The 61571-nt window shown below is 38.8% G+C and overlaps 3 protein-coding genes and 1 pseudogene across 3 annotated transcripts; 3 read left to right on the top strand and 1 right to left on the bottom strand.

Moving 5' to 3' along the window:
- The first annotated feature begins 11006 nt into the window (after nucleotides 1-11006).
- On the top strand, nucleotides 11007-12111 carry LOC137935228 (uncharacterized). Its single transcript, XM_068779919.1, has 2 exons — nucleotides 11007-11417; nucleotides 11572-12111. Exons 1-2 carry the CDS (start codon nucleotides 11007-11009, stop codon nucleotides 12109-12111), a joined length of 951 nt encoding a protein of 316 aa, XP_068636020.1.
- Nucleotides 12112-17348: 5237 nt separating this feature from the next.
- Nucleotides 17349-31908, top strand: LOC137934246 (uncharacterized). The gene is made up of 6 exons (XM_068778523.1): nucleotides 17349-18076; nucleotides 18211-18269; nucleotides 19368-19437; nucleotides 19559-19684; nucleotides 19805-19933; nucleotides 31336-31908. Exons 1-6 carry the CDS (start codon nucleotides 17417-17419, stop codon nucleotides 31798-31800), a joined length of 1509 nt encoding a protein of 502 aa, XP_068634624.1. The 5' UTR covers nucleotides 17349-17416; the 3' UTR covers nucleotides 31801-31908.
- A 313-nt stretch (nucleotides 31909-32221) lies between these two features.
- On the bottom strand, nucleotides 32222-35217 carry LOC137934648 (uncharacterized membrane protein At4g09580-like). Its single transcript, XM_068779100.1, has 4 exons — nucleotides 34660-35217; nucleotides 33008-33278; nucleotides 32660-32830; nucleotides 32222-32555 (listed from the first exon to the last, which is right to left on the bottom strand). The coding sequence occupies exons 1-4, from the start codon at nucleotides 34851-34853 to the stop codon at nucleotides 32430-32432; spliced, it is 762 nt and encodes a 253-aa protein (XP_068635201.1). The 5' UTR covers nucleotides 34854-35217; the 3' UTR covers nucleotides 32222-32429.
- A 25722-nt stretch (nucleotides 35218-60939) lies between these two features.
- The window catches only part of LOC137935227 (heat shock 70 kDa protein 14-like), a 2246-nt pseudogene continuing 1614 nt past the window's right edge, over nucleotides 60940-61571 (top strand).

The following is a 61571-nucleotide window of genomic DNA, read 5'->3' as shown; positions in this document are numbered from 1 at the left end:
TGGATCATCTCATACTCGCTCTTGGCATCAATATTGACTTTGTGCATTGGAGCAATCCCTAGGTGGGCCGCATCCATCAATTGACACTTGATCGCACCAGAAGTTGCCTCTTCAACTTTTGAGAGATGTAGTTAGAGAGTGGAGTTGATCCAAGAGAGGATCTCTATCCAACCTATGAAATATGCAGAATCCATCATATCGATGTTGGTCGCCATCTCAATGACTGGTGGAAGAGAGAAACACGTGTAGACAACGAGGAAGAATTCTTGTCGATGCTTGGTATCTTATCACTTCGCGAGGACAACGAACCACTACCTTACTTTAATAATCATCATGCTGCCATGGCTATTATTTTTTCCATTATTGTTGTTCTTCATTGGCCTGAACATAGTTGCTTCCATTGTCATCCAACGGGAGTCTCTGCCTGCTAAATGTGATTTACTTTGTTGTTCTGGTTTTAGCTCTGTCTCTGCTAGCTATCTTCAATCTCATCGGCTGCTATTTAATCTCATGTTACTCCTGAAGTTTGCTCTTCCTGCTTGCATCTTTTGAAAATGGCAACGCCGAACAGAACATGTTTGTCGTAGAAATAATTCAATTTCAAAAATTCCTTTCTGGCTCTCGTCTCTGCTCTGGACGTTGCTAATTTATCTTTTGAAAGTTACGGATTTAACAAATTACAGATCTTGCTAGTTACGGTTTGCAATTGCCATCAATGTTGATCTTATTTTCGGAAGTCTCCTCCATTATGGAAAACTCATGTGGCTCGTCTTAATCACCAGCTTGGTTGCCGCTTTGGGAGGACGATGACTCTACTGATTTTGGAAATTTCTTCACCAACTATCTCTAGTTCTCGCTAGTTCATCACTAGTTACACTCTTTGGTTTACTGTTGTCCCGCGCTATTCAGAAGCCAGCACTGGGGGGAAGAAGATGGCATATTTCTCGATTAAAAGACTTCCTAAGTTAGGAAGTGCTGGATTAAACCCAAACTGAGTCTATTCTATTCTACCCGGGTTACCCCAGCGGGCAGGCGACCAGACTGACTCTGTTTCGCTTAGGCTAACCCAACGAGTCGAGTCAACTAGGTCCGGGTCAACTTGCTTGGGTCTTCTCATCCTAGTCTCCTGACTCTACGTGACTTATTTATTGACTCAGATTATTATTACTCGGTTAGTGTATTAAAGATTCATTATTTGGTACATGTTATTTGGGCCCATGCCCATTTAAGTTGATGTTATCGTGTCTCTCTGATTGAGACATTATTATTGAAGAAGGATTTCTTAGTTGCTGATTGTTGTCAACATTAGTTATTCCGATGATGAAGAAAACACATGATGGCCCCAAAATATTATCTTTTGAGTGATTACTAGTTACACCCCCTATTTGGCATTTTTGCTCTTACCATTTGAGAGTCAATGTCCTGTGGAGGGATACCATGATGGACGAGTTTATTACTACACTTCTGAGCAATGCCTATAGACCCACTACCTACAGAGGATAGGAATGTGCCCAACATCTAGCATGAGTCAAGTTTCTTATTCACCCAAGAGGTGTTTTTTGAGCTACCTTGAGAAAGTGGGTAGACTCTGTGCCTCATAGTAGGGCTACTTTTCCACCTATAAAATTGTGCAAAAAGTATGTTTTGACTATGACCATTTTATTAGAGTATGGAGCAATATCTTATGGCTAGAAGTGATTTACTCTCTCTTATATTATGCCAGTTGGGTCTCTAAGAGACCACCAACTTGAGGGGGAGTGTTGAAGATATGGTGGACTGCCATTTTATACAGGAATATGTTATACACCATTTGTAGCCAAGTTGGGCTCTCATGGTGTTTTCTCTCCCCCAACTTAAGGGGGAGTGTTAGAAGATGGGCTCAAGCCCATATGACAAAAGAAGGCTCACACATCCAAGTCTGTTAGAAGAAGGGCCCAAACCCATAAGACCAAGGAAAACCCACACATCCAAGAGATGTAGAAGATGGGCTCAAGGGCCACAAACCACACAATGATGGTAAATAAAGAGTCATCTCATGAAGATGATATTGTTGTAATTAGTTTAAGTTCTAGGGACATAATTATAATATTATAGGATTATTAATCTAAAAATTGAGCTTCAAGAAGGATTAGGACACAAATCCATAACCCCTTTTCTTCCTCTTGTTTTCTCCCAAGATGTTGTCTCTCCTTTTCTCCATGAGTTAAATCCATGGAGTCCTAAAAATAAAAAATTCTAGAAGCTAAAGGTCTAGAATCATTGAAAGGCCAACTCTATCCACGATCTCACCCACCCCTCCCAAATCCACATAAACCTGATTAACTCACGATTCATCTTGGTGAATTGCATAACCAATTAATTTTTGAAGAGAATAATTATAATAGACATAACCTTTTTGGGTATGAGAGTAACCCAAAAAAAATACACTTAAGAGACTTAGGGTCAAACTTACTCATCGGAGGGGATGTGATATGAACAAAACATGTGCAACCAAATACCTTCAAAGGAAGGGTGAAGGGGTCTTCATCTGAAAATAACAATGATTATGGGATTTGTGGCTAAGTAATGAAGATGATAGTTTATTAATAAAGAAACAGGTTGTAAGAATGGCATGAGGTTACTAAAACTAAGTCACCTTCATATAGTAGAGTAGGCCATGGGCTACCTCAAGGAGATGTCAGTTTTCTTTCAGCTACACCATTTTGTTGAGGGGTGTAGGCATAGGATGTTTGATGGATAATGTCATTATTCTGACAAAAGGATTGAAATTCACCGGATAGGTACTCTTTGGCATTATCTAATCGAAACACTTAAATTTTCTTTTTCCAAACTAAGGGGGAAACCATGGCATGAAAGGACTTAAATATGGAAAAAAAATCATACCATTCTTTGAATAGAAAAAGGCACGTGATTCGAGTGAAATCATCAACAAAAGTAACAAAATATTTAACTTAAGATATGTTTGATACATTTAATGGTCCCCATACATCTGAATGAATTAATGAAAGGGGAGCAATAACTTTAAAATCAACTCGTGGTGAATATGTTGTCCTCTAGTGTTTGCTCAACTGACAAACTTTACAATTTAAAACCGATAAAGTTTTCAATTTGGAAATACGTCCTGAAGTGATGCTATTGATGGATGTCCAAACCGGTTGTGCCACAATCTTGCTTCTGTCTGAGAAGTGGAAACAACAGTTACTGGAGGCAACTCTAAGTAATAAAGCCCCCCCTGTTCATGGCTTCCACCAATTGCTTGCTTCGTTGTTAGATCCTGGAAAACACTAGAAGAAGATGAGAAGGTGATGGAGCAATTAAACTATTTTGTTAACTGGCTAACAAACAACGGGTTTAAGGAAAATTTGGGGACAAATAAGACATTAGTAAGTGGAAGTGATGGTGTAACAAAAGGATGATTCCTTCCCAAGAAATTTGGTTTGGGATCCGTTGGCTATGGTAATAAAATGGTCTAGTAAAGATGGAAACATGGAATATAATAGACTCTAATTACTTGTCAGATGGTCGGAAGCCCATGAGTTGATGATCCAACATGAAGATGAGGTACTGGCAGAAATCATACTTGAAGCAGTGGTGGCAGCAATAGTAGTTAAAGATGTAGGAGAAGATGGGGAGGATACCATCAGAGTTTTCATTGTCTACAATAATTCGTAATCATTATCTTTGATAGTCTTCTTGTCTTTTTGTAACTCGGCTTTTATGACAGTCTTCTTCTTTTCTCTCATTGCTATTAACCAAGGCCTGGTTGGCAGTAACGCAGTTTGGTTTGCCATGAAGCTTCCAATAATTGTTCATGAAATGATTCAGTTCACCATAGTGAGTACAAACCCGATCATCATCCCTCAGAGGACTAGAGCCAATTCTACCACCTCTTGATCGACCTCCTGTATAATTTCTACCACGTCCTCTGGTGGTAGAATTTGTACCCCCTACTGCCTAAGTATATAGCAGATGATACTCAATTTTAGAAGTGGAAGAGACGTTTGGTATCCTAAGAAGTGTGTCACTTATGTCATCAAATGATGGAAGCGCGGAGGAGCTGAGAAGTTGAGTTTTGGCCACCTCAAGATATGACTTAATATTGACCAAACAAATAGGAGCTACTAAGGCCTCCTGTTGATTTTCTTGAACTGATATGTCAATGGAGTAAGGTTGAGCAATTTTCCATTCTTGAATCACTCCTCTAAAACAAGCCAAGTATTCATGCTATTAATTAACCAACTAATGACCAAGGTGTCCCAAATCTATCTTGATGTCTCAAGGTGAACAACATTGTTGGCTACGTGCTCCTCCATGCTATTAATTAACCAACTAATGACCAAGGCGTCATTCTTGAGCCATTTAACATAAGAATTATCTTATTCATCAACTGGTGGAGCTGGTTTGGTTAGATGTCCTAAGAGGTCTTGAGTGAGGAGAAACCTCCCAACCGAATGTGACCAGCTCAAATAGTTAGACAACCCTCTCAAAGGTGTGGTGGTACTTGTGGAAAGAACACTTTTACTTCCCATGTAGTTTTTGGCCATTAATCAACAAGTAATCAATCACTTATAAGCAATATGTCAACCAACTACTAATCCAAGCCAATAAGCAAAGTGAGGCTAAGAATATAAACCAACTTGAGCCAATATGTCACTTGAGAGGAAATCAACCCGAGCTCAATTGTCATTCAGCATTAATCAAACCACCATGTGTTGTCTCATGTAGGACAAATTTCATTCCTTTCTTACATATGAACTTAAATAAGCCAAGGGAGTCTTAAGTCGAGAGAGAATATAAAATAAATTACTATCTTGTTTTAATCATACACTTTAATAGGTATAGAAAAATAATCACGTCCTGGTCATACCAATTAGAGAAGATTTCCAATCTTTCTCAATTAGGAAACTATCTCAAATCAAATCCAATCTTTCTCAATTAGGAAACTATCTCAAATCAAATCAAATCTATAAAAGGTTTTGAGTCAAACCAGAATCCAACACGTGTATCTTCTAAAGAAGGAAACCTGCCTTCTTTGTTACTCATGCCACCTAGCAAATAAATATCACAATATTTGCTTCCTTCTTTCCATATATCGATTAGGAAAAGAATTCCAAAGGTTATTTTAATAGAGGAAGTCTTCAAATAAGTTAAATCTAGCACTTTATTTCTTAAAAGAAGTCCTCTTGGCAAGCTTTTGAAGAATGAAACTTCCTTCTATAAACATGTTCCAACTTTATAATTCAATGACAACGTAATCGTACCCTTTTTTCTCAAAAGTTTTAGGTCAGTTTCTCAAGAGAGTAACACAGCCAAGGGAAGGCCAAAAATTCATTGCAAGAACCAACAACTCTTTCAAAAAAAAATTCCTTATCTGTAATTTAGAAACCATTTTTTATCGAGCTCTTTTGAGAGAAAGCCATACAAACATCAATTTAAACACTCTTCTATGAATGCAATCATGTTTTGATCATGATAATCCTCATAAATAGTAAAAAAATGAATAAATGTTCATCCAACAAGTATTTTCAAAGGAGAGAAATTGAACTCTAATGCTTAAATCGAGTCCTCAAAAAACTGTCCATCAATCTTGCATGATCAAAGATAAATCGAGCACTAGAGTTTCATAAATCACATAAAACACAATTTCCTGACCAATTTGAATGAGAATCTCATGTATCAATCAATCTTCTTAGACTCAAGAATGATAAAATATCTCATCAATGAGAGAAGAAAAAAAACTTATCTTTGTGCAAGACCGAGTTCTTGCTTCACTTAACAAGAGATCTACTTGAATCTTGATAATCCACATGCACTAAACACCATATTTTCTTTGGATCCTAAATCCATTGCTTTGATACCATGTTGGTTTTAGGTGTTAAGTTGTGGAGCCTAATTAACATTTTACGTTGAGTCGATACACGGGTCGACCTTCTCGATAAGGTTGTCGTGGGGGTGTGAGGGCAGAGCCCCTGCCAGGTCCACAAAATATTAACAACTATTTTATTAAGGGTAATTTGGGATTTTTACTCTTGTATCGCGGTTGCCCTTGTTTTCTCTTTATATTTGGAGTGTCTTATTAAACATTTAGCAATTACTACCCAAAAGACCTACCTGGTAGGTAGCATACATTTAAAACTTTTCAAAAAATATATATAAAATAAATTGTATATAAAATTATGCATATATTTTAGATAAAATTCTGTATGACCTCTACATAAAATTGGGCATAACCTATATATATATATATATATATATATATATAATACATGTATAAGATTGGGTATAACTTCTATTTAAAATTGAGCATAATCTATGTATATAATACTTATATAAAATTCGGCATGACCTCTACTTAAAATGGGGCATAATCTATATACATAATACCTGCATAAACACTCCATAAATTTGTCTATACATTCCATAAACACTCCATGAAATTGTTTATACACTCCATACACTCCATAAAATAGTCTAAACACTTCATACAATGCATAACATTATGAATAAACTCCATACAATAATCAAACACAACAAAATTAAATGAAATATCACTATCAATTTACAATCACCCAAATAAAAACTATAAATCCTTTAAATACAATCCTATTACTATTAGAGACTTACTAGAAAATTACAAAAAATATTTTAAATTTTTCTTAGGAAAGTTAAATGGACCTCTTATTACCTTTTCTAAGGAAATAAATAATAATTAATAATTAATTTAATATATTATTATACTTATCGATAAATTTTTAATCAAATAAAAAGTCAAACGCAAAATTGCTATGAAAATTGCCTCATGCTAAAAGGATTATATCATCAACTGTCAAATACTTATTCAAAATTTTTCTATATGGTTTTTTAGCCCATCTTGGCAAGAAAATCTTACTTAGAAAATTATATAATTTTTTTAAAATAATTTATAATTAGAAAAATTTTTCAAAAACACATGAGGCACTAATTGTACCTATATTTCTACTAAAAATTTTTTTTCAATATTTTTTGAAAAAACCACTAATAGTCTCTAAAAACGTATTTCTACTAAAATATCTTTTCAATTTCTTCAAGAGCCATGAGGAAGGGACAAAGAGTTTTTTTTCCTTGTTTATGATCTCGTACGTAGGGGTGGCTTTGAATAAATTATATATAAAATTATGCATACATTTAAAAAAAAATAATGATAGGGGAGGTTCAAGATTGAATTTCAATAATGGATGAAAATGCACCAATATTAATCTTTTTTACTCCCATTGTTGTCTAACTTGTTTTGTAATTTTTGAATCTAGCCATAAATTTACTATGGCCTCATTAGTGCCCCTAAATGAAAATTTATATTCTAGGAAAAACTAAAAATATTTTCCTGTGATACATATTCCAAAAAAAACGTTTAAATAAAATCCTATTACTATTAGTGACTTATTAGAAAATTAAAAAAATATTTTAAAATTTTATTAGGAAAGTTAAATGGACCTTTTATTGCCTCTTCTAGGGAAATAAATAAAAATTAATAATCAATCTAATATATTATTATACTTATCGATAAATTTTTAATCAAATAAAATTTCAAACACAAAATTGCAATGAAAATTGCTTCATGCTAAAAGTATTACAACATCAACTGTTAAATACTTATTCAAAAATTGCCTATAAAGCTTTCTACCCCATCTTGGTAGGAAAATTTTACTTAGAAAATTATATGATTTTTAATAAGAATTTTCAATTAGAAAAATATTTTAAAAAAACATGAGACGCTAATAGATCATAGAAACTTATTTCTATAAAATGTATTTTTAATTTTTTTTAAAGAGCTATGAGGAAGGAGAGTTTAAGGATTTTTTTTTTTTTACTTTATGATCTCGCATGTGTGAAATCATCTCGCACGGGGGAGGGGGGAGATTATTTCTCCTCTGAACTTACTGGTTCAGGTTTTTCGCCAAGATGACGCCGAGGGAAGGGGGTTACAACGACGGGGAGGACTTGTCATCAGAGATGACGGCTGTGACAACGGCGGTGACGGAAGCGACGACGACGAAAACAGAGGCGACGGTGAGGAGAGGCAGAAATTGAATGGACGGCCATAGAGGCGGCTGGCGAGCAGCTGTCGACAGTGGTAGAGGCGGCGACAACAGCCGGTGGGAGGGGCTCGGCGGTGACAAGGGGAGGAAAATCCCCCCCCCCCCCCCCCCCCCCCCAGCTCTCGTTCACGCTCACGCTCCCGTTCCCAACCCGATACCGATCCCGACTCACCTCGAGCCGGCTTGCGAGCCGACGAACAAAACCTGGCTTCGGACGAGCTCGGTTCGTTAAGGTAAACGAGCCAATTTTAGAGCTCGAGCTCGATAGATAACGAATCAAACCGAGCCGAACGTGAGCCGGCTTGGTTCGAAGCCACCCCTAAGTAGTGGAAAGCCAAACACTTAACCTAGGATCATAACATTACACACCCCTTGGAGAAAGAGCTCGCCCTCAAGCTCTTATGAGACGACGTCCACGATGGCCTAATTTAACTACAACCCACTCTAGTGACACCGTTTGGTCACCCCCCCTAGGGATTCGAACTCGCAACATAAGTAGTGGCTTTGATACCAAATATTAAGCACATAGCCAATACTACCCAAAAGATCGGCCTGGTAGGTAGTGAAAAGCCAAACACTTAACCTCAGATCATAACATGCCGCTATTAGGGTTTGATCATCCGAGGAGTATCATTAGTTGGGGCTAAGAGACGTTAGAGAAAAACACTTGTAAGTGTGTGTGATTTCTCTTGTAAGCTATTTCATCTTCATAGTGGATTACAGATGAGAATGCAAAATGTCATATTTTTATCCTTTAATGTTTAGGCTTTTATAATTATTTGGAGCTTAAATATACTCATTATTCTTATATTTTGATTTAGAATGCAAATAGAGGCGTTAAGTGCAAAACGAAGTTAATTGGGCGATTCTGGACAGTTTCAACATTGCTTCGTAATTTGGGCATAACTCTCTCATCCGAGATCTAATGGAGATAATTCAAGATGCTATGGAATGACAACAAAACGTTCTAAAACTTTTATGTTTTGAATTTTGATAGATGGCTACATCTTTGTCCAAACATGGATTGAAGTCGCAACACGTACACTGTGACCCATACCAGATGCACGAAAAGAAAAACCCTAAACCGAAAAAATAAGGGGAATAAAAAGGAGGCACAAGGAGAGTTCGGGAGGACACCCTCTCTTGGTCTCTTCTCCAACTTTTCATCCTCTTTTTCTCTAGTTTTTCCCTTAGCTTTCTTCATGGCCCTGCGTGGCTAAACTTCAGACTTGGGCAAAGGAAATTGAAGCCATTAGAATCAATACAACTGTGAGATCTGATTTGTTTTCATCTTTCAATTTATGTTTTGAGTATCTGATGGTCTTCTGTAATTTTCTTTCATGATTGTCTCATTTAATCACTAGACCTACTAGTTTATTACTTGTTGCAATCTACAGTTAGGTTAGATATCAAATTCGTAATTGTTTGATTGATATCTAACCTATGAAGCAATCGAGATTTGATGATTTGTTGTGTCAGGAATTATTAGATCTTGAGAAGAACGTTGGACTAAATTAAATGCAGTCGCTTGTGCTTGTATTGTTTAGCTTCATCGATCTCTCTAATTCTTAAAGTTGCTGCAAGATTAAACATTTAGCACTTGTCTTGGGTTGTTTAGTAGTTAGGGTTAATTGGATCTCTTGTTTTCTAATTAACTACGAAAGGAGAGATAGAAAGATAATTCCAATGGTGAATACTCAAGTGCGAAATGATATATACTTGCATCAATGATCAGTTGTGAAATTTCGATGGTGGATGTTGACTTAGACCAAGGTTTGTTCTTTTGATTGATTTTGAATCTTTTAAATTGTTTCTAAGTTGTTTTTATTAAAAGTGTTTTTGTTATACATACCCCCCCCCCCCCCCCCCCCCCCCCCCCCCCCCCCCCCCAACCTTGTTCACGAAGCACAAAAATAGATTAATCACTCTTTGTAGGATCGATCCTTACTCGCACTACTACATATATTTTCAGGAGTATAGGTTTTATTTTTGGTTGCTTGGGACATCACACCAAATTTTGGCACCATTGCTGGGGAGTCATTCAAGTTGATCATTATTTCATTCTTGAAATTTAAAAAAAAAAAAAAAACCGTTAGTTTTTCCTTGTTACGTTTTTGGCAGAATTCTGACTCCGAATCCAAATTCCACCGTTTTCTAGGGTTTTTATAATTTTTATTTTTTTAATTATTCTAGATTTTTCCTGATTTGTTTTTCATATTTTATTAGAGTTCCCTTGATTGTTTATGACCGTAAATCGATCTTCTAGTGCAATCCAGAAATAGAGAGAACTTTGCGCTGGTTAAGGAGAAAAGCTTGGAGGACTTCTAAAGAGAATGATCTAGCTCTTGATTCCCCATTTTATGATGAACCTGAGTTAAAGGAGGAGGAAGTCATGGCTGGAAATTGAACTTTGAAGGAGCTTGCAACCCCTGATTTGAATCAACAATCTTTATGCATAACGTTCCCCACTTTAGATGGTACTACTACATTTGAATTAAAATCTGGACTAATACATCTCTTGGCCACTTTTCATGGTCTTGCAGGTGAAGATCCTCACAAGCATCTAAAGAAGTTTCATGTGGTATGCACGAGTATGAAACCCATGGGGGTGACTGAAGAGCAAATTAAATTATGAGCCTTTCCATTTTCTTTGAAGGATTCGGCTAAGGATTGACTCTATTATCTACCCTCTGGGAGTATTACCACATGGGATGAGATGAAGAGATTCATTTTTGGAGCAATATTTCCCAGCTACAAGGGCGGCCAACATTCGAAAATAAATTTGTGGTGTAAGGCAACATAACGGAGAGTCCCTACACGAATACTAGGAACGTTTCAAGAAATTATGTGCAAACTTCCCCCCATCATCAGATTAGTGAGCAGCTTCTTATCCAATATTTATATGAGGGGCTTCTACCCACTGATAGGAGCATGATTGATGTTGCAAGTGGAGGAGCTCTGGTGGATAAAACTCCCAAGGCCGTGAGAAACTTGATTGCAAATATGGTGGCCAAATCTCAACAATTTGGCATAAGGCTTGGCCTTCCATCTAAGAATGTTAATGAGGTAAATATTTCCTCCCATGAACAAAAAATTGCAAGTCTAACTTCTCTTGTTCGTCAAATGGATGTAGGTAATATGCTAATAGCAAAGGCTTGTGGGATTTTTTCAGTAGTAGGGCCTCCAACCGATATGTGCTCAACTCTTCAAGAGGAGCACATTGAGCAAGTGAATGCGGCGGGTGGTTATCCAGGACAACCGCAAGGGAAGTATGATCCCTATTCGAACACATATAACATGGGATGGAGGGATCATGCCAACTTTAGCTATGGGAATCCACAAGTTAATCAGCCCACAACTCAAAATCACCCAAGTTACCAATAATATAGGCAGCCATATCCCCTTAGACAACGATCGGGTCAAACTTTCCAATTCTGGTATGTCTTTAGAAGATATTGTTAAGTCTCTTGCCACTAATACTTTGCAATTTCAATAGGAGATGAAACAATTTCAACAAGAGGCAAGGGCCATTCAAAGTTTGGACAATCAGATGAGCCAGATAGAAAGGACAATTAGTCAGCTAGAGGCACAAAGTTCAGGGAAATTACCCTCTCAAACGGTGGATTATCCAAGAGAAAATGCAAGTGTAATTTTCTTGAGAAGTGGGAAAGAGGTTGAGATTCCGGTAAAGGCAGCCCTTGCATCGTTGGAGCAAGAAAAAGAGAAAAATGTCATTACAGACAGGAACGTTCCCAATGATGATGACGTACCTAAGTATAAGTTTCCTCCTCTTTCTTATTATAAACCAGTTCCTCCTTTTCCTCAAACTTTGGCAGATTCTAGAAAAGATGAGCAAAATAAAGATTTATATGAGACTTTTCACAGATGTGAGGTAAATATTCTACTTTTAGATACTATTAAACAAGTGCCTCGTTATGCTAAATTCCTAAAAGAAATGTGCACAATTAAGAGGAAACAAAAACTTAAAGGATGTGAGAAGGTGAGAGTGGGGGAGAATGTTTCTGCAATTATTTAAAGAACTCTCTGTGAAGTCAAAGATCCAGGTATGTTTACTATCCCTTGTACGTTAGGTACCACCAAATTTGAGAAGGTCATGATATATTTAGGGGCTTCGATTAATGTCATGTCATATCCTATATATGCTTCTTTAAAACTTTTACCTTTGAATAAAATTGGTGTTGTGATTCAATTGGTTGATAGATCTAATGCCTATCCTAAGGGCATAGTTGAGGATGTTCTTGTGCAAGTTAATGATTTGATTTTCCCTACTAATTTCTATGTGCTTGATAAGGAAAATGGTGACCAAACTACTCATATTCTGTTAAGAAGACCATTCTTAAAGGCATCCAAGACTGAGATGGATGTTCATCTTGGCACACTTACCATGAAATTTGATGGCGAAATTGTTAAGTTTAACATGTATGATGCCATGAAATATCTTGGTGATGATAATCCTATTTATTCTATTGATGTGATTGATCCTTTCGCACATGAAGTTTTTGAACTTGATGGAAAAGATGAATTAAAAGTTGCCATTAGTAAGCATCTTGAGAAAGAGAATGAGGAGTTAGCCTTGAGTTCTGATTTGTAGGAAACCGTTGCAATGTTGAATGACATTCCACATTATAGCAATCAGGTAACGTTCTTTATATTGCGTTACTAGTTTCTAACGGGAGGCTTTTACCCTCTGCTTTGTAGGCTTCCACTCTAGATTTGAAGCCTCTCCCTAGTTACCTCAAGTACGTGTTCTTTGGAGATGGAGGAACATTATCAGTGGTCATCTCCAGTAAACTTAGTGCACCACAAGAAGAAAAGCATGTCCAGGATGAACTTCATTTGCAGGAAACGTTCCTTGATGAGTAATTGCTCGCTGCGAGTGTGACATTACCTTGGTATGCAAATATTATAAATTATTTGGTTACTAATATGTTACCTCTTGGTTTGTCTAGGGCTCAAACAGATAAGGTCAAGAGTGATGCCAAATACTATGTGTGGGATGACCCATAATTATGGAAGCATTGAGTCGAGCTAATGACAATAAACAAAGGCGTTGTTTGGGAGGCAGCCCAAGGGGACTTCGTTCCTTTTTCTTTTTATTTTCGCATTTATATTTTGGTTATTTTTGCCTTCTCTTTACATTTTACCTTACAATGGGGACAATGTAAGTTCTAAGTGTGTGTGTGTGTGCGGGGGGGGGAGGATTTTTTTTTTAGGGTTTTGTGGTTTTTAATGATTTAGGTTGTGTATGTCATGAGCAAGATTAAATTAGGTTCTTGAAAGATTCATAACATGATTGAATAAGTAATCTTCCAACTGAGAATGAATTAGCCTAGTTATTTTCTTTGAGGATGGCAGTGACTAAATTTGGTAGACAAAAGCCGATGACATTTTGAGCCTTTAGACTGACACATCCATATCAGTGTCACAATTTTCTTTCATGAGAGATATCCTCCCATGGATTTATTTCTCTAGAACTTGCCTTGATTCTCTTTAAGGTCACATTGACACATGCATGCATGAACATGATTAAGGCCCTCTTTGTTACAAGCTACAAACGCCAAATAGCCTACCTTGTAATTAATTTTTTTCCTTTTGTTGAACCCCTTTGAGCTTTATTGGTTTGTTTTTTATGGAACCCACGTTACAAGCTTTAAATCTGAAAAAAAAACTTTACCCTAGTCGCACAGCTAGTGGAGATTTGTTCCTCATTATGATTTGTGTGGGTGTGCAAGAAATAAGTGTGGGGGTATTTGGATTTGTGGCATGGCTATGACTGGTGAAATGGAACATGTTTTTATCCTCAATTCATGAGTTCCATTGTTGAGGAAAAACAAAGAGAAAATAAAAAGAAAAAAAGAAAGAAAGTGATGGAGGGAATGACTTTTAAAGTTGCAAACTATCTGTGTTCATAACTCCAAAAATTCCAAGAAAGGGGTCTATTTATACGAGATGGATACAAATTGAAGAAGCTGCTATGTGAAGTGATTGATTTTACATGTCTTATATATTCGAGCTTGAGTTGATTCATTTTTACTTCACTAGTTTCGATGGCTTTTGAGCTACATTCCCAAATATTTCCCACCTTGATCCTAAACCCTGTTACAACCCTTGAAAAGTCCTTATGAATTGTGTAATGCATGTGATATGAGTGGTGGAGAATGAGAAGATGTGCAAGCCTATGGTAGATCATTTTTCATTGGAATTAATTTGAGAGAAACACATACCCTTCAAATAAATGAGAGTCAGAGTGTTTATTTCTATGAGGGTCTACTTATTTGGTTTACTTCATCTTTGAATAAAATTGTTTACTAAGTAATTTTAAGTTGTTTAAGAATGTTTGTTCATGATATGTTATGAGTTTTGAAGAGCTTGGTTGTTCTTTGTTGATAGCGTTACAACCTTGGTGTTTTTGGGAAAGTGAATTTGAAATGTGCCTGAGGACAAGCAAAAGCTAAGTGTGGGGGAATTTGATGAGAATACAAAATATCATATTTTTATAGGATTTTATAATTATTTGGTGCCTAAATATACTCATTACTCTTATATTTTGATTTAGGATGCTAATGGAGACGTTAAGTGCAAAACGAAGTTAATTGGACGATTTTGGACAGTTTCGATATTGTTTCGTAATATGGGAATAACTCTGTCATCCGAGCTCTGATGGAAATGATTCAAAATGCTATGGAACGCCAAGAAAGCTTTCTACAACTTTTGTGTTGTTTTATAGTTTTAGAGATACATAATGAATCCAGGTCGAAACCTGGCTTGAAGTCACAGCACGTGCACTATGACCCAGACCGGATGCACGAAAAGAAAACCCTAATCTGAGAGAAAGAAGAGGAATAAAAAGGAGGCACAAGGAGAGTTCGGGAAGACACCCCCTCTTGGTCTCTTCTCCAGATTTTCATCCTCTTTTTTCTAGTTTCCCGTCTGCTTTCTTCATGGCCCTATGTGGCTAAACTTTCAGACTTGGTCAAAGGAAATTGAAGCCATAAGAATCAATACAACTGTGAAATCTGATTTGTTTTCATATTTCAATTTATGTTTTGAGTATTTGATGTTCTTCTGTAATTTTCTTTCATGATTGTCTCATTTAATCACTAGGAGGCCTACTAGTTTATTACTCGTTGCAATCTACTGTTAGGTTAGATATCAAATTTGTAATTGTTTGATCCCTCTATCCTGTGAAGCAAACTAGATTTGATGATTTACTGCATCATGAATTATTAGATCTTGAGAAGAACGCTGGACTAAATTAAATGCAGCCACTTGTTGTTGTGTTGTTTAACTTCATCAATCTCTCTAATTCTTAAGGTTGCTGTTAGATTAAACCTTTAGCGCTTGTCTTGGGTTGTTTAGTAATTAGGATTAATTGGATCGCTTGTTTTATAATTAACTACGAAAGGAGAGATAGGAAGATAGTTCCAACGTTGAATACTCAAGTGAAAATTGATATATACTTGCATCAATGATCAGTTGTGAAATTCCAATGGTTGATGTTGACTTAGACCAAGGTTTGTTCTTTTGATTGATTTCGATTCCTTTAAATTATTTCTAAGTTATTTTTCTTATAAGTGTTTTCGTTATACTCAATCCCCCCCCCCCCCCCCCCCCCATCCTTGTTCACGGAGCATAAAAGTAGACTAATCACTCTTTGTGATCGATCCTTACTCGCACTACCACATATATTTTTAGGAGTATAGGTTTTATTTTTGGTTACCTGTGACAACACACCAATTGCTGCAGTGGTAGAAGATAGAACGTAGTCCCACCTTGAGGTGAACCGGTATAAATCTTTTTGTTTGTTCTCGTTGCTTGTTTTTCCTTCTTTCGTGATTATTATTATTGCTCTCGTTAGTTTAAAATTAGGGTGTCTAATTCGTAACATTAGGATCCCATGATAAAGAACCTCGATCAAGGTGGTGAAGGAAGAGAGGAGAAGGAAAGAGAGGAATAAAGAAGAGGAGAGGAGAAGGAGAAGGAGAGAGATGGCAAGAGAGAGATGAAGAGTGAGCTTGGAGAAAGAGAGAAAAGGTTAGGGAGGAATTTATGAGAAGAGGAGAAACTTAATGTTTTTCCCTATGCCTTGAGCCTCTATTTATAGTTGTGGAATGAGGTTTACAATGACTACGATGCCCTTAGGGCTATAAGCATTGTAAAAGAAAAGACATAAGTTGACATACACCATCTTCTTTATTTACACCTTTGTGTCATCCATATGAGAAGTCTTTTTAAATACCTTTGCCACCTCCTTGACACGGGGGAGGCATTTACTTTGATGCCACTTTTGGGATGTTTTCCAACATTCTCCATCCCTCATTCCTCCTATACCTTGTCCTCCTCATTCCCTTCCAGGTACTTCACCACCCTCTCCTCTCCCTAAACCCCTCTGCACCAACCCTCTCTTTCTTCATCACCTAAATATATGAAAAAAAGCAACACGTACAAATATAAAACAAAAAAAAAAAATCATGTGAAGTGCTATTGTTTGCAACATGACACCATTCTATAACACTTTAAAATAAAGTAGTTTAATAACTTAACTAAATTAATACAATTTAAATATTTTTAATACATTAACCAAATAATAAAAATAATATAGTATATTAAGAAGTTGGTTTGATCTAGAGGAGCTAGGATATGTGACTTCAGTAAATCCTAACGGGAGGAATTGTCTTCAATCTTCATAATTATTTCTAATTACCTTGATTTGAAATTGGTACATGAAAAATAACTGTTTTAATCATCTTTTGTGTTTATATTTTATTTATAAGAATTTCTTACTTTATTTCATGTAAAAAAAAATACTATAAGCAATTGTGTGAGGAGATAAACAAAGTTAAGAACGATCAATTAGATAAATTATAAAAAAATTGAATGTTTTGTTTTGCACAAACACCACTTCTTTTACTTTATCATTAGAAAAATAAGATAAAGTTTCATATTATAATATTATGGTAGCCATTCTATAAATCCACTTTGAAAATGAGAAGTTAATGTGGGAAGAAAATGTTTCAACCTATTTGCTCTATTTTTGGAAATTATACAATATAAAACATTGTATAAACTAAATAAGTCAATTAACATCTTTTGGATAAAGAACTATAAAAGGTACAATTAAAGTATAACTAGGTGATTGTGTGAGAGTAGTTCTTAATTTACATGGATGCGAGGGTAATATTGACTTTTTAAGGGGTGAAAGTAATTAAAGAGGAGTAGGGTTGTCTACCGTGGCTTCGGCGCTATTCATCCTCTAGGGTTGATAACGTCTTCCTTCTCTAGGAACGCTGCTCAGATCTTCAAGAAAACGAGCCCGAAAAATGGCGAAAACCGATGATCGCTCAACGGATATCTTCAAAACCATCTTCGGAGCATCTTCCCAATCAGAAAATGCCACTCTCCCACTTTTCGCTGACGAGTCCTTTCGTCGAAAGCCCAAACCCGAGTCATTACAAAACTCGTTAATGCCGAAACTTCAACCCACAGAGAAGCCTAAACTTGGGGGCTTGTTTAATTCGGAAGATTCTACTGAGAAATACAATCATGCGATTGAGCCGAATAGTCAGAAGAAAGACAGAGAAAAGAGGCGAAATTCTGTTGTCGAAAATAATTTGCAGAAAAGCAAGAAACGGAAGAAAGCCGATCAAAAAACAGAAACCCTCGAGAAGGATAAGAAAAAGAGGAAAAGGGATGAAATTGAAGAAGAATACGAAGTGAAAAAGTACGGAACGGTGGAAGAGACTGACAAGAAAGTCTCTCAATCTCATAGGACAATTGTTGGAGAGAAGAGGAAAACAAAAGATGATGCAGCGGAAACAATGGTTGTTTCTGCAGAAGCTTACGATGATGAGAGTAAGCTCCAAAGAACTGTCTTCGTAGGGAATCTGCCAGTGAAAGTGAAGAAGAAGGCGTTGACGAAAGAATTTAAGTGTTTCGGTGATATTGAATCAGTTAGAATTCGGTCTGTACCGCTTTTGGATGTGAGTAGCAACTTAATGACCTTTCCGATATATAAATTAAAGTCATTTCGTGTAGTGATATTCATAATTTCTTTTCAGCAATTGATGATGATGATGACCACGAAAAAAACTCATTTTTTTTTTTATTCTGTCAGAGTAAAACTCCGAGAAAGGGGGCTATTATTATGGGCAAGGTCAATGAATCTATTGATAGGTATGTTTTACCAAAGCCCATCTTTTCTACTGCAATGAGTTTTTTTTATTTTACCTCCGTTTCAGTTGTGGTTTATTTTACTGTTGCTATCAAACTACTTGCAGTTGCAGTGATCCCTAGAAATCTATTTCCAGGTAGATCCGAATTTCATACTTGCCTGGAAAATTCACTTGCGAGGCCTTAATGCCTATGATCTGATATGAATTTGCAGATTTCAATATAATATATGTATGTGCACATTTTGGCCTCACAAACTTGTTATCAACATATCTCTCATTTGACATTGTTAACCATGTCATGAGAACATGGCTAACTATGTAGATGAGAAGGATAACATTGTAAGTGGATGTCATTTGTTGCCTGTCAGTCTTGGGTTCTAGTTTCATGGGCCTCTGTGGTGTCTTATGTGTAACCTTTATTCAGAAAAAAGAGGAAATCCTCCAAAATATTTTTCCCTTTTTCTTTTATTGACTATGTCGCCTTCTATTGTCCCAACATTTTCAATGGCCTTGTCATGAAATGATGAAGTTTATGATAGGAATTAGATGCCCTAATTCTAAACTAGCGAGAGTAATAATAATAAAATCAGAAGAAGAAAAACAAGCACGAAGAAAGACCACAAAATTTATATAGGTTCGCCTGAAGGTGAGACTACGCCCTGTCTTCCGTTGTTGCAATAACCCAGTAACCCACTATGAAGATGAAATAGTTTACAAGAGAAATCGCTTCTCTAACCTTTCATAGCCGCAACTAATGATTCTCCTCGACGATAAATCAAACCCTAATAGCGACGCCCCAAATATAAAGAGAAAACTAGGGCAACCACAATACAAGAGTGAAATCCTCAAACTACCCTTAATAAAACAACAGTCAATATATCGTGGACCCATTCAGGGGCTCCCAACCCCCCTTTCCAACCCCCAGGAGGGACACGATCCACGACAGAGCGTAAGGTGTTAATTAAGCTTCACAACTTAATAGTTCATGTTCTAGTACTCTTTCTGCATATTTGCAGTTGTTATTTTTTATTGTTCTCAACTGATGATTACTTGTATCTTATTGTTCGTTGTTGATAATGGTAGATCATTTTCCATGTAGTGTCCATGCTTACATTGTTTTCAAAGATGAAAAATCTGCACAGGCTGCATTGTCACATAACATGGCCGAGGTATGTACTATGCAATCTTCTTTTAATCAAGAACAGCAATTTTATTTGCAATTTAGACTGTATTTTTTTATGGATGGCAACTAAGCATCCTTGTTTTATTATTGAACTGCGTGAATATTAGGTTGGAGGGAATCACATCCGTGTTGATAGGGCTTGCCCACCTCGTAAAAAATTGAAAGGAGAAAGCGCTTCACTTTATGATAATAAAAGAACTGTTTTTGTGGGTAATCTACCATTTGATGTGAAGGTGCCTCATTCTTTCCCAATATCTGTAATTCCTTTGAGGGAAGACTTCATTTTGTGTGGATTTGCTGAACTTACTGCTATGACTTTGTTGTGATAGAGTTGGTTTTTGTTACTCTTTCAGGATGAAGAATTATATCGGTTGTTTAGTGGGTTCAACCAATTAGAATCTGGAATAGAGGCTGTTCGTGTAATCAGAGATCCTCATACAAGTGTGGGGAAGGGTATTGCTTATGTTCTGTTTAAAACCAGAGTAAGATTAAGATATTACCTTTCTGAATTCGTAGTACTTTTTTACAAATCTTCTTTTTTCTGCAAGAATGCGAATAACTGATTATAAAGTCACCACTAGAATGGAAATTTGGTTAACACAATGTGCATAACAATTTGAGGCCCTGTGATCAACCACTTGTTTTTCTAAAAAATGGTAATAGGGTTTTATTTATGAGAAAAGAGAACAATAAGCATGATACATGATACAAGGGGGCTGTATCCTAGATTACAAAGGGAGGGAGCTCTCTACTGCAAGATGCTCTCAGGAGACCTCTACTTTAGCTATAAGATTGATAGGTTAGCAGCTGAATGAGGCACATGCGTCCATTAAAGTGGAGAAGTCTGACATTTCTTCAAATACATAACCAATGTTATCAACCACTTGAAGATCCCACCATGGCTGGGTCATGGGCAACGTTCTTACCAATTAGTAGATTTCAATCATCTAATTGGTGGCCATTTTTTCTAGTTTTTTTTTTTTTTGTGTTTTTTTGTTTTGAATGTTGATTACACATGCATAGTACATCCATTCCCCTAGAGGGACTTAATCTAAGACCTTACACTAGAAACTGGTGGGGACACCAGTATGCCACCAGTCATCTGAGTTTACACTCGGAGGCATCGGGCCCCACCAGGATCCACCACATTGTGGTGATTCCATATTTTTTTTCATTAATTTATTTATTTATTTTTTATCTTCCTGGTTTTACGAGATTTATCAGTTTATGGTTTATCTCTTTTTTGAATTTTGAATTTCAGTTTCTCTTTTATTAATTGATTGTAATCGGATTAGTGAGCATTAATGATGAATTGAGAATTTTTTCCTCCCTTACTGCTTCCTCTCTTCTCATTCTTCCTTTTTCTTTCTCTACTCTCCTCTCCTCTCCTTCGTCTCTATTCTTCTTCTCCTTCCCTATTTCTATCCTAAACTCTACAATCGATATCATCAAAGGTCTTCCTCGAACCATAGTTTCTGACAAGGATGTCCGCTTCATGAGCTACCTTTGGAAAACTTTGTGGCACTTAGTAGTTACTCAATTGGAATTTTCTACTGCATACCATCCATAGACTGATGGTCAGATTGAAGTCGTTAATCACAGTTTAGGGAACCTACTTCGATGCCTTGTTGGTGATCATCATCGGACATGAGACTTAATTCTTCCAGCTGCACAATTGGCTTACAACAACTCAATGAATAGGTCAATAGGTATGAGTGCGTTTCAAGTTGTCCATGGGTATCAACCTTGGAAACCTTTAGATCTCATACCAATGTCTCCTTATGCTAGGGGTTTTGAATCTGCCATTTCCTTTGCACGACGAGTCCAAGAATTGCATGCTAAAGTTAATAAATGTATTAATGCAAGTAACGCCCAGTACAAAATGTATGCCTATATGTGCAAGAATGCTAAAGAATTTAATGAGGGTGACTATGTCATGGTTCGAATTCGACCTGAGAGGCTACCTTCGGGGCACACTCGAAATCTGCAAACCTGTGGTGTAGGACCATTTAAGGTGCTGAAAAGAGTAGGATCTAATGCTTATGTTATTGATTTGCCACCAGAATCTAACATGAGCTCCACTTTTAACATTGAGGTTTTGATAGTATACAAGGGTCTTTCATCCATTCCTAATGATCCATGTTGTTCGACCCCTTCTGACTCTACCACTTTGGTTGATACAACATCTATTCCTATCCCTGCAGCCCCTTTGACTCCTTCCCCTCTTCCCCTCCCACTAGCACAAAAAGATCATATTGATACTATTTTAGATGAACAAGTTGTCTTTACTAGGAACGGATAATGATTTTTAGTTCGTTGGGCGGGGCATCTAGGCTCATACAACACTTGGATTTCTCACGAGACATTGCAACAGTTGGACCCGGATTTGTTCAAGTACTATAAGAGCCACCAAGAGCTACACTTGACAGGGTTGAGATTCACCTACCCCAGGAGAGTTGGTGGGGACACCAGTATGCCACAACCCGAATTTACACTCGAAGGCATCGAGCCCCACTAGGACCCACCAAATTGTGGTTGGGTGATTCTATATTTTTTTAATATATTTATTATATTTTTGTTAAAATATCAGTTCAGGAGTATTTTGGTCATTTTCCATATTTCCCACATTATATTTTTGTCTTATAGTGTAGCTATTAGATACGCAATGTTTTATTTTATCACTAGTTCAATTTCCATTCAATTTTGACATGTATTTTAGGAGTTATGTATTTTTTAGTATTGAGGGGCATTTTTCTCTTTTTGCAAAATTTCACTTAAAAGCCTGATTATAAAGGAGGAGGACATACCTTTCTGGCACTGTCTGCAAGGCAGCAAGGTTGTTGTTCATCCAAGCCACTTTTTCTCCTCTTTTCTCCTCTATTTTCTCCCCAAATCACATATTTTTCATAGTATCAGAGCAGCAATGCAAGTCTTGGGCAGATATCTTTCAATTTTGTGGACCTTCTCTCCATTTTCAGTAATCTTCTTGAAGGATTTTCCCATATTTCTGGATTTGGTAGGGTAAAAATTCCAATTTTTCCTTTTTTTGCCTGTCTTAGCCTATTTTTTTCCCTGGCTAATGATTAATGCTTCTATTTGATTGATTGCTGGGATTTAGCGGTGTTTGATGATCCCAATTTGATGAAATTCCTCAAATCTGTTTGCGTCATCAACCCAATGCTTGCTTCATCAACCTAATGCTTGCATCATCATCCATATAGCCCGATTTCTTGCAATTAAGTCATTCTTTCATCGATTTATGGTCTTAATTGCTGAAGTGGATCACTATTGGTTCAAAATTGAGTGAATTGGGTGTTGAATTGCCCTAATTGAATTCGGTGTGAAGCCCACTTAGACTGTGCAAACATAGAAATTTAGGGGAAGTGTTTCCCTTTGGTTAATTGACGCTCTAGTGTACTGAATTATGGTGTTTTGTGATGTTTAATGGCTGATTCTAGTACACAAGTTATTGTCAAGAGGATTGCTGAGAGCTTAGATGTGAAATTTTCTCAGCCTATTCAGATAACTACGATCCGGTAGAATAAATCGAATTATGTAAACTGGTCCAAATCAGTTTTGATGTATTTGAGGGTTAGAAGAATGACAAAATATATAATAGATGATCCCCTTGTGCCTATTATTGAAGATTAGGTGGCAGAATGTAATTTAGTAATGGAGTCCAAATTTAGTGACCAGATTTTAAGTTGCAGTACTACTAAGGCAATGTGGACTACATTGGCTTCCATTTTGTCTCAAGAAAGTAATTTGTCATGGATTTATGAGTTATATGTGAAATATTTTAATATGAAGCGTGGAGGTAGATAAGTGATAAATTATTTCACTGAGATGACGAGAGTACTACAGGAGATTAATACATTCCATCTTTTTACTGCGAATGTTGAAGATATTCGTAAGAAAGAAAATCAGATTCTAGTAGCCCGTTTTTTGGATGGTTTGGGGCCTAAGTATGATGCTATTTGAGTCCAGCTATTGGCAAATGTGATTGTGACCACCCTTGAGCAAACCTTTAACAAAGTTTTTCGAGCGGAAGGTATAGTTGTAAATAAGAATGAGTCAGGTGGAGCTATTTCAAAAGTAGTAGCTATTAACCATCAGTCTTCTACTTGTAAGCTTGATGATCAGTTTCGTGGTAGTAATAATAGAGGTAGATGTCGCTCTTCCTCTACCTGTGGTTGTGGCCGAAATGATCGGGAGGGTCGAAAATGTGTTCATTGTGGTAAGACTAATCATATTTTTGAGAAATGTTGGGAAAAATTTGGTGTTCTTACCTGGACCAGCTCTATAATCATAGATAAGAACGCCTCCTCACACACTGGATCCTATGAAGAAATTCAGCAGTTAGTACAACGAATGGGTCAACTAATTGCTTCATCTACTGGTTCTCAGACTACCGAGACTTTTGCTTCCTCAGCGAGTGTCATGATGCCTAGTACAGGTATGATTGCACTGAATGTGTCTCATTCCCCCTCTTGGATCATTGATTCAGGAGCCTCTACACACATGTCAGGTATGCCCTCCTTATTTCAGTCCATTAGTCCATCTCATTCATATCGTCGAGTTACTTTAATTGATGGATCCACCTTTCTCATTCAAGGGGAGGGAACAGTTCACACTACTCCACAAATATCCTTAGATTATGTTTTATTTGTACTAAAGTTTCCAATTAATCTCTTGTTTGTGAGTGATATAACTAAATCCTTAAATTGTTCAATAACCGTTTATCCTACTTCATGTGTTTTCTTGGACTTATAGACTATGAGGACGATTGGTTTAGGACATGAGAAGGGATGGCTCTACTTGTTGGATGATGTATTGGTTTTTTGAGTTGTGACACTCACTACTATAGATTCTTCTTACTTGTGGCATTTGTGTTTGGGATGTCAATCATCAATTAAGCTACGTCAGTCTTTTCCTTCTTTGCCAGTCGATATTTCACTCGATTGTGAGTCTTGTCAGTTGGGAAAATATTGTTGCTCCAGTTTCCCATTTAGTTCTAGTTAAAACACCAAGTTGTTTGAATTAGTCCACTCATATGTATGGGGTTCGTGTCGGGTTCCTAGCCCATTTGGTTTTAAGTATTTTGTGTCGTTTATTAATGATTTTAGTAGAGTAACTTGGGTGTATCTCCTACTGGAGAAGTTTGAAGTATTTGATTCATTCCTCAATTTTTTCAATGAAATAAAGAATCAGTTTGGTGCCTATGTTCATGTGCTTCGTATTGATAATAGTTTGAAATATCTTAATCATAAATTTTTTAGTATTTTGTGCTCTTCATGGTATTATCTATCAAACATCATGATCTTATACACCATAACAAAATGGGGTAGCTGAATGTAAAAACAAACATCTTCTTGAGGTTACAAAGATACTATTACTGTATATGAATGTTCCTAAATCTTTTTTGGGAGATGCAATATTAGCTTCATGCTACTTGATTAATCGTATGCCTTCATCTAATTTTGAGTAGTCAACTTCCTCTTTATGTTTTAAAGACAAATTGTAATTTTTTTGATGTGGTTCCTTGTGTTTTTGGATGTACTTGTTTTGTTCATATGTTTGGAACTTTAGTTGATAAGTTGTCACCTCGGTTTGTTAAATGTGTTTTTCTGGGATATTCCCAAAGACAAAAAGGGTACAAATGTAATGATCCTATTCAATGGAAGACATGTGTTAGCTATCGTGAATTTCTTTGAACATACTCCATATTTTTCATCCCCTACGGAGCTTCTTGTATCACCTGAATCTCCTTCAGACAATCCTGTTCCTATTGCAGTTTTCGATGTACTAGCTTCATTGAGTTCTTCATTGCCTCTTCGTGTTTATAGCTGTCGTTCTCGTGCTCTTGCAGTGCCTCCAGTAGTTACCTCTACAATGCTCTCTTCTCATGATCCACTAGTTTCCTTATTACTTGCAAATCTTGTAGTCTCTGATTTGTACTTGCCTATTAGTGTACGTAAAGGTAAATGATCTTGTACTTCTCATCCGATATCAAAATATGGGTCTCTTAATTTTTTGTCCTCATCCTTCAAATCCTTTGTTATGTTATTTTCTACTTCTATACTTCATTCAGTGCAGGAAACCTTGTGTTCTCTAGAATTGAAACAAGTGATGGATGATGAGATGAGTGCTTTGGTGTCTCGGGGAACATGTCGTCTGTATGATCCACCTATAGGAGCAGTTATTGTGGGGTATCGTTGGGTTTATACTATCAAATACAATGTTGATGGTTCTATTGAACGGTATAAAGCTTGACTGGTGGCAAAGGGGTATACATAGACTTTTGGAGTTGATGTCTTTGAGACATTCTCTCCTATGGCCCGACTTGCTTTGTGTTAAGCACCTAGCCAATACTACCCAAAAAACCGGCCTGTTAGGAGCGGAAGACATAGGTACTTAACCCCAGGACCATAACATCACACCCCACCTTCGCGAGCCGATGACCACGACGGCACAACGACACTGGCCCAACCCGGTGGCCTACTCTAGCGGCGGCCTACTCCTAGTGCCCCTTCGCAGTTCTCCAGGTCGCCCCCTCCGCTAGGTCGCCCCCCAAACCTACCAGTAATCTTAATCCAGCCTTTGCGCGCCCTGGGACTCGAACTCGCGACGTGGGAGCCCGCTCTGATACCAAATGTTAAGCACCTAGCCAATACTACCCAAAAGACCGACTTGTTAGGAGCGGAAGACATAGGTACTTAACCCCAGGACCATAACACTTCGGTGTGTCTCTTAATACCTGTGGCTGTTAATAAGGGTTGGCTCTCTTTCAGCTTGATGTGAAGCATGCCTTTCTATATGGTGATCTATATGAGGAAGTGCATATGGAGCAACCTCCTGGGTATGTTGCTCAGGGGGAGACATGAAAAGTGTATAAACTGTAGAAGGCTATTTGTGGACTTAAATAGAGTCTATGGGCCTAGTTTGAAAATTTTAGTGTTGTAGTTCTACAATTTGGGTTCTATATGAGCCATTGTGATAATTTTATGTTCCTACTTAAGGAAGACCGGTATGGTGGTTTTGCTTGTCTATGTAGATGACATTGTGTTATCTGGTGATGATCTTGTTGGTATTATAGAAGTTAAACAATATCTGGCTGCACATTTCTAGACAAAGGATTTGGGCTCTATTAGGTACTTCCTTGGCATTGAAGTCGCTCGTAGCGAACAAGGTGTTGTTCTTTCTCAGAGAAAATATATATTGGATATTAGGTGCTAAACCTATTGACATCCCCATGGAAGTTAATCATAATCTACATGACACATAGGGTCTTACACTTAAGGATAAAACTCAATACCGACGGTTAGTAGGTAAACTGATCTATGCTACAGCTACCAGGCTGGATATCTCATTTGTTGGGGAGTTATGAGCCAGTTTATGGAAAATGCCCAGAAAGTCCATTTAGAAGCTCCTCAAAGGATTTTAAAGTACTTGAAGGGTGCACCTAGAAAAGGTCTTATGTATAATCAAAATGGGAAAGTTGATGTACTTGTGTATTCGGATGTTGATTATGTTGTTTTGTTGGAGGCAACCTGGTAAACTGGAAAAGTAAAAAATAAACAGTTGCGGCTAGGTCTAGTGCAAAGGCCAAGTATTGAGCAATGACTCACACAATTAGTGAGATTATGTGGATTAAGTTTGTCTTATTGAATTTGGCTTTACGTTACCTGACCCTATGTTATGAATTGCGATAACCTGACAGTTTTTTTATTGTCGGCAACCCTGTATTCTATGAAAGAATGAAACATATAGAGGTTGATTGCTATTTCATTAGATATACAGTTATGCAGGGAAAGGTGATAACTCCTTATGTAAAATCTTCAGACCAGTTAGGAGATATATTTACTAAGCATTTATCACTTTTATAAAAAATAAATAAATTTACCAAGCCTTTGAGAAGATGTTCATGGGTCCGTCAATGACAAGTTGGGATTGTTTGTTATCTACTCTCCATCTTGAGGGGGAGTGTTAAAATACCAGTCCTGGGGTATTTTGGTCATTTTCTACATTTTGTCTTATAGTATACCTATTAGATAGACAATGTTTTACTTTATTACTAGTTCAATTTCCATTCACTTTAGACATGTATTTTAAGAGTTATGTATTTTTTAATATTGAGGGGTATTTCTGTCCTTTTGTAAAATTTCACTTAAAACCCTGATTATAAAAGAGGAGGACTTGCCTTTTTGGCACAGTCTCCAAGGCTGCAAGGCTGCTGTTCATCCAGACCACTTTTCTCTTCTTTTCTCCTCTATTTTCTCCCCAAATCACTTGTTTTTCAGTTTTATTTTATTTTTATCTTCCCGATTTTATGAGATTTATCAGTAAGTGATTTTTCTCTTTTTTGAATTTTGAATTTTGAATTTTGAATTTCAGTTTCTCTTTTATTAATTAATTGTAATCGGATTAGTGAGCATTAATGATGAATTGAGATTTTTTTCCTCCCTTACTGTGTCCTCTCTTCCTGTTCTTCCTCTTCTACCTCTCCTCTCTTCTCTTCCTGTTCTTCCTCTTCTACCTCTCTACTCTCTTCTCTCCTTTGTCTTTATTCTTCTTCTTCTTCTCTATTTCTATCCTAATCTCTATGATAGGTATCATCAAATTAAACAACACACCTTTGTCCCACATCAGAAACCCTGCATGTGGCCATTTGTGCCAAAGGCCTGATGTACAAGTCTTTCGGAAATTTTAATTAGCTGGTATCCTTTTCTGACATGCTATTGGGAGGAACTTAGACTATGAAACAGAGAATTTGAACTGAAACAGAGAGCTTGAACTGAAAAAGAGCTTTTTGAACCATGGCAACCTCCATTATTTTTTCAGTTGGTGGTGTAGAAGTTGTCTTCAAGCCTGTTGGTGCTCAGGGTAATTGCTAAAGAATTTACACTCTTGAAAACTGGACAAAAAGTGTTAGTTCTGATGAAGAGTGAGAGGGGAATCCACTTCATCTAGAAGACTTCTTCTTTAAGCCTAAATGCGAGAGTGTCCCAATAGACATTTTACTTTTTCCAGAAACATATAAGCCCAATTGGGCTGGCATTATATCATTTGCAATTCCACCGTAGATTTAAAATAGAACAAGTGTGTTAGCAACCATCGGATTTACTTTATTTTAACATTAATTTAGGTTTACTGCTTTATAAGGAGAGTTGAAATTCGAGATTTGTAACAGTTTGTGAGGCACACTTCCATCACATTTTTCATTTCCTAACACTTAAAAGCAAATCACCTTCAAATGAAGTTTAGGTGATCTATTTCTTTTATGCACTCAACCTACCTTTGTTTTGTGCTTTTTTGTCTAGGGCCTCTAAGATGAATGTTGTTTCTAGAGGTCTATGATATAATATACATAAATGCTATTATAATGTGTTATGAAAACTGTCAAAAGTGAACATTGAAGAGAGAAACGAGAGAAATTGAGAAGAGAAGGAAAGAGGGAGAAAAGAGTTCTCAGAATTGAGTCTCATTAGGGGTCTAGTTCGACCTCCCTTCTATTTAATAAGTGGGATTAGGTAATTTACAAAAATGCCCTTAAATCACTTTAACCCTTATATCTCCCACTCTGCAAAATCAAATTATGTGAAATTAAGTTTAGAGACATAATAAATCATGTAGAATAAGACGACATAGAAATTTGTAACATCTATTGATGTAAAATAATCAAAATACCCCTCAATAGCTTTTACTCCCCTTCAAGTTGAAGTATATATATATATATATATATATATATATATTCATAAGGCCCAGCTTGTTGCAGAATGTCATAAACTCACATCTTCCCAAAGCCTTAGTGAACACATGTCTAAGCTGATCTCCAGATCAAACATAAGGAGTGACTATTCCGTTTTCATTACAACATCCCGAATAAAATGACAATCCACTTCAATATGTTTCGTTCTCTCATGAAACATTGGATTTCCGGCAATAAATATGGCTGTTTGATTGTCACAATACATAGTCATAAATTCATCTTAATGAAAGCCCAACTCTTGTGTCACGAACCTTACCCACATCAATTCATTGACAGTGTGTGCCATTGCTTTATACTCTACTTTAGCATTGGATTGAGTTATGACATTCTGTTTCTTACTTTTCTAGCTTATCAAGTTTCCTCCTAGAAACACACAATATCTTGTAGTAGGCTTCTTGTCCAGCTCAGAACCAACATAGTCAACGTCAATGAAGGCTTCAATTTTTTAGTGGTCATGTGGCTTAAAGAAGATACCTTTTCTAGGTAACCATTTCAAATACCTCATGGTTCTCTGTGCAGCTTCCATATGGATTTTTTTTGTGGGCATTCCATGAACTGATTAACTATACTAAAAGCAAAAGAAACATCTAGGCAAGTAACAATAGCATATATGAGTTTGTCAACAAACGATCGATATATTATCTTATCATTGAGTTTGTGACTCTGATCATCATGGAGATCATGTCCAACTTCAGTGTTTCAACCAGTTTGGCTCCCAACAACCCATACCTTTGTAATATATCTGTTACTTCCTGTACTTCTTTACTTCTTGCCCCTTCAATTCTAAAATGTTTTTAGCAAACCAAGGTTCTTAGTCTGAAAATGTGGCCTTTTCATTATTAGTCACATCGCTTTCAGTCAATATAATATCATCCACATATACTAACAACACCACAATACCAAAGGATGGCTTCGGGACAAAAAGCGAATGGTCACACTGATTTCTAGAGAACCCCTTAGACATCACCACTTAACTAAAATTTTCAAACCATGCCTGTGGATTCTCTTTTAAACCTTTTATTGCTTTCTTGAGTCTATAAACTTTATTCCTCTCATCTTGAGCTACATATCCAGGAGTTTGTTCTATATAGATTTCTTCCAAATCACCATGCAAGAAAGCCTTTTTTATGTCAAGTTGGTATAATTTATACAACGGCTTTGGATGTTTTAAAGCATTTTAGAAAGGATTAAGGGAGAACACATCTATCCATTTCTTTCAGAGCCCAATATATCTATTTGAAAAGATTGTGGTGCTTTTACTGAACCACTGTTTAAGTCATGTAATACCCTCTCATATCGACTGGCAAGTAATTTTTCTATTTGACTGTGGTCATATTGAGTTTATATTTCAATAAGCTGTTTGGATGTTATGGACCGATAGAATATTTTTTTCGTAGAATGCATTATGTTTAGTCTGAATGGCCAAGAATTTAGTTTGGTGGCTCAGACAAAAGTTTCAAGAATTTTTTTTTCGAGTCTAAGAAGAATAAATAGATTTACTTCAGCTTTAAAAAATTCTATTATTTTATTCACTAAAAACCTCTTTTGATCCTTTCAGAAGAAAAAAGAAAAGAAATCAAAGACGTGCTCTCACTCGTAATAGCAAAAATTGGATTAGATCTATGAACATAAACCCATGCTACTCTAACTTAAAGCAGTCTTGGACGCTTGTTTAGTATGCTAAAGTGTATGTATCATCTTGATATTCTGTATCAGCCTTTTGATGTTGAAATCTTCAAAAAAGTGTTGCCCATGTTTTAAAGTCGAGACGTGTTTTTATAGCCCTACTTTGAGAGTTCCATAGGACAACCTACTTTGTGAGGAAATGTGTGACAGATTTTTATTGGGACATTTTGATTTAATGAATGATCTTCCCTTTGCCGTTTCCTTGTCTAGAATGTGAGCTGTTTTCCATCTTTGTTTCAGTGGGACGTGAAATCTGGTTTTTGTGATTGCCCTTCAAAGCTATTTTCAGGCCTCTTTTAAGTCTTCTCCTCCTGTCATCTGCAAATTGTTCTTCATTTACATTCACAATTGAGATCCGTAGTTTCTTTTGCATTTTTTTCTTTTCCATGACCATAATAATTGATAGAAGCCATGCTCTATGGAACACAGGAAGCTGCCAACTGGGTTGTGAGGAAAAAGAACATCAAGCTCCGAGATCGTGATCTTAGGCTTTACCACTCAAAATCAGATTCCACACCATCAAAGAGAAAAAACTCATCAATAACACAGGTAGATAGTTCTCCAAGCAAGAGGACAGCAGTGGCGTCAAACGATGGGAAACCAAGTCCCAGAGGGGGTGCTCTTTCATATCAAGGTTTAAGGGCTGGAAAATCTGGTGTCCAGAAGAAATCACGTGCTGTGCCAAAAACCGTTGAGCAAAGGAACATACCTTCGAAGCGAGGAAGAGAGAACGAGTCGAAGGTTCGAACAACAAAACGACCAGCAGTGGCAGCAAGGAAGGCTGCAACTAGAGCGAGCAGCAGTTCCTCAAAAACCTCTGGCAAGAAGAGGAAGCTTGAGGGTGGCACGCCAGCAAGTGCCCATAGAAATAAGAAAGTCAGAAGAATGGGTTAAGATCGTCCGTTGTACCGTTGTATTCTATAAACTTATTGATAAGTTGTAGCACCATAGCATCTCGCTTATGAATACTCTTTTTTTCTGTTCACCTTCTCAATTTTTCAAGCCTTATTTGAGCTATTTTAGTCATAGTTTTGGAGTAAACAGTATGTCATAATCATCGAGGTCGTAACGACTTGTGTTACTAAAGAAATGCCTTTCCATCGACGGGTAACGTTATGGAACCAGAGAATCACACAATTGTTAAAAAAACAAGAATTATTTGAACAGCTTTGCTTACCAAAGGACGAAATGATATTTGTATCAAGGTAAATTGTCAGTTCCAAGAGAAACGGCTCGTGTCTGCTTAAGAAGCTGAGCTGATATTTGATGTGGATGGACATCAAGGAAATCTAATACGGATTGAATTTTCAATTTTTAATACCAAAATTTGGTATGAATTAGACGTGATATCTGTTACATCTTGCTCGCTCATAAAATGTGTACACCAGTCATGTTTCCCCTAAAATATTACAAGTGACTATTGCCTAAGAGGGCGCAAGGTAGAATTTGTCGGACATTGACTATTTCATGAATATCTGTACAATAAACAAGAAGCAGCAGGTAGGTTCAAACTTGTGCATATGCTATCTCTTGCTTTTGTTCACCAATGTAGGGGTGACGGACACTACTCCAATGAGGAAAAGAGTGGCAATTGACTGGAAATCATACAGGTCACCCATCGACTTTAGGTCTCCTAAGGCAATTCCTGCCTGCTTTATGCAAATTTCAACCAAAGAAAGGAAAATCAGAGTGTATCCACTACGGTTTGCATAGGAAGAATGAAAACAAAACCAGGCAAAGAGAGTATATTTACCCTGACGGTGACGAAGGCTGCTGGAATAAGCCCAACGAAGGTCGCAAGGAAGAAAGTATGATATGGTACATCCACTATGGGAGAAGCCACATTGATAAACGTATTTGGTAGAGTGGGGGTGACTCTCAGGAAAAGCATGTAATTAAGTAATCTCTCTCTTCTTTGAGCGACCTGAATATAAAAAAAAAAAAAAAAAAAAAAAAAGAAGCAGCAAATTCCACTAGCATTAGACAAAGCCGCATGGGTGCAAAATAATACCTATGAAAAAAACAAAAACGTTGTTGGTCCTGCAACCAAATGGAGCAATAAGTAAGAGTGTCATGTTAATAATATACCACCAATTCTCACCTGAGCTTGGAAGAAACTAAGTTTGTCTGGCCACAATGAAAAGACCAGGGGTCTTCCTATCATTTTTGATAGGAAATAGCAAGAGGAAGCACCAGCTGTGGCGGCAAAGACAACCAAAGCCATGCCTTTGAAGACTCCAAAAAGGGCCCCAGCAAGCAATGACATGAAAACAGTACCAGGAATCATGAAAGTCTGCATAAAAATGTAGACTATACAATATCCAACCAAAACTTGAACCGTGTAGTCACTTGTGTAGTCCTCAAGGTGAACCCTACATAGAGGTGATAAGAAGAGTATATCAGTTAAATGAAGGCATCAGGGCAGTCATATGCAGGAAAAAACCTGCACTCAAAGTATATAACCAAATTTTCTTATAAGAAGTCAACAGAACATCTATCGCAAATTTACATCTACATCTTACAGTTATTTTACACGTATGGTTGAACATGATTCAACAAATTGCTTAATAGCTTAGTTGCTTATTCCGTCATTGAGATCGAAATTTGCAAGAGGGAGTTCACTAAAATGGTCGGCTTTCTAAATATTTACCAGGTTAGTAAATAAAAATGCTACCTGCTAAGTAAATAACAACTGGAAATATAGAATCCCTGAATAGCAATAAGCAAATGTTATTTTAATCCGTCACTTCCAATTTATGAACTTACTAGAAATAAGTAATTGAAAATCAGAGACACCGATACCTTGGATGGAAGTAAACAAATGACATTCTAATCCTTTCTTTCATTTTGTGAACTTACTAGAACTAAGTTTCTTCTTAAGCATGAACCATGAACCATACAAAATGTATTAATCCACCCATCCACTCACTGTGATCAATCGAAAGTTAAAACTAAACGAGAGCATGAGGACACATTTTGGAAGCTTCATTAGCCAGGAATCCATCTGTATACTAGGACACATAATACAGTTAGTTACGAAAGGGATGTCATCTTGGAATCTGTTTAAAAATCTCTATATTGTTAATGCTGCAAATGTTCAAAATCGAAGTAAGCAACCAGCTCAAAAAGGGTTTTAAGAAGTTAACCAAGGTTCTAGAACAGTCGCCCATGCATTACAGTTCAATGTGAACCTAAGCACCAACCGCAGAATTATATTCTAACTTTGATCCTTATTATTGAATGACTTCCAAGTTCAGCAACCCTTATTATTGATCCTTCCAAGTTTCACAATTGTTAGATTTGTAAGCTTGCCTTAAACGTAAAGGTTTGAACATAAAGTCCGCAAGTAAACAAGACGATGCTAAAATTCCTATTCCCGGAATCGTCAAAATCATATTCCCGTGCGTACAAAAAATTATCAATAGAAAGATAGACTTGAACAATAAAAAGTAGTACTTTTTCCATAAATTAATAGAAGGCAGAGTATGAATGTGTCATTCGTTGAGACAAGACCTCATTAGGAAAAAAATCATCGAAATCCAAAAGAAGCAATATCTTCAACATGGCTCACAGATTTTTTTTTTTTTTAAAACAAAGCAAATAAAATGTTAGAAACAAAGGCAGAATAAAAACAATATTTTGTACATTGCTCAGTACAAAAATCCCAAACAGAAGCGGAGTCCAATTTCAAGGCCATATACCAGCGAAAACCCCAGTGGAACAAAAATAAATTCGAAAATTCTTAAAATGTACCTCAAAATTTGCAGATCTTCGAGGTTTTGTGGTAGCTTGAGAAAACTGTAGTCCGACGCCGGCATCGTAAAATAGACACATGCAAGGCCCAAAAGAAAGCCCAAAACGACACTAGACGCGGCCGCCATCTCCCCCAACGTTAACGGAAATTTAGATCCGTCGCTTCGTGAAACAGTCCTCGCCTCCTTCTCCATCACCTCTCCCGATGAATCCACGAATAACAAAGGGTTTTCAGGAGCTTTATTCTGTCGAGAAGAAGGAAAACGAGGGGGAAAAAACGCCCTAATTCTGTTGGTTCCCTCTACTGCTTCCTCCAATCCACAGGACCGAGGACAAAAAGCAGCTGCCGATATTCTCGGGAGGCAGAGAGAGAAATCTGATCTTCAGCCCGGTAGTCCAATTAAAATCGGAACGGTGGAGTCAGTTTTATGTCTGGTATAAAAGGGCGGAGAGAATATTCCTGGCCACGTCAGTTGCGGCAAACGTGAACAGCTCGGCTGGGTGCACAATGATTGCTCCCGGCCATGGGAGGGAAGGGGAGATCGAAGCTCTAATCTAGTCCGATTAGACCGGGTTTAAAATTTTTTAATTTCTCACCTCGGTACTTAAGCTCATTCGGGTCGGACAAAAATGTAAATTGATTTATGAGAGGTGGTTTTATTGTAATTATAGGTGTCAATTATCTGGCACGCAATAGAAGTTGCTTCCTGGGACATGTTTGAGGAAATGCCTGTGAAGGATTCTGTCGAGTTGATAATGTGACGCACGGCACGGGTAGTCGCATTTTGAGTCGGCAGCGCGCGACACGGTGACGACTGTCGGACATAAAAAGTAGGGGAACCGTAGGGGGCATGTTTTTCACGATGAAGCTGAAGTGGCTCATCAATGAATGGGAAAGCGAACAATGTTTTCGAATCCTTCAGCTCCAATGTTCTACTATTGGTGGTTTGATCTTAATCAGTTGGGTTTATTTTCTCATGTTAGCTTCATTTTGCTTTATATTCTGTATGCTTGTTAACACATTATGTCACATGTATAATTTAGCAATATGTTTAGCCACTTTAATTCTATGAAGGGGAAATAAAATGGCCAAAAATAATTTTTTTATATGACCTAGCCAATTTGCTTTTGTTGACCCCGAATTGGAGTGGGTTGGTTATGCTCTTGCTAGTCACCACGTCTTGCTTGTGTCAAATCAAACCCGAATGTTTAAAATTTTTGGTAAGTAACTAGGATTTAGTAGGAAGTTGAGTCAAGTCTCTATTTATGTAGATTCGAACTTGGCTGGACCTTGGAGATTTCAAGCTTTAGCTCAAAAAATTTCTATGAGTTCAAGCTTGAGTTTAATATACATTTAAATTTACACAAATAAAAAATTATAAAATTGAACATGAAGAATTGGGTGATGAGCTTAGTACCATTGAATAACACACTATTAAAAAGGAGTCCAAGACTTCATAATGGAGCACACCAATGTATAATAGCTAGGTTAATAAACTCAACAGAAAGAGCAAACTTCTCCATTAAGAGCATTTGTTCCATTGGTAAGCAATAGTATTGGATGTCGAGAGATCCAAAAGGGTTGAAAGGCCATTTCTCTTTGAGGTTTGAGAAGAATAAGAAGAATCATCTATTCACTAAAGAGATAACCGACCAAAACAATCAGGGTAAAGGATATTTTCATAAAAAAATAAATAATGAGTCAGTTTTCTAGTTGGCAAGTTGAGCTCAACTTGTGACACTTAACAAATCTTATTCCAAGTTCGAGATCAAGTGAGTCGAGCTTTTTTTGAACCGAGCTAGAGCAGGATCCCTATTCACTAGGTTTTAGGGTAACAAAATGAAAATTCTTTGGGAAAGGTAACTTAGTGGTGAGTTAGTTTTGGCTCAATGCCACCCCTAAGCTGCTAGGCAGTTGTGTGCTTTGTGCGATCCTCTCCTCTCTATGCAAGAGCCATGCAATGTAAATGTAATCACACAATCCATGCAATTGTCATTGGAATTAACATTTCGGGGATGCCAATTACCTCCATGATCTTCACTGGCAACAATGCCGTAGATGATTGTTTAAAAATCCTTGTCATGTCAACTGCCTTTCTGTTATGAGACTTTGCTAGGGCTGATACACACATTTATCCTTTAACATGATTGTGTGCCTATTAGAATTACGATTTTAATTTATTTATTACTTACTAGAGGAAATCCAATACCCTGCATAACAAAAGAAAAAAAGAAAAAATATATTATATTTAATAAAAAATATTGACACTATTATATACACTTTACTTGAGTAATTACATAGCAAAATTAAATAATTTATGATATTAAACCAATATGTTCTATATGAATGCTTTCCATCTTTTAACTTACCCAACCAACCACATGAAAGGAATGTTACCCTCCCAATGTTAGATCTTATTTTTCTTTTAACTTTTATACTCTAATTAAAAATAAGACAAAATCTATATTTTTAAAATAAAATATACACTTTTTAAACATCGGTTGGGTCATGCTTTTAAAGTAAGCCCTGTATTCGCCTCAACCCCTCTTGAGTTTTTTGAGGAAATCCATTAAATGGGAAACATGTCTTCCTTAGGGGGGGGGGGGGGGGGGGAGGGGGGGTTAGTCAGCTTGACGTAGGAGATGAACTTTAGCCGCATTACTCAGTTCATCTCCTGACGTCATTAGTGGAGCATCAGCGCCTGATTCATATTGATGAATCCGATGAAACCACAAATCATCTCCACGGTTTAATTTCGAGAATCTGGATTCCGCAGTTTATTGCGAATCATCTAGATGAAGTGGGCGGGACGTCTTGAACCATTGTCGAATTTTTTTTTTTCAGTCTCTCTCCCGCACTCTTCCCTCTCCCGGTCTCCTTCTTTTCTCGACTCTTCTTCCTCCGAAAGTTTTTTCCTCCCTCTTGGCCTCCTTCTCCCTTCTCTCTTCCTCCTCTCGCTTCTCCCTTCTCCCTCTCAGCCTCCCCCTTATATATTGCTTGGGTGAAACATAATTATGGTATGCATGAAAGGTCAAAGTATAATCTAATTACTTGCAAGCTTATATAAGCTATTTGGTAATAAATCTAAATATAGTTGGTTAATCAGGCCATCATTTTATTACATTTGATTCTTTCAATCAAGATTGGGTTCGATAACCCATGCAATGCCCAAGAAAAAGAAAAAGAAAAATATGTTTGTAAAGATAGCATCTATCACTTTTACAAATGTGAGGTGAAACAGATTTTGGCTACCAATTGATTGAGAATTTTTATCTAAACACAAAAAGATAAAGGAGTAAACCCAACACTTCCAAAAACATTGCTCATAGATGGTGCTTCAGCCTCTTACTTTCTTTCTCTTATCATTTAATTATTCCATGGCAACTTTCCTATCTTCTCTCCCGCATTATTTAGTTCATTAGATTAAGGAATTAGTGTATAATGAATTACACTTCAAGTAAATCACGTCAATTCATTCGTTCAGGCAAAAAATGGGTAATTTGGATTTCGACCTGTTTTGCGAATCAAACGATTGAAGCGCGCAGGACGCGCACAATGCTCCTCCCCCTCCCCCCTTGGGCCTTCCTCCCTCTCGGCCTCCTCTCCCTCTTGATCTCCGTTGCTGAGCACAGGAGGCCAAGCCTCTGTCGTAGAGCCTCTCGGCCTCCCGACTTCTCTTCTCTCTCAGCCTCCCTCTCTTCTCCCTCTTGGTGTACCATCGGAGCACCGCCTCCGTTGCCGTAATCTTCCGCCACAGAGGAAGACGACATGCGCCATGAGGAAGACAATGATTTAATTTTTCCTAAGTTAAGGAAAAATTAAACCATCGTAATAAGAATAATAATTTATATTTTTTATTTATAAAATAATTATTTTTATTTATTTAATATATTCATTTTATAATTACTATATTAAATTAGTGATTTAATAGTCATAATTAAAATATTTTAAAAATAAATATTTGATAAATTCTTTTGATTTAATTATCTCATTGCTATAATTAATTAAACCAATGGTTTTAAATTTTGTGACAATATATTATTAATTAATAATACATAAAAATATATATTATGTTATTGATAAATATATACATTTATTTATTTTATTAATTTTATTTTATTTTATTAAATTAGTGGTTTTAATGTTAAAAAAAATCTTATGTAATTAAAAAATAATTTATTTATTTAGTATATTCGCTTATGTTATTTTTTAATTTTATTTACTTATTTTTAATAATTTATTCTAGTTACTCGTAATTATTGTATTAATTTATAATAAACTATAATCATTAAGTAATATAATATAGTTTTTCGTTAATTAGGATATTAATATATTTTAATACTACAAGTTAAATCACTTATAAGTGTAGTAACCATGTTTATTTTGGTTAATTATTTTTTTAGGTATATGCTATATTTAAGTATATTATAAAAGGTTACTCATTCTCTTGTTTATATCATACTTTTCATTTGGGGGCACTAACACTGGAATCTATTTTCCAGTACACTTGAACTTATCTACACTAACACCCAAGGATGAGTTGAAATTGAATCAATTCATTTAAGATGAATTAAATTCTTCACTAACCACCCTCACTCCACACCACCCTCCCCCCCCCCCCCCCCCCCCCCCCCCACTATTATCTTCTCTTTCTATGCCTTCTCCTGTAGCCTTTACTCTTATAGAGAGCACCAATTACTATTTGTTAGATTCTAAAATTTCATGCTCAAAGGAACTTAGGGTTGAAGGGAAGGATGAAGGAGAGGAAGAGAAGAAGAGAAAAGCTATAAGAGGAGGAGATTAGGTTTTCCTCATGAGGAGCTTGTGTGTATCATGAGCCCTCTCCAATGCATGTTAGGGTTGATACACAAGGGATTAGAATTCCCTTATACATGATAAAGAATAAAAACTCTAAAAATACTTAGTAATTATAAGCTATGCCATTACATAACCTTTAATAATTCTTCAATAAACTATTTAGCAAAGCTACAACACCTCACTCGTTAATCAAGATGAGTGTATAGAAAATCTTGATGTTAGACCATATGCTTTTGAAACCTCTATAGAGAGAAATGGACAATAGGATTCAAATACGATTGTCAGAAGTTACAATAGATATTGTTGACAATAGGATTCAAAGGCGATGAATAGAAGATACGATCGATATCTTCTAGATAAAGTCCGAGCAATGCCTTTCCTTCTCTTCTTTGAGACCATACCATAGAACACTACAAATTATTTCAAAACAACAATCAAGGACAAACTAGAGTATTGTACCTCATGCACCGGTGTGAAGCATGCAACCTAAAAAAAAGCAACTGTGTAAAAATGGTCATAGTCTGAAACACACTTATTCCGATTGATCTTTTTAACAACTTATTCCAAAGGAAAAAAAAAATAGAAGGTCAAAGAAAAGGTTTAACATATATGAAAGCAACAAGAAGCAACAAGAAGGAGACCAATCACTGAAGACAAAAAGAAAAAAAAATGAGGCATAAAAACAGAGAAAAACATTAAAAAAGGGCTAAGAAACTAAACTAAAAGATCTTTAATTTGGTACCTAATTTAACATAAAAAGTTTTTTCTTGAATATGTCATGACCTCTTTATTTTCTTCATTTTATAGCTCCACGGTTCTCGATTCCAATGTGAATATATCCTTACAAATATATCAGATTGACATAAAATTTTCTCCTTCTAAAACTAGACTTCAATATCTTTCATTAAAATATACTTTTTCTTCATAAAATATACTTATTTTGATAGAAAGAATCTGATAGATTTCAAACTCTGTAATTTGGCTGAACTTAGTACTTTTTTTTTTTTTTTTGTCGGCATGAGCATTGTCTCTTTCGATATTGATATCTCCATCTAGAAACCTCAGATTGAGAATTGGTATAATAGGTAAGAAAATATACTTTTAGATCTATCTTTTGATATATAATATCCATATAACGTTTCATTTTTGATAGCGTAAAATGTATTGAAAGCTGAAACTTTCTATTGCTCGAACCTCTGTTATGGTCCCTGGTCATGGATCTTGTAAAACGACTTTGGGAAGATGAGTCCAGAGCTGAGTGGACGAATTCAGCATTATTGTGCTAGGCTTGCGTTGGAAGGTTTAACCTAGAAATCAGTGCATGAGTGCAGCAGCACTGCTGTGCTAGGCTTGATTTTGGTAAATGGAAAAGAGAAAAGGAGAAAATGAAAGAATTAGAGTTCGTTGAGGAGAACTCCAAATCCTAGATCTCGTTGAAGAGAACTCCAAATCCTGGAGCTCATTGAGGAGAACTCCAAACCCTATTTAGGCTAAAATCAGGCTTGACTCTTCCTATTCCACTTTCCCTCCTAAATAAGGCTGGCGCCAATACGAGTTCAAGTTAAAAATTAAAATAGTGCTCCTATGGCATATTTAATCTTAAACTGAAATAAAAGTGCAGTAAAATAAAATTGAAAGAAAACTTAATACTAAATGACTCGGCCACGACGCCTCTGAATGACTCGGCCCACTATTGAGTTCATAATATCACTCCCTCCTAGGATAAAGAGCTTGTCCTCAAGCTTGAACGCAGGATAGGCCTGGCGGAATGTCTCCACATCTTCCCATGTTACGGATGCTTCATCTGTTTCAATCCACCGGATGAGAACCTCCCACCTGTTCGCCCCTCTTTCAACTGGAGGTAAGAACAGAGGTGGAGGTGGTATTGTACCCTTGAAGGGTTTGAGGAGTGACACATGAAAGACATTGTGCAGTTGAGAGTCTGGGGGAAGCTGAAGTTGGTAAGCCACCTGGCCAATGCGTTGGAGAACCGAGAAGGGCCAAAAAAATTTGGGTGATAGCTTGTGGCGGGGGCCAACAATAGACTGTTAACGGTAGGGTTGGAGTCAGAGCCACACATAGTCACCTGGTTTGTATGTAACATCTCGGTGCCACCTATCATAGTATTCTTTCATTCGAGCTTGAGCTTTTTTGAGACATTGGATAGCATCTTGGTGTACCTGATCACGGTCCAGCAGTGCCTGGTCAAGAGCATCAACATCGGTGGAGACGGTCATATATGAAAGCAACCTTGAAGGATCCCTGCCGTAGAGGACCTTGAAAGGGGTAGCTTAAAAATTTGTATAGAAAGACGTATTGTAGCAATATTCTGCCCATGGAAGCCATTCTATCCACCGTTGAGGTCGGTTGCCCACAAAGCATCGTAAGTACATTTCCACTGTGTAGTTAACAACCTCAGTCTGCCCATCAGCTTGCGTATGATAAAAATATAAAAAGTTGAGTTTGGTACTGCATAATCGGAAAAGCTCTCTCCAAAAGTGGTTGATAAGGAATGCATCACGATCGCTCACTATGGACTCCAGAATGCCGTGCAAGTAAACAATATTTTCTAAAAGATCTCTCACTATGGACTCTAGAATGCCATGGAAATGAATAATATTTTCTAAAAAAACTTGAGCGACTCTTGAAGCCATATACGGATGAGCCAATGGAATAAAGTGAGAATACTTAGAAAATCTGTTAACTACCAGCAATAGGATGGATTTGCCAGAAGTTTTGGGAAGTCCATCAATGAAATCCATGGAAAGATCAGCCCAAACTTGTGTGGGAAGGTCGAGTGGTTGAAGTACGCCAGCTGGTGATAAATGTTCGGCCTTGTTGCATTAACATACATGACACAATGCTACATACTCAGCAATTGCAGACTTCATACCCTGCCAGTAAAAATCGGCCTTGATCCAATGCAACATCTTTTGAACGCCCTCATGAGTGCTATCATGATAGGTGGATAAAATTACTGCAATCTAAGCAGAGGAGTGCTGTAAATAGATGCGATTGTCATACATTATAATGTTGTCTAGGATAGCCCACTTGGAGTCCATTGTTCCTGCAGGAATCCTCTGTGACAGCTCCTGGAGGGCTGGATTAGCCTGATGGTCCTCTTTAATGGAGTCTAATAGGATAAACTTTGGCTGGCTAATCGTTTTTATTTTTTGAACAATATTAAATTTCCACATGTTTGTAACTATGAATCTCTACAGTAAATGTTGTTATTGTTCATTGTTACTGTTCATTTTTTACTGTTCATTGTTATTGTTCACTCGTAATAGTAATAGTTTATGGAATAGTATCAAAATAGTGCCTAAAAGGATCTAAGCTAGATACTTAGTAATATTCGGCTACGCTCCGAGGTAGAAAACAAAATGGAGTTGTGCTCTACCCTCCTGAAGCAGCCATGGAGCCGCATGGGTTCACATGTACGGCTTGGGGACCTTTGAAAACTGCGATGTCGCATGACGATTTTGGTACGATATCTTGGAATGTATATTAGATAGAATTTATGTTAATACTTGTTGTATAATTTGTGTTATGTACATAGGGTAATTAGATAGGGCTTAATGGGCTGGGTGACATTGTATTGGGCCCATGGGCCGTTCTATAATAATCCTCCTAAGTTCTTAGTTTAAATAGAAAAAGAAGGAAAGGAAGGCACGAGATTCATTCCCAAAGCCTCTTCATCTCCCTCGCCTAGAAACCAGAGAGCGTGAAGCTCTCCGTCTGGACTGTGCCGTCAGTCCCTGGAGATCGTGGTGGTTCCGTCCACCGTCATAAGAGCTGAGAGCTCTCTGTTGGGCTGTGCCATCAGCCTCCGTCCGATGTGTTTCATCCCCGGGAAAACCAGAGTGTGAACTCGGGTCTTGGCTGATCCGTCAGCCTTGGTTCGTCGTTGTAGACCTCATTTGTCATGGTATCGAAGCTTAGTGGTTCAGTGTAGTGGTCAAGCTATCTCCGTCTGAAGAGTTTCTATTCGAAGAACTTCTGTCCGATGAGCTGCTGTCTGACGACTCAGAGTTCGGTTAGAGCTCTCGGGGGTGGTCGGAAACCTCTATCCGAGCTCAGAGGAGTGGTCGGAAATCTCTGTCCGAGCTCAGAGGAGTGAGGCGACGGATTCTCACCGGGAAGGTGAACGAACAGGTGGGTATTTCTCTCCGAGCTCGGCTGACATTATTTACGCAAGGTGTATGAGATGAGATTATTTGCATAAGGTGGTTTCTGAAATTTTTAGAAAGTGTAGGGGCATATCTGGAATTTCAGAAAGTGTGGGGGCAGATCTGGAATTTCTGAAAGCGTGGGGACAGATATGGAATTTCTAAAAGTGAGGGGGCAGATATGGAATCTTTGAAATTGTGGGGGTAGATATGGAATTTTGTTGGCAGCCGTAGGAGTAAATCTGGAATTTTTAACGGGGTGGTATTTCTGAAAATCTCAGCAAACTTTCGCTCTTATCATGTCAACAGACAAGTTAGATTTCTCTCCTATTGGGTTCACGGGTAAGAACTACAATGCCTGGGCATTTTAGTTTCGGTTATTTGTCATGGGAAAATATTTATGGGGTCATATTGATGGGTGTGATCCAGAACCTTGCGAGGCTGAAGCGTTGTCAAAATGGACCACCATGGATGTTAGAGTCATGACTTGGATATTTGGATCCATTGAGCCTCATCAAGTCCTTAATCTGAGGCCCTATAAAACTGCAACGGATATGTGGAATTACCTCCACAAAGTTTATCATCAAAACAGCATGGTCCGACGGTTTCAAGTCGAATATGAAATGGCAAATTTTACGCAAGGAAGCCGTTCCATTGAAGAATAGTTTTCAGGCTTCTAAAATCTGTGGGCTGACTATACTGATATTTTTTATGAGAACGTCTGTTATGGACTCCATAGGCATAGGAATTAAATTATGTCAATTTACTTTTCATGTAATTTCAATTGGTTTGGTTTACTTTGGGTTGGTTTAGTTGTAATGTGGCGTGAACCACTTGACCTATGGGTCACCTTTGTAATTCTGTCCTCAACCCTATTTAGGGGGACATCCAGGGAAGGAGAAAGCAAGTATTGAGAAAATTAGATTAAACAGGTCAAATTCTCCCTCAGAGGTCTAGGTCGGATTCTCCCTCTGATGTCCAGGTTGAGCTTCCTTCAAAGCTCCCTCGGTCTCTTTGATTTCCATCATTCCACGTTCCAGAAACAAATATTCTCTTCCAGCGTCAAGAGCATCTATGGAGGGAAGAGAGGAAAGAAGGGTGACTCGATCCATGGCAAGGGAAGAACCTAACATCTTGGTATCAGACAGGTCCACCCTTGGGGATTCCTCTTCCCCTGAGGATTTGAGGCAATTATTGGAAGATAATAGGCATAGGACAGACCTTCAGGCTCAATCCCTGGAAGAGGTGCGTCAGACAACCACTGACTTGCGTGAAGCCATAAAATCAATGGATACGGCATTCCAAGCTCTCCTCCGACGACAAGAGGACAATGTTACACGAGCACAACCACCGCCTGCCTACTCTCCACCGGCTGACCACCATCAATTCCACCCACCACCTCCCCCACAACCACCAATGCGTCAACACCATCCCCATCTGGGGCCTGCTATTCAAGGACCAAATACTATTCCCAAGTATTAAAAACTTGACTTTCCTACGTATGATGGGTCTAAGGACCCTTTGATTTGGTTAGCCAAGTGTGATCAGTTCTTTTATCATAAAAAAACACCTACGGATGAGAAAGTTTATTTGGCCGCCTACCACATGCTCGATGTAGTGCTTCTATGGTACAACCAATTCTGAAATGACCAATTGGTTCAGGATTGGGCAACCTTTAGGCAGTCTTGCATGATGAGATTTGATCCTCCAGCTACTAGTAATCCATTGGGTGAATTATTCAATTACAAACAAACTAGATCACTAGAGGTGTAACAAAAGACCTCCCAGGAAAGGTTAGCTCTAGCAAACCAGTTTGTCAGTCACACACAGTATGTTCATATTTTTACTGCGGGTTTGACTGAAGCTCTAAGACTGGAAGTTGAATTACATGGTCCTACAGGTTTGGACCACACTATGAATTTAGCCAGGTCAATTGAGCACAAACAGCGTGTTCTAAAGGAGTCACTAGTCAGAAACTAGCTTGGCCAGGAAGGCACAATGCCTCAGCGCCAACCCCTTATTATGGACTTCCACGTTCTAGAGACAGTGCAGCCCCACGCCCAGACATCTCTAATGCCGCTCCACCTGCTCCTTACTTCAAAAAACTCAACAGACAGGAAATGGATTAGAGAAAGGCCAAAGGTCTCTGTTTTAACTGTGATGAACAATATGTCATTGGTCACCACTGCAAAAGATTATTCAGTATATGTCTGTGGGAGGATGGTGGCGACATACTACCCGAGGAGGAGATTGGGAAAACAGACCAAGAAGGTCCAGAAATTTCCCTTCATGCCATGACTGGTCTATGCAGTTCTTGCACAATGTAGGTTAAAACCCAGTAACATCATCTACAGTTACTGACTTTAGTTGACTCTGGCAGTACACATAATTTCATCAGTCAGCCGGTGGCAGAACAACTTGGGTTAGTAGTCCAGCAACAGACTGGCCTTTCTGTATCTGTAGACAATGGGGCTAAAATTACTAGTGTGGGCATATCTCCAGCCACACACTTTGATATTGAGGGACATGCATTTATTGCAGATTTCCTGGTGATTCCACTGTCAGGATTCGATTTGGTACTAGGAATTAAATGGCTACAACTATTGGGGCCAATACTATGGGATTTTCAAGCTCTAACCATGTCTTTTACAGAGGACCAACGTCAGATTATATTGCATGGCACACAAGCACCAGTGCCCTACGCACTATAGGTTCTTCAGGTCCAGTCCACGACCAACTGTAAGTTATCTCACTTACTTACAGAATTTGAGGATATCTTTCAAGACCCTACTGCTTTACCGCCAATTAGGCACTGTGATCACCGTATTCGTTTGAAAACGAGCACTGAGCCTATAGTGGTGCATCCTTATCGTTACCCCCACTTGCAGAAGGATGAGATAGAAAGGCAGTGCCAGAAGATGCTAGCCCAGGGTATTATTCAGCCCAGCAGGTCTCCTTTTTCCTCACCGGTATTATTGGTCCGCAAGCATGATAAGTCATGCAGGTTTTGTGTGGATTACCGACAACTCAATGCCCATACTATTAAAGATAAATTTCCCATCCCAGTGGTGGACGAGTTGCTAGATGAGCTACATGGAGCTACTATTTTTACTAAACTTGATTTGAAATCTGGCTATCATCAAATCCGAGTTCACCCATCAGATGTGGAGAAAACATCATTCCACATGCATCACGGCCATTTCGAGTTCCTCATAATGCCATTTGGTCTCTCAAATGCGCCTTCTACTTTCCAGGCCCTCATGAATGAGGTATTTTCCTCTCTCTTGAGGAAATACGTATTGGTATTTTTTTACGATATTTTGGTCTATAGTAACAATTGGGAAGAGCATCTTCAACACCTTCACCAAGTATTTTCTCTTATCCGTTCACATCATTTGGTTTTAAATCGGTCCAAATGTTCTATGGGAATGTTAGAAGTGGCATACTTGGGCCATGATATTTCAGCAATGGGGGTGAAAGTAGACCAGAGTAAGATATAGGCGGTCACAGATTGGCCTCCTCCTACGTCCATTACAGCCTTAAGGGGATTTTTGGGCTTAGGTGGGTATTATAGAAAATTTATTTGTAGCTATGGCCAGATTGCAGCTCCGCTCAACAACCTCCTCAAGAAAAATACCTTAACCTGGTCAGAGACAGTGGCTCATTCTTTTTCAGCAGTTGAAAGAGGCCTTATCATCCGCCCCAGTTTTGTAGCTGCCCGACTTTGATGAGTCCTTTGTAGTGGAATGTGATGCTTCGGGGGGCAGTATTGGTGTAGTGTTACACCAACAGTGTCACCCGATTGCTTATTTTAGCCACCCACTTGGACAACACCACCGCAAGTTAGCAGCTTATGAGAGGGAATTGATTGGATTAGCGAATGCTATACAACATTGGCACCCTTTTCTCTGGGGACGTTCATTTTTTATTAGCACTGATCTTTGTAGCCTCAAGTATCTGCTTGAGCAGCGCCTCACTACCTCACCACAGCAGCATTGGTTAAGTAAACTTATGGGGTTTGACTTTACTGTAGAGTATAAACAGGGGAGTTTGAATGTAGGGGCTGATGCTTTATCTCGCCGGGACATTCCAGAGCCGCAATTACATGCCATCAGTCAGCCCAGAGCTCTCTTGTTGGATTCTATATGGGAAGAGGCACAACAGTACCCGAAAATTATAGCTTTATGTCATGACATCCAGTAGGGAAAAGCGGCAAACCATTGGACGGTTAAGGACAATCTGGTCCTTTACATAGACAAAAATTTTCTACACCACACATCTCCTCTAATTCACAACATTTTAGCCTCCTTCCATGACAGTACACATGAGGACCGACAAAAAACATATTTCTGGATCAGTCGGGAATTTTATTGGAGGGGCATGAAGCGCAGTATAGCCGATTATGTGGCGGCTTTTCAGACTTGTCAACGGAATAAAGCTGAAACATTATGTCCAGCTGGGTTGCTCCAACCACTTAAGCTATTGTGACAGGTCTGGTCTGATATTTCTATGGACTTCATAGATGGACTTCCCTTTTCATCATGCAAATCCGTTATCTTTGTAGTGGTGGATCGTTTCTCAAAGTATGGGTACTTCATCCATCTGGCGCATCCTTACACTGCCGCTCAGGTTGCTCATCTCTTTATGGATAATATTGTCCGCTTACATGGGATGCCTAATTCCATTACCAGTGATAGGGATACAATCTTTACAAGTACCTTCTGGAAAGAACTCTTCAAGATGCAGGGCACAACGTTAGCCTTCTCTTCAGCCTACCATCCTCAGACTGATGGTCAGACAGAGGTTGTCAACAGAATGATTGAAATGAATCTTCGCTGTTTCGTGGGAGACTCACCTAAAAGGTGGGTTAAGTGGCTCGCCTGGGCTGAATTCTATTACAACACCTCCTACCACATCGCACTCGGCACAACCCCATTGAAGGTGGTATATGGTAGAGAACCGCCCAACCTTTTATCATATGAACCAGGGGCCTCTAAAGTTGCCACTTTGGACCAAGCATTAAGAAAAAGAGACACCTTCCTCACTGAGGTGCGCACTCATCTCCAGGAGGCACAATATTCTGTTATGGACTCTATAGCATCACGAATTACCAGCAGGCGTAGGAATTAATTAATGTGATTTTTAATTTCCATGTAATTGATTTTGGTTTGGGTTGGTTTAGAATTTATTTGGTTTGAACCATTGACCCAAGGGGTCTGAATTGTAGTTGGCGTCCTCAACCCTATTTAAGGGGACGACTAGCTTAATGAAAGGTAGCAATTGAGTCTACTTTAGCCTAGAGTAATTTAGCTAACCAGGTCGAGCGCTCCTTCAAGCTCTCTCCAGTTTTTCCCCCAATTCCTTTCCGAAATTCCCTTTCTGAAATTCTTCTTCAGCACACCATCAATATACCTCAACGTCAAGCAAGCAATGGAAAGAAGAGAAGAGAGGAGGGTGACAAGATCCATGGCTCGTGAGGATCCTAACAACGTGGTATCAGACAGGTCCACCCTCGGCGACTCCTCTTCTCCAGAGGATATAAGTCAAGTGCTTTCAGAACTTCAACAACGATCCACTCTTCAAGGTACTGAAATTACTAACGTCCACAATACATTGCACACGCTGGAATCCTCTCTCCAGACAGTCATCTGCCAACTTGCTGCAATTCAATCGCCAATGCCACCACCAGCCACCACCTTTCAACCCCAGCTAGTGCATCACCCACACTTCACGCCACCACCACCCCCACCACTGCGCCAACAACCTGTTCCCATGGCTAATCATGCACAAGGACCAACTACGGTTCCCAGGTACTTTAAACTCAACTTTCCTACATATGATGGCTCTAAAGATCCTTTACTGTGGTTCACGAAATGTGAACAATTTTTTTATCATCAAGAAACGGTGGATATGGACAAGGTTACACTGGCCGCCTACCACTTGCTCGATGAAGCGCTCATGTGGTTCCATCACTACCGAAATGTCCATTCCACTCAGGATTGGCTACACTTTAAAAATGCTTACCAGATGAGGTTTGGACCTCTAGCTAGTAGCAACCCAGTGGGTGAATTGATTAACTATAAACAGACGGGCACCTTAGAATTTTACCAAAAAATGTTCCAAGAAAGGTTGGCCCGAGCCAGTGAATTTGTTCCTCCTCACCTACATGTTCAGATTTTTAATGTTGGATTGACTCAGGCGGTGGGATTGGAAGTGGAATTACTTGGTCCGACATATTTGGACTCAGCCATGAATTATGCCAGAGCTGTGGAACACAACAAAGAGTTCTAAAAGAATCCTTAGGTCGAAAATCATTTTGGAACAACAGAATACAGGGTACAACACCTGGCCCACGTTTTGGCTCCTCTGCCCCTAACTGAGCAGACCAATCTACAAGTGTGCCTCCCCACATTCTTCCACGTAAGTTTTTGACTAAATAGGAAATGGAAGTTAGAAAGGCCAAGGGCCTATGTTTTAATTGTGATGAATAATTCCTTCCAGGACATACCTGTAAACGTTTATTTAGTATTGAATTCTGGGAAGAGGGTTCATAAGAGATTTCTGAAAATGAATTTGTTGAAGAGGAACAACAAGAACCAGAACTCTCCCTCAATGCCATGCAGGGCCTGCATAGTTCTAATACCATGCAGGTAAGGGCCAAAGTACTCCACCTCATGTTACTTGCTTTAGTTGATTCTGGCAGCACACATAATTTTATCAGTGAGCCTGCAGTGAAACAATTGGGATTGGAAATTCAACAACAAAGGGGTCTCTCGGTTTTAGTGGCTAATGGGGCTAAAATTGCCAGTGTGGGGTTATGTGCAAACACACCTTTTACCATTGAGGGACATTCATTTCAGGCGGAGTTACTGGTCATTCCTTTGGCCGGATTTGATTTGGTGCTCGGGGTCAAATGACTTCATTTATTAGGGCCTATATTGTGGGACTTTTAGGCTCAGACTATGACATTTACAACACCACAAGGCTAGGTTACATTACAGGGTATTGTGGCACAGGTACCTAACGCACTTCACACTTTACAACTTTAGAACACTGGTGATTGTCAGTTAGCTCCTTTACTTACAACATTTGCGGATTTATTTAATGACCCTATGGGTCTACCACCAGTGCGTCACTGTGATCACCGCATTCGTTTAAAGTTGGGAACCGATCCAGTAGTTGTGCGCCCTTATCATTACCCACATATATAGAAAGATGCAATAGAAAGACAGTGCATGAATTTGCTCGCTCAGGGAGTGATCTAGCCTAGTCAGTCTCCCTTCTCCTTACCTATTTTAATGGTACGCAAAAAGGATAAATCATGGAGGTTTTGTGTCGACTATAGGAAACTCAATTTGAAGACAATTAAGGACAAGTTCCCCATTCCAGAGGTGGACGAGTTGCTGGATGAGTTACATGGTGCTACGATTTTTACCAAGTTAGATTTGAAATCAGGTTATCATCAAATTAGAGTTCACACGGCAGATGTGGAGAAGACTGCGTTCCGCACGCACCATGGTCATTTCGAGTTCCTCGTCATGCCCTTCGGTCTCTCCAATGCACCCTCTACCTTTCAGGCCTTCATGAATGAGGTATTTTCCTCGCTTCTGTGCAACTATGTGTTAGTATTTTTTTATGACATTCTGGTCTATAGCAAAAATTGGGGTGAACATCTCCAGCACCTCCAGCAGGTATTTATCATTCTACGCTCTCATCATTTGGTTTTGAATCAATCCAAATGTTCGCTCTCATCATTTGGTTTTGAATCAATCCAAATGTTCTATGGGCACCTCCAAAGTGGCATATTTGGGCCACGTCATATCAGCTGTGGGCGTGAAAGTTAATCAGAGCAAGATACAAGAAGTAACCGATTGGCCGCTTCCCACCTCCCTTACAGCATTAAGGGGATTTTTGGGCATAGCGGGATATTACAGAAAATTTATCCGATCTTATGGCCAGATAGCAGCACCACTCAACAACCTTCTCAAAAAACATGCATTCAACTGGTCTTCTTCAGTGGATCAGGCCTTTCAGTTGTTAAAGGAGGCCTTAGCCTCAGCGCCTGTACTACAATTACCAGATTTTGATGAAGACTTTGTGGTGGAATGTGATGCATCCGGGGGAGGTATAGGGCCAGTGTTACAACAGTTGGGACACCCCATTGCTTATTTCAGCCGTCAGTTGGGACAACACCACCACAAATTAGTTGCATATGAGAGGGAACTGATTGGGTTAGCTAAGGTTGTCCGACATTGGCGACCTTATCTATGGGGACAACCATTTCTCATTCGTACAGATCATTGAAGCCTCGAGTATCTTCTTGAACAACTCCTCACCACATCACCACAGCAGTATTGGTTAACTAAACTCATGGGCTTCGATTTTACTGTTCAATATAAGCCAGGTAGTTCAAACTTGGGGGTTGATGCTTTGTCACGTCGGGACATTCCAAACCCACACGTTTATGCTATTAGCAACCCATGTTCACTTTTGCTGGATTCTATTCGTGAGGAAACACATCAATATCCGAAACTCATTTCATTATATCAGGATATTCAGCAGGGGACAACAACTCATCATTGAACGATTCAAGATTGTATTATACTTTACAAAAATAAGATTTTTATGCATCATACGTCCCCACTTCTTCCCACCATCCTATCTTCTATCCATGATGGCACACATGAGGGTCACCAGAAAACATATTTCCGAATCAGTCGGGAATTTTATTGGAAAGGCATGAAGAGCACAATTGCTGATTATGTAGTTGCTTGCTAAGTTTGTCAACAAAACAAGGCCGAATCTTTAAGTCCTGCCGGCCTACTACAACCTCTGCAACTACCGTCTCAGATCTGGTCCGACATTTCCATGGACTTCATTGATGGCCTTCCCACTTCCTCCGATAAATCAGTGATATTCGTTGTGGTTGATCATTTTTCAAAATATGGTCACTTCATTGCTTTGGCGCATCCATATACTGCTGCTCAGGTCGCTCAGTTATTTATGGACCACATTGTCCGATTACATAGAATTCCCACATCCATTATCAGTGGCAGGGATACAATTTTTACCAGTATCTTTTGGAAGGAATTATTCAAATTACAAGACACCCAATTGGCATTTTCGTCTGCTTATCATCCACAGACTGACGGACAAATCGAGGTCGTCAATCGTACGATTGAAATGTATCTTCGTTGTTTTGTGGGGGACTCACCTAAACGGTGGGTGAAGTGGCTTTCCTGGGCAGAATTTTGCCATAAACCCTCTTACCATACCACATTGAGAACTGCTCCTTTCAAGGTAGTTTATGGCAGCGATCCACCTCGTCTGTTACCATATGAACCAGGGGCATCCAAAATCGTCACTTTGGACCAAGCATTAGCTGAAAGAGACGCTATGATCACTGAGGTACGTACTCATCTCCAGGAGGCCCAACACTCTATGAAGCTCTATTATGGTAAGAAGCACCGGGCGGTATCTTATTCCCCAAGAGACTATGTGTGGTTAAAACTTCAACACTACCGCCAACTGTTCCTTACTGCCTCCAAGCGCCATAAGCTCTCTCCAAAATATTATGGTCCATTTCAGGTGTTGGACCAAATTGGCCCCGTAGCCTACCGCTTGCAACTACCAACCGAGGCAAAGATACATAATGTATTTCACGTATCCCAACTGAAGCCATTCCAAGGTGACTTTCCCCTACTACACACTCCTCTACCACAACTCCATGAGGGCAGAGTCTTTTCTACTCTAGTTCAGGTATTGCAAGCATGCCACATTCAAGGCAATTGGGAAATTCTCGTCCAGTCGGCCGATGCAGACCCCAGTGACACGACATGGGAGCCATTATCAGAAATTCGACTTCTCTATCCTTCCTTCGAGCTTGAGGAAAAGCTCTTTCTCCAAGAGGGGGGGGGGGGGGGGGGGTGATGTTATGGACTCTAAAGCATCACGAGTTACCAGCAGGTGTAGCGATTAATTAATGTGATTTTCAATTTCCTTGTAATTGATTTTGTTTTGGGTTGGTTTAGAATTTATTTGGTTTGAACCATTGACTCAAGGGGTCTGAATTGTAGTTGGTGTCCTCAACCCTATGTAAGGAGACGGCTAGGTTAATGAAAGGTAGCAATTGAGTCTACTTTAGCCTAGAGTAATTTAGCTAAACAGGTTGAGAGCTCCTTCAAGCTCTCTCCTGTCCCCCAATTCCTTTCTGAAATTCTTCTTCAGCACACCATCGATATACCTCAACGTCAAGTAAGCAATGGAAGGAAGAGAAGAGAGGAGGGTGACAAGATCCATGGCTCGTGAAGATCCTAACATATTCTATGAAGATGTATTATGACAAGAAACACCGAGAAGTCTTCTTTTCTCCAGGAGATTTTGTTTGGTTGCATCTCCAACACTGCAGGCAGCTGTAGCTGATAGCCTCCAAACGCCACAAGCTCTCTCAGAAATATTATGGTCCCTTTCAGGTTATGGACCGCATTGGTACAATTGCCTATCGCTTGCAGCTTCCGCCAGAGGCCAGGATTCACAACGTGTTTCATGTCTCCTAACTGAAGGCCTTCCAAGATGATTCCCCCTTGCTGCACACACCGTTGCCCCCACTACATGAGGGACGTGTCCTTTCTATTCCCGCACAAGTATTACAGGCTCGCCGCATTCAGGGTGATTGGGAGATCCTCGTGCAATGGGCAGATGCTGACCCCAGTGACACGACGTGGGAGCCATTAGCTGCGTTTCACACCCTCTACCCATACTTCGAGCTTGAGGACACGCTCTTTCTCCAGGGGGGAGGGGGGGGGGGGGGGGGGGGGTGATGTTATGAACTCCTTAACATCACGAGTTATCCATAGGCATAGGAATTAAATTATGTCAATTTACTTTTCATGTAATTTCAATTGGTTTGGTTTACTTTGGGTTGGTTCAATTGTAATGTGGCGTGAACCACTTGACCTATGGGTCACCTTTGTAATTCCGTCCTCAACCCTAGGGGGACGTTAAGGGAAGGAGAAAGCAAGTATTAAGAAAATTAGATTAAACAAGTCAGATTCTCCCTTAGAGGTCTAGGTCGGATTCTCCCTTTGTGGTCTAGGTTGAGCTTCCTTCAAAGCTCTTTCATTCTCTTTGATTTCCATCATTCCACGTTCCAGAAACAAGAATTCTCTTCCAGCGTCAAGAGCATCCATGGAGGGAAGAGAGGAAAGAAGGGTGACTCAATCCATGGCAAGGGTAGAACCTAACAACGTCCCTATTGCTACTCTCTCTGCAGTGCAAGCTGTACATGAAGCTCTGTCCAAAATTTGAGATTGCTAGTTCACATCTGATGAATTGTCATCCAATGCCGTCTCTGGATACCTGTTTGAGTGAACTTCTTAGGGAGGAGCAGCGCATTGCTACTCAGGATGGCATGGAACATCAAGTCCAGGTTGATACCTTGGCTTCTGTGGCCTATGTAGCACAAGGGAAAAATAATTGTCGGGACATGAGTTCTGTTTAGTGCTTCCACTGTAAGGCATATGGTCACTTTGCTCAGGAATGCCCCAAGAAGTTTTGTAACTACTACAAGAAGCCGGGTCATCTCATCGTAGCTTGCCCTACTCTCCTTGAAAAGAAGAAGAATACAACTAATCATGCCTCCATTGGTACTTCTAGTTCTGCAGCATTGCCAACATCCATCCCAGTTACTACAATTCCTGTTTCTCCAACACTTGTAAGTTCGAACACACTTACCCCTGTAATGGTACAACAAATGATCATATCTACTTTTTCTACTTTTGGTCTCTCAGGTAAGCATAAAATTTCTACTCAGTCATGGTATTTTGATTCCAGTGCTTCTAACCATATGACCAACAATTTAGTGTCTCTTTCTAAAAGTAGAAAGTATGATGGAAACTTGCACATCAACACTGCTGATGGCAGCTCTCTGCCTATCGGTGCTGTTGGTGATCTCTCCCCTTCCTTAGTTGATGTCTTTGTGTCTCCTGACCTATTGACAAACCTTCTGTCTGTTGGTCAACTAGTTGATAAAAATTGTAATGTTCAGTTCTCTTGCTTTGGTTGTGTTGTGCAGGATCAATCGTTGGGGAAGGTGATCGCGGGGCCTAAAGTGGGAAGGCTATTTCCACTTAAAGTCTTTCCATCCACCATTATTCTGTGTACTCATGTACTTTCTTTTGCATGTAATGTTGTTGGCTCTGGCTCTAAGATGTGGCATAGACGTCTAGGCCACTTAAACTCGGATGTTCTTCGTACAATGTTTAAATCTGGTTTATTAGGCAGTCAAGAATGCACTTCTCTTGATACTTCTTTTGACTGTTCATTATGCAAACTTGGCAAAAGTAAAGTTTTACCGTTTCCTCATCATGCCTTGCATGCCTCCCGCGAACTTATTCATAGTGATGTCTGGGGAATTGTTCCTGTTGTCTCATATGCACAATATGAGTACTGTGTCACCTTTATTGATGATTTTAGTCGATTTATCAGGGTCTACTTCTTACGGGCTAAGTCTGAAGTTTTTATCGTCTTTAAGAGGTTTCTTGCGCTTCTTGAAACACAATTCTCTGCTCACATTAAAGTAATGTGCTCTGACTCTAGAGACGAGTACATGTCTACTGAATTCTAGGATTTTATTCAAAGTAAAGGCATTATCACTCAAGGTTCTTGTCCCTTGACACCGCAACAAAATGGGGTTGCTGAGCAGAAAAATCGTCACCTTCTTGATATGGTCCACACCCTTCTCCTTGAATCATCCGTTCATCCCCGATTTTGGTGTGAAGTACTCTCTACCTCAGTTCATTTAATCAACTGCCTGCCCTCACCTACCTTGAATCATGTCTCTCCATTCGTTAAGTTATTTGGTTATTCTCCATCATACACTGATCTTTAGACGTTTGGTTGTGTTTGTTTTGTGCATTTACTTGATCATGAATGACATAAACTTACAACCCAATCAGTTATGTGTCCATTTATTGGGTATGCCATTTCTCAAAAAGGTTATGTTTGCTATGATCCCCAAGTGCGTCGAGTCCGTGTTTCTCGGAATGTGGTCTTCTTTGAAAATCAATTTTTCTTTCCATCTCAAGTTACATTGCCATCTGCATCTCTACCTAGTCTATTGAGCTTTGATGAGCCTTGTCCCACTTCATCGCTGCCCCCTCCCAATCTTGACCTGGTGGTTGCTCCTGATCATCCCTCTTCTCCTGCCCCCATCACTCTTCGCAGATCTACTATTCCTTCTTGCCCTCCTGACAGGTATGGTTTTCCCTCCCCTGTATCACTTGTTGCTATTTTATCTTCTTTTTTCATTCCCTCTTACTACAAACAGGCTATGACACATGATTATTGAAAAAAGGCAATGCAAACAAAACTACAAGCGCTAGAGGAGAATCACACTTGGGACATTATGACTTGGCCCCCTGCTATTCGGCCTCTTGGGAGTAAGTGGGTATTCTTTGTCAAGTTGCATTCAGATGGATCTTTGGATCGGTACAAAGCCCGCCTTGTGGCCTTGGGGAACAGGCAAGAATATGAGATTTATTATGAGAAAACATTTGCACCAATTGCCATGATGACCACAGTCCGCACTATAATAGCCATTGCAGCCTCTCAGTCCTGGTCGCTGCATCAGATGGATGTGAAGAATGCCTTTCTACATGGTGACCTACAAGAAGATGTCAACATGAAGCTTCCCTCGGGTATGACTACCTCCTCTCCTGATAATGTCTGCAAGTTACGTCATCCTCTGTATGGGCTTAAGAAAGCCCCCTGGGCTTGGTTTTAGAAGTTTCACAGCACACTTATTCTCCACAAGTTTACATAGAGTCAGTATGATTCATCTCTCTTCTATCATAAGTCTTCCGTGGGCATGGTCATTCTCTTGGTTTATGTGGATGACATCATCATTACTGGCATTGACTTTGGCCTGATTACCAAGCTTCAATAGGTATTGAATTGTTATGGTCCCTAGCCATATATCTAATAACTCGGCGAGTCAAATAAGGATCCAACACTGTTAGAGGGTTTCTTAACACATTTTTGTGAAAAAAAACTTTCTTTTACTTCCCTCACACGTTATAATTGAAAAGGAGTTTCTTTTTCTTAATTATAGATGCACCAAATCAATCAAGAGACTGTTTAAGGATCCAATTATGAAACCCCACTTTATACCTCACGTCAATGAGTAGGGTTTCTGAATTCATGCAACTACCAATGCTGTATGTAAAGAAGACAGTCTATAGCTCTTCTAAACTCGAAAAAATAGATAAAAATACCTCTTGATGACCTCCTTCAATCAGCAACTCGAAAACCTCTTTCTTAATGCTAAGGCTCACGCATAACCTCCTTCCATCACTACTGGTTTGTGGAAGAGATGGATAACTATTGGAGCTTGGAAGAGAAGGATGATTCCTCTTCCTTTTCCTTCCACACCAAGAACCCTAGGATAGGGAACCTAGCAAGAACCTAATTACTCTATTTTATTCTAAATCCGAATTTATTTTATTTCTCATTCATTACCCTTTAAATAGGGTCATTCACGCCAAGATAGGTTAGGGTTAGGTTTATAAATCCAAACTATACCCCTACCTTCGAGTCTTATTACATAATCAATCAAATTCGAAATTAAAAGCAACATAAGTAATAAAAGTAAAAGTAGGTGACTTGGTGAGTCATTGTCTCCTCCTCTGAGTGACTCGGTGTGCTATTGAGTCCATAACATGAAAGCCACCTTTCATATGAAGGACCTTTGACAGCCCATGTACTTCTTAGGGCTGGAGGAACATCACAGACCCAACGGTATTTTCTTAAACCAAAATAAGTAATTCAAGATCTTATTACTCTAGCTGGGTTAGAGGGCACATCTTCGGTTGCTACTCCTATGGAGGTCAATATCAAATATAGGAAAGATGAAGGGACTCTTGTTGATGATCCTACTATCTATCGACGACTGGTAGGGAGTCTCACATACTTGACCACTACTCGCCTGGACAACTCCTATGTTGTTCATCAGGTCAGTCAGTTTATGTCATCTCCTCAGTACCTTCATCTTGCGACAGTTCGACGCATCATCCACTATCTTTATTGTTCTCCTACTCATGGATTATTCTTTCTTACAGGCTCTGTGTTATGACTGGTTTCATACAGTGATGCTGATTGGGCAGGGTGCCCCGATACCCTTCGCTCTACTACAGATTGGTGTATGTTTTTAGGGGATGCACTGATTTATTGAAAATGTAAGAAACAGGACCAGGTGTCTAAGTCATCTAACGAGGCCGAGTATCGAGCCATGTCTACAGTGTATTTTGAAGTTATTTGGCTCTGCGCTCTTCTTGCTGAGGTCCAATTTCCTTAGACCTCACCTACACTACTTCATGTGGATAATACAAGTGCTATTCAGATTGCGGCCAACCATGTTTTCCATGAGTGCACCAAACACATTGAGGTTGAATGTTACTCTATCCACGAGACTTTGGAGCGCTAGGTAATATCTTTTCCATACATTTCTTTGGATCTTCAAGTGGCCGATGTCTTCACCAAAGCATTGTCTCAACACCGACATAATTTTTTGGGTTGCAAATTGTTGCTGGTTGACTCACCAACATCAATTTGAGGGGCGATGTTATGATATCTTGGAATGTATATTAGATATAATTTATGTTAATACTTGTTGTATAATTTGTGTTATGTACATAGGGTAATTAGATAGGGCTTAATGGGTGGGGTGGCATTGTATTGGGCCCCTGGGCCGTTATGTAATAATCCTCCTAAGACATAAGTTTAAATAGAAAATGAAGGAGGGGAAGGAAGGCACTAGATTCATTCCTAAAACCTCTTTGTCTCCCTCGTCGAGAAACCAGAGAGCATGAAGCTCTCCGTCTGGACTGTGCCGTTAGTCCGTAGAGATCGTGGTGGTTCCATCCACAGTCATAAGAGTTGAGAGCTCTCTGTTGGGTTGTTCCGTCAGACTTTGTCCGACGTGTTTCGTCCCCGAGAAAACCAGATCATGAACTCTGGTCTTGGCTGATCCGTCAGCCTTGGTTCACCGTCGTAGACCTCGTTTGTCAGATTTAGCCCACGTGGCATATATGTGGTGCTGTTCATCCATACGTCGGGCTAAGGCATCAACCACCCTGTTCAATTTGCTTGGCTTATGTTCCACCGTGAAGTCAAATCCCATTAATTTGTTGATCCAATACTATTGTGAGGATGTAGAGATGTGTTGTTTTAAGAGAAATTTGAGGCTATAATGATCAGTGCGGATGAGGAAGGTGCATCCCCACAAGTAGGACTGCCAATGTTGAACAACCTTAGCCAACCCAATTAGCTCTTGTTCATAAGCAGGTAACTTATGGTGGTGTGCCGCTAATTATGAGCTAAAATATGCAATGGGATGCTGAGTTTGCTGTAGAACCGCCCCAATACTTCCCCTGGAAGCGTCACACTTTACTACAAATAAGGCCTCAATGTTAGGCAATTGCAGGACTTGAGTGGAAGCTAAAGCCTTCTTGAGTGTATTGAAGGAGTCTGTCGCTGCATCGCTCCGATTGAAGCCATTGCGTTTGAGAAGACAGGTAAAGGGAATGGCCAGCAGTCCGTAATTTTTTATGAACTTCAAATAATATCCTACTAACCTTAAAAATCCTCTTAAGGCTGAAATGTTGTGCGGTTGAGGCCAGTTGGTGACTGCAGTAATTTTTTTTGGGTCCACTGTTATGCCCTCTACTGAGATTATGTGGCCAAGATATGCAACTTGGGGTTGCCCAAATGAACATTTGGAGCGTTTCAAGAAGAGATGATGTGCTCGGAGAAGTTGGAAAACAAGCCTTAAGTCTTCTAAATTCTTTTCCCTTGTTGTGTTGTAAATCAAAATATCATCAAAGAAGACTAACACAAACTTTTGGAGATAGTCACGAAATACCTCATTCATCAAAGCTTGAAATGTGGAAGGGGCATTGGATAACCCTAATGGCATCATGTTATGCAAGCAATAACATTATTTTAATTATTTTCTTTAATTTTCTTTATTTTATTTCAGTTTTAGGCCATATGGGTATTTTTGGAATATTTTATTTATAGGGGTATTTTTGTAATATTTTATCTTAAACCATGTAAGGGTGAACCCTATTTAAGGGGTAAGAGTAATGAGTAAGATAAACATTGATTTTAGGTTAAACAGGGTTTTGAGTTCTCCTCAACGAGCTCAGGGGTGTGCGTTCTCCATAACGAACCTAGGGTTTTCAAACCTCCCTTTGGCTTGATCTTCATCTTCCTCTTCTTTCTCCCTACGAATCCATGTATCAGATCCGGGACTATAACAACTTGGTATCAGAGCAGGTTAACACGGCGAAGATCAACACGAATGAATTAAGAGATTTGATGCTCAGAGGTCAGGCAAAGAGTGACATAAAATTTGCTCAAATCATGGAGATGTTTCTTAAAATCAATCTCGAGATTGAGAGGATGAATGGGAGGATGGATAGTATCATAATTGGTATAACGATGAGAAGGAATACAAATCCAATTTTGGACTCAGACCTTCTATAATCGGCGGCGGTGACATCCAAATTTGGGGACTCAGAAATTCCAAAATCGGAAGGGTATTCAGCACACCCTTCGTCGAAAAATCTAGAATGGGGATCGGCATCAAACCCTTTTCCACTGGATGCCATACGTCTTCCCGAACAAAAGAAGTAGGAAATCCGAGAGCTTTCTATCTCGGAAAAGCTCCCCAAACGTCCAAAATCAGATGACGCGGACCAAGATTTGGCGATATCGAAAGGGTCTTCAGCACAACCTTAGTCAAAAAATTGTGCTTTGTGTTCAACTTCGAAAAACCCTTTCTCACAGAACGTAATGAAAATCCGAATAGGAGAAATTCCGAAATCTTCGGCACTGGAAAAATCCTGAGCAGGGCAAAGGAACCC

The sequence above is a fragment of the Aristolochia californica genome, unplaced genomic scaffold (genome assembly GCF_029961685.1).
Source record: "Aristolochia californica isolate CCGP_79_NKW_82.1479 unplaced genomic scaffold, dmAriCali1.0.hap1 SCAF_6, whole genome shotgun sequence".
NCBI lineage: Eukaryota > Viridiplantae > Streptophyta > Magnoliopsida > Piperales > Aristolochiaceae > Aristolochia > Aristolochia californica.
The sequence above is the reverse complement of the archived record's forward strand: the minus strand, read 5'-3'. Positions and strand labels throughout refer to the sequence as shown.

Excerpts from the sequence above, each read along its gene's own strand:
- LOC137935228 (XM_068779919.1), top strand. The coding sequence starts at position 11,007 with ATGATTGATGTTGCAAGTGGAGGAGCTCTGGTGGATAAAACTCCCAAG. Across the intron at positions 11,418-11,571 it reads TTAGCTATGGGAATCCACAA|GAGATGAAACAATTTCAACA; the intron begins GTTAATCAGCCC and ends CAATTTCAATAG.
- LOC137934246 (XM_068778523.1), top strand. The coding sequence starts at position 17,417 with ATGGCGAAAACCGATGATCGCTCAACGGATATCTTCAAAACCATCTTC. Across the intron at positions 18,077-18,210 it reads GGTCTGTACCGCTTTTGGAT|AGTAAAACTCCGAGAAAGGG; the intron begins GTGAGTAGCAAC and ends TTATTCTGTCAG. Across the intron at positions 19,685-19,804 it reads ATCTACCATTTGATGTGAAG|GATGAAGAATTATATCGGTT; the intron begins GTGCCTCATTCT and ends TTACTCTTTCAG.
- LOC137934648 (XM_068779100.1), bottom strand. The coding sequence starts at position 34,853 with ATGGAGAAGGAGGCGAGGACTGTTTCACGAAGCGACGGATCTAAATTT. Across the intron at positions 33,279-34,659 it reads GAAGATCTGCAAATTTTGAG|GGTTCACCTTGAGGACTACA; the intron begins GTACATTTTAAG and ends ACCTCTATGTAG. Across the intron at positions 32,831-33,007 it reads TTAGTTTCTTCCAAGCTCAG|GTCGCTCAAAGAAGAGAGAG; the intron begins GTGAGAATTGGT and ends TTTTATATTCAG.